Source organism: Leptonychotes weddellii, chromosome 3, assembly GCF_054177405.1.
Source record: "Leptonychotes weddellii isolate Sample4059 chromosome 3, ASM5417740v2, whole genome shotgun sequence".
In the NCBI taxonomy this organism is placed as follows: domain Eukaryota; kingdom Metazoa; phylum Chordata; class Mammalia; order Carnivora; family Phocidae; genus Leptonychotes; species Leptonychotes weddellii.
Genome location: NC_138371.1, coordinates 35,482,025 through 35,552,474, shown reverse-complemented (window position 1 = coordinate 35,552,474; position 70,450 = coordinate 35,482,025). Strand labels below are relative to the sequence as shown.

Here is a 70,450-nt window from a genome sequence, read left to right as displayed (position 1 = left end):
GACCTGTACCCCTGAAACAAATAATACATTATATGTTAATAAAAAAAGAGATGGAATATTGTAGATTTCATGATGCCAAGTAAACCAAAGACTGCCTTCAAGTACACACCAACCTGAAATCCAGAAAGGGAAGAGGCAGCTAATTTATGGTCAATGCAAAGCATACAACACATGAATTTACAAAACAAAACCATTTTCATGTGTCAGTATGTTGGCTTCATTCAGGCTCTACTTAAGCCGATCACATGTCCAGAAAGACCTGAAAATGTTTCCCATTTATCTGAATGATTCCAAATTATCCTATATGTGGTATGGTAGAGGTAGAGGTAAAGATCCAGGTTTTCTTTTTTTAGTATTTGCTATCCAAAGTTTTTCTTGTGTCAACTATTTCCAAAAATGAGTTAATTAGAAGAGTTCGCTGGTGATTGTAAATGTATTCCTCTTTTACATTTAGTTTTTCTATAACCAGTTTACTGTTGCCAAACATGTTGAGATAGGCTATTTCCTCTGAATATGCTTTTTTTTTACATTTTATTTTTAATTGAAGTATAGTTGACATGTAATATTGTATTAGCTTCAGGTGTACAACAGAGTGATTTGAATGAATATCCAGACTTATCTAGACTTTAAATTGACATTTCTATGGCACTCTGAATCATCATTGCTGGTAAAATGTAAATTAGTCTAATGCATTGCAAACTAATTTGGCAATATATACAAAAGCCCTACAATTTTGGGGTATTTAACTGAGTACTTCTGTTTCTGGAAGTTACTTTCAGGAAATAACATAAAATTCAAAAGCCATATTTAGGTTCAATAGTTTGTTTATATGGTAATTGTGCTAACTGAGATGAGCTACAATCTAAATGCCTAATAAAAACAAGTGAATAATGATATATCTACTGAATGAGATGTTACTATTTCTAAAATTTATAATAAAATGAAAAAATTCTTAAATATAATGATAAATGCAGAAACAGGCAGAAGGCAGAAGCAAAATTGCATTTGGCATTTGATCTTAACAACATTAAAAACTACATACATTTTTTCAAAGAAATACATCTCCAAATGCCCATTAACAAGAGAAAGGACAAATAAGCTGTGATGTAAGCACATAGAAGACATAAAAAAAATTTTAAATGTGTGACTTCAGCCAAATAAGCCAACAGTGATGAATCTTAATAATATATCGCTTCTTAAGATTTATTTATTTATTTGAGACAGAGAGAGAGAGAGAGAGAGAGCATGAGCAGGGGGGAGGGACAGAGGGAGAGAGAGAATCTTAAGCAGACTCCCCACTGAGCGTGGAGCCCAACACGGGGCTTGATCTCATGAACCTGTGATCATGACCTGAGCCAAAACCAAGAGTCAGATGCTTAACTGACTAAGCCACCCAGGTGCTCTGTGAATCTTAATAACATATCTTAATAAAAATAATATATCAAAACAAGCTAACCTAAATATTATGTTAATTAGGCACATATTCATATACATGTGCATGTGTGTTTGCATGTGTATATGTGTGTGCACGATAAAACTAAGAAAAGAAATGGTAATAAGCACAAAATTTGAGACAATAGTTATCTCCAGCAGGAAGGCATAGGGTCAGGAGGAATAGGGGAAAAACAAATAAGTAGAGGTCATTTACTGTAATAGTCTACTTCCTGGGCAGGGCAATGGGTCTTCTGCTAGTCAGTTCGTTATATGATGAACAAAATTAAAGATGGCCATGAATGAGCCATCTTCATGTGGCTCATGATTTATTTAATTCTCACCATTGTTAGAAGATGAGATTATGACTGACATTTTTCCCTTTATACATTTCTGCAATTTCTAATTTCTATGATTAGCATTATATTTTAAAATTGTAAAAACAATAAACTGATCTAGAAAGCCTGTAGGTTAAAAATTCAAAAGACATATTATACCTGAGTCTGGATGAGCTAGAATTACCAAATGTAGGTCAGGCAGTTGAACCAAAAGCTAAGATTTAATTATCATTAAGGTACAAACAGTTACTGGTTATATTATTTTATTTTCTTAGTTCTGATGATTCAGATTCTTTGAGAATGTGACCATTCCAGGGCCTAAGTGTAAAGACCTGAAAGTACCATATCTTCTCCTAACAATAACAATAGATGACACTGATTATTGCTATGTGCCAGGTACTGGGCCTGGAGAATATTTGAATCTATATCCTCAGTTCCAGGCTAGCATCGAAACATTTGTGTAATTTTCCAATGTTTAACACTGACTTCCAAGTTTCTAAAATTTTTAGGATACCAGTCTTAACAGTCAGATCCAGAAATTGGGCCTCATCTGCCCAAGTGTTCTATTTTCCCCAAAAAATGATAATGGCTGACATTGATTATTACTCTGTGCCAGGTTCTGTGCTAAGTGCTTTTCATCCATGGTCAGAGGTAATGTTCACACTAAACATGAGATAGTTAACTATTATTGTCCAAATTTGACAAATGGGGAAACTGAGACATGAAGAAAATGGGTACTTTGCCCAAGATCAGACAACTAGTAAATAAGGGATCTCAAAATTGGAGCCTACACTTAATATGGATCAAGCCTCCTCCTGAGAACAACTAAAAAAATCTTATCAAATGCTGATCTTTTTAAGATTTATTTTTTTTTATTTTTAAAGATTTTATTTATCCATTTATTTGACAGAGAGAGAGAAAATAAGCATGGGGAGCAGCAGGGGGAAAGGGAGAAGCAGTCTCCCCACTGAGCAGCGAGCCCGAGGTGGGACTTGATCCCAGGACCCTGAGATCATGACCTGAGCTGAAGGCAGACACTTAACCGACTGAATCACCCAGGCGCACCTATTTATTTATTTTAGAGAGGGAGAGCACATGTGTGCACACAAGAGTGGGGGAGGGGCAAAGAGAGAGGGAGAGAGAGAATCTTCAAGCAGACTCCCCACTGAGTGTGGAGCTCAAGGTGGGGCTTGATCCCAGGGCTCTGAGATCATGGCCTGAGCCAAAACCAAGAGTTGGATGCTTAACCAACCAAGCCACCCAGGCACCCTTCAAATGATGATCTTAATATATACTTATTTACCATGGTGGAAGCATAATCAGTCTGAAAAAAGGGCCCAGAGTTCAGTTCTTTTTTTTTTTTTTTTAAGATTTTATTTATTTATTTATTTGACACAGAGAGAGAGAGACAGCTAGAGAGGGAACACAAGCAGGGGGAGTGGGAGAGGGAGAAGCAGGCTCCTGGCCGAGCAGGGAGCCCGATGCGGGGCTCGATCCCAGGACCCTGGGATCATGACCTGAGCTGAAGGCAGACGCTTAACGACTGAGCCACCCAGGCACCCCCCAGAGTTCAGTTCTTAGAACCAAGTGTGAGAATAGATTCAGGGCCATAGCTTCTTGGGGTCTGGTCTAGAGACAGAAGGTGGAGGAGTACAGATGCCAAGGATATATTTAGAAGGCGGAATAGCATAGTGCATAGATTCCAGGCCCACAACTACTTAGGTTAATATGCAGGCTTCGCCACATACTAGCTTTGTGACCTGAGAAAGTTACTGGAATTCTCTGTGCTTCATTTCCTAGGATTGTAAAATTGGGATAATAGGAGTCCCCACCTCACAGAGTCATTGTGTGTGTTAAATGAGCTAATCTGTGTAAAGCACTTAGAACAATGGCAGGCACACAGCACTCACTAAAGGTTAGCTATTCTACTTCTGGTGTAGGTTTTCCCAGCGTGTGATCTTTATTCCCTCTCTCTCTCTCTCTCTCGTTGTACATTCATAAGATGTTTTGAATTGCTTTGAATTATTGGGGAAATGAGCCAAGGTATACAATATAGAACGGAAAATAACCTTGCTGATACTAATAATTGCATCACTTTTATGATATGGAATAGAGGCTTGAAGATGCATCAGTTGGTTTTCTTTGCTGTTCAGAGAACCCAATTCTAGGAACAGGAGATCTGAGTTCAGGTCTTGGCTCTGTCATGAGCTGTACAGTCTTGATTAAGTCTCAACTCTCACATCCTCAGTCCCCTCATCTGACAGTGCAGATGAGGATGCCGCAGTCACCCACCTGAATGCTGTATTCGGGTATGCTTTGGCAGGTTTGCTGTTTCATTTCATGCTCCACATTTGGTGAGCACCTGGGCTGGAGGTGGGAGCTTCGAACTCCGGTACATTGAGGAATTCAGGGGGCAGGAACTGCAGTCCTGGGACAGGTGTACCCACATCCAGGTGAGCGTGCAGGGGGCGAAGAGACCAGAAGAGAACATTCCTCCTGCAGATGATGATACGCAAATTCTCAAAAATACACCAACCCCACACAGCGGAATATGAGCTGTTCAAGAATGGGTTTTTTTCTTTTGACATGAAACATATGCACATTTCCATGGGACTTTGTACCCATAATTGCCCCCATCTGAAATGTTTGTTTTGCATTTGTTTTGGATCCTTTAGGATTCCATGAACCTTTAACTCAGCTTCTTAGGACAGAACATTTGTATTTATTTGCAGAAATTTTCTCACCATTCATGTCCAATTATTAAGTAAGTTAGAAAATAATGATATTACTACTCTTTCATGTTGATCACCCTTGATATTTTCCATAAATAGGAACTTTGTTCATTGGCTGGAACTGTTTAATGCTAAGCACTGTCAAAGACAGGATTTGATATACCAGTCTCCTTGGAGAAAAGGATGTGGGTCTCTAATTCAATTACAGATGGAACTGAATTTGATAGCCCCAGACTATTTTCCAGTAATATTTTTGTAGCCACAAATAACCTGGTGACTCAGCATTTTAGTTCACAGTGAGGTAAGAAAAAGGTCTTATTAGTCATTCATTTCCACATTTCTCCAAACGTCAATTTAGTACCCATCATGAGTGTGCCCACTCGGAGCAGGAAAGCCCGCCACGTTACCAAAGCCACGGGGGAAGGTGTCAAACATTAAGTTACCCTTCAACCCCAAAATTCTATGGTCTGGCATCTAAACAAAGGAGGAGGACTCCAGAAAAAAAACTAAAACTCTTCTGTTAACCTATCATCGGGTTATTTGGTATTGCTTAGACTGAACCAAAAGTCTTTTAAAATTTTGCTTCTCAAAATGTAATAAAAGGAGAGGTACAAATAGCTAATAGACTATGAAAAGATGTCTGTCCTCAACGTGGTTTCAAAACATGGAAAATAAAGCAAAATATTCTTTTTCTCCTACAGAATTGGTAATTACTTGAACATTGATAATGTCCAGTGATGGGGGTGGAGTAACAGGCACTCTCACTGAGCTGTTGGGCCATAAGGTATTGGTAAAATTTTTCCAGAAAGAAAAAAAATCCTAATGTTTTGCGTATCCTTTGACCCTGAAGTTCTACTTTTAAAAAACTTTTTTTTTTTTTAAAGATTACATTTATTTATTTGACAGAGAGAGACACAACCAGAGAGGGAACACAAGCAGGGGGAGAGGGAGAGGGAGAAACAGGCTTCCCGCCCAGCAAGGAACCCAATGCGGGGTTCGATCCCAGGACCCTGGGATCATGACCTGAGCCGAAGGCAGACGCTTAACAACTGAGCCACCCAGGAGCCCCATGGCCCTCTCATTTTAATTTAATACTGTTCAATTTTTTTTTCTAAGATTTTATTTATTCATTTGACAGAAAGAGACACAGCGAGAGAGGGAACACAAGCAGGGGGAGTGGGAGAGGGAGAAGCAGGCTTCCCGCCCAGCAGGGAGCCTGATGCAGGGTTCGATCCCAGGACCCTGGGATCGTGACCTGAGCCAAAGGCAGACACTTAATGACTGAGCCACCCAGGTGCCCCAAGAAACTATCTTAAGGAAATAATTATGAATGTACACAAAGAGTTGCCTTCAAGGATAAGTGCTGCATTGTTTTCAATAATGAATAGTTAAAAATATAAAATGTCCAAAAATAGGGAATTGGTTAAATAAAAGTTGCTATACACAGGCAATGATATAGTATATAATCCTCAAATATAATGTTATGTCATAATATTTTGTGGCAGGAATATGCTTATGATATATTAACTAAAAGAGACATTGTCATGCTAGCAGTCATTATCCCTAAATAGATGGATCTGAACTGACTTCTTAATTTTTTTTTCATTTTTCAGTATTTTTTATGGTGAATGCATTTACCACTTTAATAAAAATTATAAAATATAATGTGATAGTTTCAATAAGAAAAAATGGATAAAATGTAATACAATGCTTCTTAAACTTGTATAAATTTCTAAATGCTATTAAAGCAAACAGATGTTGGCATTCACCTATAACCCTATGACAGTCACTTTATTAAAAATATATATTTTATTTGTTTTGATCAACTTAATTCCAAATAATATAGAGTGTGATATTTGCCGAAGACACTGTAAACACATAGGATTCGAGCGCCCCTGCTAGACATTTTGTATAATACATGAGGTGGTTGTGCACTGTTTCAGTGGATAGCCAGGATTTGCAAACTTGCACTCCTGTCCATGGAAAGCACGTGGAAATAATAGGAAGAGCTGACAGATGTAGGTACTTTTGTAGTTGAGTCCAAAATAATAGGGGTAGAAAGCCAACATTCACTGGTATGGGGTGGCCTGCACTCAATTCCTGCCTCTGTCCTTCGTTGGCTGTGTAACCTTGGCCAACTCACTTAACCCCAGCAAAACAAGGACAACAGTAATATGGACATCTTCCAGGGGTCATGAGATTTAAATGAGAAAAGGAACAACACAGGTGGAATTTGAAATTATACGTGACAAATAAGCACTCAATAACCTTAGCTACAATTCCCGTCAGTAGGTTTGTCACGTGGTTGGTACATCTAAAGTCTCCTGCTCAAGTCCTGTGTGGCCAAACTGGAGGAGGTATGTCAAGAGCAAGATCAGTAAGCAACTGCCAAAATTCCTCAACCCTACCCAGGGACTAGAAATTGCAACCCACGGAAAGAAACTGAACTTGGAAATGCCCTTGCATTCCTACTTAGTGTGTGTGCGCGTGCGTGTGTGTGTGTGTGTGTGCGCGCGTGTGTGTGTGTGCCTTAATGGAATCCTTTTGTTAAAAAAAAAAAGAAAGAGAGAAAAGCAGTAGAAGAAAAGAGGTACTGTCCACCATAGTTAATACTGCAAAGCCTCAGGGAGTAATATATTCACTACTTTCTGACTTAGAGCCCAGCAGGGGTTCTACTTCAGGGGATCCTCTTTGAATTGCAGGATTCTTTTTTTTTTCTTCTTTAAAGTTATTTAAATGTTACCAAACTTTTAAGTCCCTGGATGGATAAAAATTTCTGAGCAAATTGGTTAATGTTGCTGAAGCCCAGAGATGAGTGTCCTAACACAAGGAAGGGCCTGATTTATTCAGAGCCCTGAGCACAGGGAACAATGACCACTTTATGTGGTAAAATAATTAACCTGTTAAAACAATGATCGCTTACAGGAAAAATGTGAGAAAAGTTTACTTCAACCAGGAAGACTTTGGTGAGTTCACTGTTGCCTTCTTGTAGAATCAGTAACTGAAAACCTCAGCCCCATGCTCCTAAAGTAAAACCCCCTCTGTCTTGAGCCGGGGAAAGAAAAAAAAATTGTTTGCTTCCTGAAAAACACAAAGCTTATTTTTTCAGATCTTAAAAAGAGATGTAATTTCAAAAAGGGATAATCACAAGCAACACTTTCTGCTGAGAACAAAAACCAAAGCAAAAAAATATTTATGGACATTCCCAAGAAACCGCTATGGCAAATCTCATTGGAACTTTAATTCCTGTGGAGGCTTGGAAACATCAGCACACAGCAGGAAATGAAAGGGCATTTGAAAAATGAGGGACAACTCCAGTTTCTTCTCTATCCATACCTCCATAAATTGCAAAGAAAGTCCTTAATTTTAGCAAAATTGCTATCACATTTACCAACAACATTTCCGGACATGTGTCCACAGCTCTGTGCCAACATTGCCGGATCGCCGGGGATCCAAACCTACCAAAACATTCTGTTTTTCAAAAGTAGTTTCGCCTTAGAATACATTCACACGGAGGGTAGGGAATGAGAACCATCGTGGATAATGACAACTCAGGGCCTGAGAACAAAAGAAATCTGCTGGCGATCTTAAGGAGTACACTGTGAAGGAAAGTCCCTTTTTAGCTCCCAGTGAATTCCTCAGCAATTAGTGGTTTGTCTTGAAATGACAGCAGTTGCAAGAACTGTGACCAGAGATCCAATGCTTGTCTCCATCATGGGAATATCCCTGGCCTCTGAGAAAAGGACCTGCACGGAGCTATTGTAACACACGATCTGTTTTTCAAAGCTTTATGGGCCCCTCTTTCAATAATATGTGAAACAAACAAACAAAAAATAAGCAAAGAAAAATTGCCCTTGATCAGGATTTCATATATATTTCAAAGGAGAGGGATGCATTCCTACCAGAAAGTATTGCTTCCGAATGAGGAAATGTGTTTCAGGATGCCAAGCTCCTTCCAAGAAGTATCTTAAAACACGTGGGCAAATAAAGTCCAACATAAATGGTTGTGGGATTTTGTAGGTAAGAGGACTCTAACTTTCTGGCGTTCCTCAAAAAGATATAATGAATTGCCATGAAAAACCACATACTTCCAAAATCATCAAAATTCATTAAAGTTGGTATATTATTTTAGTTTTACATTTTTGTGTGTGTTACTGCTGAGAGAGCTTTGCCTCCTTCCCCATCAAATGTCTGATTATAAAAGAAAGGCATGCTTATTGTAGATAACTGCAAAGCATGAGGAAAAGATCACCTATCATCCCATTGCCCGGGTGCGGCCATCACTAACATACCACAATGTTTTTTTTCTTGTCTGTTTTCTACATTTTTGAAAAAAACATAGTTAAGATTATACTCTGTGTGTGTGTGTGTGTTCACTTGATGTTTCAAAGAAGTTTTCCAAGGTCATGGAGAACACTTCATAATTATCATTTTAAAGGCAGCATCATATTTCATCACATAAATATGCCATAATTTGCTTAACTTTGTCCTGTTACTGTACGTTTTGCACACGTGCAAACGTACATGTTTTGAAAATGTGTACACTTTGTGAGTGTTTTGCTAATGCAAGTAATGAGGAGATTTTCTTGCTAAGAAATGGTATCTTACATTTATTTGTACGTATATGAGTATATCTCAATTTTGGGTGTCAGATATTTTGATTTATTTAATTTTTTATGTCATCTCTCAGAAATGAAGAAGACTTGTTTGTATCTAGACTATATAAAGAATTCCTAAAAGTCAATAATAAAAGAAGCCAATTTCAAAATAGGCAAAAGATTTGAATAGATATTTCTCTGAAGAAGATATACCAATAGCACATAAACACATGAAAAGATGCCCAACATCATTAGTAATCAGGGAAATGCAAATCAAAACCACAGAGAGATATTACTTTACACCCACTAAGAGGACAATAAGCAAAAAGACTAACAAGCGTAGCGGAGGATGTAAAGAAATTGCAACCCATGTGAACTGCCAATGGGAATGTAAATGGTGTAGCCTCTTTGGAAAATAGTGTAGCAGTTTCTCGATGGTTAAACACACATTATCATGTGACCTAGGAATTCCACTCCTAGGTATATATCCAAGAGAAATGAAAACATACACCTACCCCAAAACTTGTACGTAGCAGCCGAATAGCCAAAACGTGGAAACAACCCAAATATCCATCAACTAATGAATGGGTAAATGAAATGTGATGGATCCATACAGTAGAATATCATTCAGCAATGAGAAGGATTACAGTATTGATATGCATGGATGAACCCTGAAAACATTTTGTTAAGTGAAAGAAGCTAGTCACAAGAGATTGCTTATTTTATGATTTCCTTATAAGAAATGCATAGAATAGGCAAAGCCATGGAGACAGAAAGTAGTTTGCTGTTGCCTAGGGCTCAGAAGGTTGGGAGGAAATCGGGAGTAACTGCTAACGGGCACAGCATTTCCATGTGGGGGGATGGAGATGTTCTGGAATGAGTGGTAATGGTTGCACAATTCTGTAAATGTATTAAAAACCATTAATTGTACACTTTAGGTAAGTGAATTATGTTTCAATAGAATTGTTATTTAAAAAGAGAAATCTTAGCATATTATGGGAAATATTCAGATATTGGCTCAATTTTATCACTTAAAAGGTACCAATAATGGAGCCACCATATTTTTGGAAATACAGTTGTCCTGGCTGCAAAGCACCCTCTGGTATCAAATTTCTTTATATGTACAAGATGATCTTGTAGCCACAGGAGATAATTACTAAATTTCTAGTCTTGTTTCAGACGGTTAACTCATAAATGCCTGCTTTTTTAAGAACAGAGTTTAGGCTTCTTGAGTGAAACTAAACACATTATTTTTTTTAGATAAATTAATGCAGTTCATAGGCCTTTACTGTAAGTTCAAAGAAAATGTGAGTTTTCTTTATCCAGGGACTGGAATAAGATTTATTTACATTTGAATCTCAGACATTGCAAACATTTTGAAAAAATTCTATATAAATCTCACATATAGATTATTCCCATTGCTAATTTTTCTAAGAATAAATGTACCCTGGCCAGTTTGATTTAGTTGGCATTTGTTTATTTTTTCACAAGCATTTTTTTTTTTTTTTTAAGTAGGCTCCACGCCTAGCATGAAGCCCAACATGGGGCTTTAACTCTGACCCTGAGATTAAGACTTGATCTGAGATCAATAATCAGACACTCAACTGACTGAGCCGCCCAGATGACACCTATTTGTGCAATTTCACAAATGGGGATGGAGTACAGGAGTGGCAAGGTTGTAGAAGCTCATGAGGGATCATAAATATTGCTGTGGTTATTTTCAGAAAATGTAATCTGCCACTAAGGATAATTTTTAAAGCTTATAGTAGTCATTTTCACTTTTGTGTAAATATATTTCAGATTCTCTCTGGGAAGAGATTTTCATAAGAGGGAGAGAACCTGAGTATACAGCCTTAAAGGAGTTGGGAAGGGGACATAGGTAAAAGAAGGAAATGGGGTGCTTACAAAAGTAGAGACAGGTTTTACCTACCACCCCTCCTGCAGTGGTACCCAGGAACCCATAAGTGCCCTAACCCCCCCACACTGTTTTAATTGTTCTTCTCTGTTGATATGAATGGTGGATGTTTTATTAAAAAGACATTTGAATTCCTTCCATCCTTCCTCCAATCACTTCTCTCCATCCTGTCTTACTTCTCTCCTTCCAAACTATGTCCTGCTAAAGACATGGCTTTAAAGCAGGTTAATAAGACTGTAATATGGAGACCTGAATTATGGAAGGCATTGTAGGGCCTGGCTCAATTTCACTGGCCTGCTCCAAGCTAATAACCTCATTCAATCAGCTTTGCAATGACAATACCTCAATTTATATCTCCATCGCTGACCACACCTTGCAGCTCCAAATCTATGCAACAAAAAAACCATCATCATATTCAACACATCCAAAACTGAGCTCATCTTCCCCTCAGACCTGCTTCCTCCTCCAGGGTTCTCTTGTTTTACTAAATAGCCAACCACTGAAATGGCTGCTCAAAAGAAAAACTTAAGAACCATTACTTACATGCTCCCTCATCCTACACATCCACGTAATCAGGGAACTCTAACAGTCCTAACTCCCAGGTCTCACTTGAATCTGCCCATTTCTCTCGGCTTCCTAAGCCCCCACCATCTCTTGCCAGAACAACTGAAATAATCCTCCAAAGTGGGTCTCTGCCTTCAGATTGACCCCCTTTCAATACATCCTCCACACAATGTCCAAACAACAAACCTTCTAAAACACAAAATATGATTATGAGCAACTCTCACCTGAAAACTCTTTAATGGCAGCATGTGACCTTAAAGTAATTCAAACTGGTTACCATAGACCCTGCCCACCTCGCCAGTGTCTTCCCTCACCTGTCTGGAGATCTTCCAGTTCCTTGAATGAGCCAGGCATTTCCTGCCTCAGAGCCAGTTCTGCCTGGAGAAGGTGTTCACGGGAAGGCTATCTTTGCAAGAGGTTTCTCAGACATTAGAGATGAAGAAATGTGGAAGACTCATCTTATACCAATATCTGCTCCACGTGGAGCAAATTATGTGTGGATACAGGCCATCTGTTCAGTACCTGTTTGTATGGTACAAAATGGCTAACTCAGAAACACTAGCGAATTATTCATATTTCTCTTTTCTACTTAGCAAATACTACCTTCTGAAATGCTTCAAATATTACTTTAACTTGATGATATGTTTTAAATTTTTAATCAAACATATATAAATTAAAATTTTGATCCAAATGTTTTTCAATGATACAGATTCTAATCACTTTCTCCTAGTTTTTTTCATTCGTTCCGGGAAAATTTAATTTAAATCTGGTGTGATAGAAAGGACCCAGGTGGCATTTGAAGCCAGGTGGACTTGAGCTCAAATCCCCAAGTGTGGTAATTAGGTAACTTTGAAAACTGCTTAACTTCTCTGCAATTCAGTTTCTTCACCTACAATATGATGATATTCAGGGTTGTTGTGAAGAGTAAATGAAACAGCATGAATAAATAGTGGGACCTTAGTAAACTTTATTCTTCCTCATTTATTTTATATCCTCTATATTTCTGAATACAGACATACCAGCCAAGTGGTATTTTTTTATATAGACCCACAAACACCCATTTTATAAACACAAACTATAAAGACCTTCCAAAATTGATACTTAGATACAATGTTGTGGGACTATTTGTGTGTGTTATTTGGGACACTGGAACAAAGCCAAAGTAATTAAGTCTCTTACAAATTTAGTAATATAAAAGGCTCCAGGCACTGGCCATTGTAATTATTCTATTTCTGGGAAGAAAAGAGACAGGTTTATTTGCAGTATCCCATGCTTAATCATTAGTATTAAATGAATTCAGACCAGAACTAATCAAAGAAGCAAACAGCTGATTACTGCTGTTTTGTAAAAGAAAGAAGTAATTGATGTTCACATAGGTTAAAACGGCCAAAAAGGCCTTTAAATAAATGGCTCAGCTTTTCTCCCTTTATAACTTGTTTTCAATGGTCTTTAGTCTGTGATTACTTAAATATTCATTTATTTCAGAAGTCTTTTTGTGCAAATGCCAATTAAAAAACCAATCACGTTCTTAATAAATTGGGCTAACAACTTCTTTCAAAGGAAGAAACAAATAAATCACAATGTTTCATCTATAAAATTTGACTTCCTATGACTATCTAGGCAGTTAATTCAATTATAACCAGGAAAGATCATGAAGCCTCATAGATTTAGTCCTGACGATTGAGTTCTAGGGCAAGGAAAGGCTCTGATATTACATGACACGAAAAATCTGTTATATTTTATTTGTTCAATCATTCTACCTTATAATTTTCTCCACATACATTTTGTACTCACTTGTTGACTATTCAGTATAACTAGAGTGCCTGCACATTTACAATTGTGTCAGTAATTGGTGACCCAGTTGCATTTTATGATCTGGCTAGCAATATTGGTATAATTAGCATATATCTTTCTTTTGGCCTTTCAAAGGGGTATTACAATCACTAAATTTAAATTCCAGTGGTGAGCCACAGAGGGTGGAATCCTTCCTACCATTATAAAATAATGCCTTTTTTTGCTTATTCTGAAGATTGACCACAGTATAGGGTTGGCATAGGACCTAAACGTGAAAGATAATTCATTTAATTCTGACCACACTTGCACCCACTCTGCCTGTTAGATTCTTTAACAGTTTCTATAGTAATATGTTTTACAGAAAAGGACTTAATTTCAGTAAAGTGGAAGATTTGTTTCCTATAATTAAAACTTCTACTTTTCCAATAAAAAGATAGACATTGTGTGTGTGTGTGTGTGTGTGTGTGTGTGTAGTGAGGAAACTATGTTGAGGGAAAATGTTAGAACTTCTCTATTCTTATAGGAAAGCCTTGATAAATAAGGAAGAAGCCAGAAGATAGGGAAAGGCCCATGATACTTAATTTCATGGTATCAACTTGATAGGGCTGAGGGAAGCCCAGATAGGTGGGCAAACATTATTGCTCGGTGTGTCTGGAGGGGGTTTCTGAAAGAGATTAGCATTTGAATTGATAGACTCGGTAAAGATCACCCTTACCAATGCAGGTGGGCATCATCCAATTAGTTGAGGACCTGAATAGAAAAAAAGGCACAGGAAGGGAATTTTCTCTCTCTTTTCTTGATCGAGGATATTCATCTTCTGCCCTCGACATTGACCCTTCTGGTTTTCTGGCCTTCAAATTTGGGCTAGGATTTACAGCACTACCTTTCCTGTTTCTCTAGCTTACAGACAGAAGATCATGGAACTTGTCAGTCTCCATAGTCATGTGAGCCATTTCCTATAATAAATCTCCTCTTAAATATGTCTACATATCCATATATATCCTATTAGGTTTCTGGGGAGAAACCTAATACAAGGCCTTTGCTTTTAGGTGTGGAACATATACAAATGAACGGATAGAGATGAAGGAGCAGTGAGAATGCAGTCTGCTCATGCTGGAAGCCAGGGCATAGCCAAGCTGAGTCTCCAGCAAAAAGCCATGCCATTGACTTTCTATCAAGGAAACATCATCAAAATATTGAGAGCTCATGAAAATCAAGAGTGTGTTGTATCAGAACCTAAAGGTGATTGCTAATAGAGGTGTGAAGCTTAGAGTACTACAAAAAGGGATACTGAAAATGGTCTCACTTAAAAAATTAGGAGTCTATCCTTCTCAGTCTCTTCTCCAATACAAGAGCTGATTCTTACAAAGTAACTTGAATTTTATTTTGGGATAAGCCAGATCTTTTGAGATACTTGGATTACATTTATTTAGCATCTAGTACAGTGTAAGTGGTCCATGGATACCATCCAGAGAGATGTTAGCATGAACAAAGTAATTATAGTACACACTACACACTAGGTTCCTCACTTGGAGATTCCCAGCATAAATTAAAAGCCTCCAAGGAATCTTGCAGTAAAAATGCAGGTTTAACACTGTTGAACATGGTGTTTCTAAAACCCAGTTGGGTATATGTGCCTTCTTTCTTTGCCACCTACCTAATAACATTACAAGGAATGTTAGTTTGGAAAACATTGATTGTGTCAATTAAAATGCTTTCAGCTGCAAATAACAGAAAATCCAAAGAGAGTAGCTTAACCAAATAGGACATTTATAAAAAGCACAAACTGAAAAGTTGAGAAGGAAGTGACTACTCCTATTACATCCGTGGCTTCAGTGGAACAATAATGTCAGGGCCAGGATCTCCAGGATTCCCTTGTCCCTTCATTCATAATTACAAAATGGTGGAAACAGCTCTCATCCAAGATGGTCGAGAGGTTGGGACTGTCAGCATTTCTTGTTTTCATCCAGAAACCAAAGCATTTCAGAAGCCACCCAGCAGACTTCCACTTCATCCCTTGCCTAAGTGAGCTGGATAGTTTCTGTAATGGAGGTAGGCAACAGAGAAAGAAACGGGCTATGGCTGGTGAGTTAGCCAACCTATGGTTTCTTCAACAATGGTAGAATTACTTTTAGAGACTTGCATTGTAGCTACATGCTTTCAGCTTCCACCAAGGGTTACTGTTAGAACCAATTGTATGAAACCTACTGTTGTTTTTCTAGTAAGTGCATTCTGTTCATGAGGATGTTGGCCAAAGTAAAAGAATATACTCTAATGATACCCACATGAGAACCTCTTCTCAGGCTCAATGCTATCTTCTCCCTCCCTGCCATGCTCATTCCAGAGACAATGTTTACCCCACACAGCCTTTTTGGTTCTACCTTAGCCCTAGAGGCCACATTGCTGCTGTTGGACCATTCTCTACAAAGTCCCACAACACTCAATGTGCACAGGGAACTGGGCAAGTTTCGTATTGCTCCAAGACCTATAGATTTTTCCTTCTTGTTGCCTTCTGAGACTTTCCCGCTCTTTTCAAACTCTATGTTCTCAGCAGATTTAAGTCTTTATAAATAAAAGCCCCAATGGAACAGGGGTTTTTTTTCTTTTGAGTGCTACTATATATCTCCCTGATGCAAAGAAAGTCTCCTGATATAAAAGCAAAAGATATAGGCAGAAATGATAAATTAGTATTATAAGAATTATTTGGCTACACACTACACATAATAAACTAATCACAAATTACGATCTTTGGTGTTTAATATCTGTCTCTCCTGATTGGTTATAAACTCCACTCATCTGACCCACATTGTTGACCACCTCTGTCCTTACCTTGTGCCAAATTTTTACTCTTCCCACCACACCCACCTCTACTTCCTTTACTCTCAGCAGACCACTAGCTGCAGTCTTCTTAGGAGAAACAGATTGTCCCCTCACTTCACACCTTTGTTGTCACCCACTTTCTTTTTCATTTTTTCTGTTGGGAGACATTTTCTTTATTCCAGCCAAAGTTGACCTCTGCCTTTGTGCTTGTGATCTCATCACTTTCTCTGGCATTTTCTATCATTAATCATCTTGTGCTCTTACGCATTTCAACTGTTGCCTCCATGTGGACTTCTCTCCTTTGCCTATTAATTTTTTCAAGTCTTCCCCATTTTAAAAAATGTTTTTAAAAAACACTCTTCAAACTATAGTTCTCCTTTTCCCCTAGATTTCTTGGAAGACCAGTATATACCTGTGGCCTCTACTTTCTATTTTCTCAACTAGTTGCAAACTCACCATTCTAGTAAAATCACCTATCCAATGACTACTCAGTCTTCTTCCTCTTGGACATCTGCTTGCTAGACAAAGTGAATGCAGATGAGGCTCACTTCCCTGTGTCTTTCTGGCTCTCCTCCCCTTTTAATCATGTTAGAGCTAAGAGAATTAATGTGATAATCTAGATTTGGGGTCAAAACAAACTAAATGTAGCTCATCATCTGTTTTTATAAATAAAGTTTGATTGGCTCACCCATTTGTTTGTGTATTGCTTATGACTGTTTTCATGCTCTAAAAGCAAAATTGAGTAGTTGTGACGAAACACTGGCCTGCAAAGCCTACAATATTTAATAATTGGCCCTTTATAGAAAAGGTGTGCAGACCTCTTTCTAGGTGATATAAACAATCTAAATCTAGATGAATGTATAGGAGTTATTTTTAAGAGAAAATAACTATGATTATCTAAAAAGATATTATTGATAGAAATTAATGACTATTAGGGAGCACCTGGCTGGTTCAGTCAAAAGAGCATGTGACTCTTGATTTCAGGGTCATGAGTTTGAGCCCCACACTGGGTGTAGAGATTGTTTAAATAAATTTTAAAAAGTTTAAAAAAAATAATGACTATTGGAAGACGTGCAGTAAGAAAACAAAATTTTTAGAATGACACCTAGAGATATCCAGTTGGGATGTGTGGGTAAACAGTGCTATATTAACTGAGGGAGATAACATGAAGCCAGAAAGTTTGGGTGAGGAGGTGATATAAAGAGAATATGATCATGATTTTACTTAGAGCTATTTTACATTTGAGTATTCTTCTATCCAATAAGGATAATACATATGATTTCAGTATCCAGGAGGAAAATTGGGACTAAAGAGAAAAATTGGGGAATGCTATTGTGTCAGAAAAATATGGAACCTGAGAAGAAAGTGCTCACAATTAAGAAGTTCCAACACATAACAATTTCTTCTCCCTAAAGACTAAATTGTTAAGTTGTGCACACCATTTCTTTATCACACTTCATACTTTTTACATGATGATTTTGGCATGTAGAGTTGACCCTTTTCATTCATTAATTCCATATTTGTGAACTTACATACTTACTAAAATTTGTCACCCCAAAATTAACATGCATAATGCTTTCACAATCATTTGCAGACAGGATCACAGCAGTAAAAAATTTGAGATGCCGGACACACGTTCCTGTCTTAGATTGAGTGAAGTGATGCTCTGTCTTGTTTTAGCTCTCATACTGTAAGACAAATGTCCATTTTGTGGTCTATTTAGTGTCATGTTTTCTGCATTTTTGTGCTTTTTGTTAGTGACTTCTGTGTTTAAAATGGCCCCAAATCGTAATTTTGAATTGCTGTGTAGTTATGTTCCTATGCACAGGGCTGTAATGTGCCTTATGAGAAAAAATGTATTTTTAGATAAGCTTCATTCAGGCATGAGTTATGGTGCTGTTGGTGAGAGGTCAATGTTAATGAATCAACAATATATATTAAATAAGATCCCTTTAAACAGAAACTGCATAAAACAAGGTTATGCATTGATTAGTTGGCAAAAATGTTATAAACAGAACCTTGTAGGAACCTAACCCTGTATTTCCTCTAGCAATGTTTGAATATTCACTGTTTGTGGGAACTTTATAGAACATAACCAGAGTATGTTATATGAACTGATTAGTCCATAAACAGATTATAAATTTCTTAAAGAATCCCTTATTCATCTTTTTTAAAAATTCAATTTATTTAAACTATAAACAAAAACAAAAACAAAAAAACCCAACAGAAACAGTTCACCCATTTCTGGGTAAATAAAAATCCCTTATTCATCCTTATGCAACAGAATAGTACACTGCCATTCACTGACATTTTCTGAAAATATCTAGCATTATCAGAGAACAGACTTGTTTTCAAATTTATGTGGCTTTTTAATAGACAGGATCTAATAAACAGATATGTACTGAAAAGGGAGTTCAAAGATGACGTGTCAAGGCTAGAACCTTCAGGCAAGGAGGTTTGCTTTTAAGAAAAACAAACTTAGAAATACTTTAAAGCAAAAGACAATCACAGATGTAAAAAAGTGCTTTTTAATTTTTAACCAAAAGGATCATTAAATTGATATGTTTTTTTTTTTTACTGGGGTATTCATAATAATGTCAGTCAACATGTTTAAGCAACATGATTATTTAATGAAAGATGGGGGCAGTTGTAATTTGTGTGAAATTTACAATTAGAATTTAAAATTCTTTAAACTCATAAAATTATAAATTTATACTATTTCTCCAAATTGGAGGTCAGATAACTTAATTTTAATACAATTTGAAATTGAAGTACAATTGTTTACACAATGAATAAAGACAAGTTTTTAAGACAGATATAAAAATGGAAATTCAAAAATAAACAGAAGAAATGTAAACAGTTATAAAATATCAATTTATAAATGCTGCTTAGAGCAAGGCTATTCCAAGTATGGTCCGTCAGCTATTAGCAACCCATCCCAAACGAAAGAAATAACTTGTGCCAGGATGAAAATCAATTATATCATTAATCAGCTGACTTTTTTTTAAACAACTTGCTTTAAAGGAAGCAATGTATTGATATACAGTCTGGCACAGGTGCCTTATCTCATTACAGACTGCAGAACACACACTGCTTACATCCTTAAAGTGCCACTATAATTTTACTGCTCAGAGTTAACTTGACTGTGGAGAAAAAAATTAAAATGACGATTGTAACTGTCGTCTATACTTTATTTTTAATCCTATCTATCCAAAAAGCAAAGTTATTAAACTGTATAAACTCATCACAATTTAACATTAATTTTCAGATGTGTTTAAGTGTTAAGACATCTGGTTCACCTCAGAGGGGCTAAAATTCCTACTTTAATGAGGTATATCACCTACTTTTGATAGATGCTTGTTTTCAATCTTGAGAGAAAAAGAATTGAGTCATTTGTTGAGTTCTCTCTAAATACTGGTTTAATTTTCACATTTCAAACAGTGAAAATATTTAAATTCACTTTTATGAAAAAATTGAATTTTTATACTGTTTGTGCAACTACTTGTTACTTTTTTACAATAAAAATTGTTAGGGAAAAAGGTATGGAAATTTACGACTTTGTGTATTCTGTTAACTAAGGGGCAGCATATGAACTATTTTAAGATTCCTCAGACTAAAAGAAAACTGGTATAAAATATTTTTTAAGAATTAGCTTATAATTTCAAATTCAAACATTTCTTTATTTTTAATTTTTACTATGGCATAACTCCTCTAGAAATTTAAAAATAAAATATGATCTTTTGTAAAAATCCTCTTCCACCAATGGCTTACCAAGCTTTACCTGCATTAGCTTAATATGGAAGGCAAATAAATGGACAATCAACAATTTAGAAAAAACTCAGTTTTAGATATACAAGAGCCCAATGTAGCTTCTGCAATGGCTAGTTTATTGAACAACAAACTACTTCTTAAAGAATTTAAATGTATATTTACATGTCCTAAGAAGAGAGCTCCTTTGGCACCTGAGTTGAACACAATACAGTAGAGCAAAGAATCTCTAAGAGAAGGTTGTCTAAAGACTATATTTTATCTATACATAAATACATAGCCTATACATATACACATATGCACACACAAGTAGAAATAACTTTTCCTTTAAGAAATGCTGAAGATTTAAAAGGAAGTCGCCACTTAGCCAAATAAAGTGAACAGATGGCTATTAAAAACAGTTTTAAGTTATTTGGAATTTTACCAGATTTCAGAAAGTTAAAGGTTTAGAGTAATATATAATTCAAGGGGGGAACTCAAGAATTTTTTTTGGTCAAAATATAATTTCTTTTAATGTAGTAACATGGTAATGAGGTTACAATTACCCTAACATGAATCTTTAATAGTAAGCAGGTGCAAAGTCATCAAAGATAACCAAAAAAGGAGTAAATTTCCCTCTATTAGCAAAACAGTCATCAGCCACTCTGCTGACCTTCGAATCTTAGATTGGTCCCAGCAAAAGACCATTAAAGGCCACCTGGCAGATTGCCTTCTGCTGAGCCTCGTCACTCACTGGAATTCTACAAAAGCACTTGAGAAGAGCGTGATGTCATCAGATTTTATGATCACGTTCACCTTGCTGTCACAGAGTCTGGCCCTGAGTTAATAGTCTTACTGGGCTGTGATATTTTTTTATGCACACTTTTAGAACTCTGAATGACTGGCTTATATCCTAAGACTCAGAAAACATCTAAAATTCTCTAAGTTGCCAAAATCAGGCAGCATTTTGTCCTATACTCAAATAATAAATATGTTTGGCCACCCAAAATAGAGCACATTCAGTTTTATTTAAGTCTCTTCTACTCCAGAAATTCTGGAAGATGAAAATCCTCTACACTTGTGTACCATCTAATTCTCCATCTTTCAGACCTTATTAAATCTGAAGAACGTTGAGAGAGGGCAAAAGACATTTGAGTTAAAAAATGATGCCACGCTGCTCTTTTTTCTGCTCCAACTCGTATAGAGTATTCCTAATCAGGTTTCTAACTCCCTCTTTGCTCTGGTTAAAGGACCTGTCTCATATAGCAGACCATATATCCTGGAAATTTTAGGCAGTTTCAAAATATTTGTGATTGAAATATTTTCAAATGTAAAAAATCCCTTGAGCATCTATAAAATAGGACATAGTCTTCTTAAACTTGACACTATTATCCTAACAAAATTTTGTCAATAGAGGCATGGTATAGGACTTAGCTTAGAGAACCTATTAAATTCAAATGTCTTCATTTTGTTCAGTTTATTTCAACCATAACATAACCCAAATCACTGTTTTCCTTATCTGTAAAACATTTTGAAAAACCCATTTGAACTTAATTATTTCCCTAACATGTAAACTCACATGCACAACTTTATCTTTTGTCATATATTTAAATATTTCTTCTCTGCAGTTAGTATCTCAGAACAGGAAATGAAATTATACTGGTAGCTAGTAATGTAGCATCAAAACACTTCCCTAAACTCTCCTATGCAAAAGTGCATTTACAATATAAACAAGCCATAAATGAAGCTACAAACTACAACCTCACATTGGAGTAGATTTCAAATTCCAAATTCAGTCCAAATAACTCAAAGAGAAAAGTGCTAACACAGCAAATCTGAAACAAGTTCATGGGGATTGGGCAATGAGTTATCAAAGCGAAATCTTTTAGAAACCATGCTGCTATCCTCTGGAATATTCTCTTTGTCTTCTCGATCACTACAAGTTCCATTACAAGAGGATTTAGAAGTTTTGTCTTCAGAGGACCTTAATGAATGATCTTGACTTTGAGAGGAACTGCAAGTTTCTTCAGGGTGAAATAAGCTTCCAAAGTCCCACTGCTGTAGCCAAGAATGAGACAGGCAGATTTCTGCTGTTGGTCTTTTCCTTTGAAAGAAAGCATCAAGTGAAAATTTAGAACTAAAAATCAAGTTGGAAATGCCTGCTGTTTGATATACAATAGACTTATTTTTTTAATTTATTATGAAAATAACACATACTCATAGTACAGAAGAGAATAACAATACAAAGACTGGAGTACCTAGAGTTTCTTTAATACTGACATGTGCTGGAAATTCATTTTATCATGGAGCTTACGGATGATACTATCTAGTCAAAAAGCTTGAGAACATATGTTAGCCTCACAAATAAAAATTAGTAAAATTATAAAATCTCTTGGGTATAAAAACTCTGAAAAAAATACATATATTTTATAATCTTTATTATTATTTTGTGTTCTTAAAAGCAATACTGTTAAATCTTGAAAATAAAGTCTGCTCCTGAATGATGTTTATCCAATATTTTGAATTTTTACATTTTGTTTTCTCTTTTGAAAATAATATGGTCAAATATCACAGTATGTCAAAAGTTAAGAAAATATCTATTTATAGTCAGAACTCCAACCTTAACACAACCACCATTTCTATTAGAACATATGCTTTCTTAGGCTTTGACTTCATTTTTTTAAAGATTTTATTTGTCAGAGATAGAACATAAGCAGGGGAAGTAGGAGGCAGAGGGAGAAGCAGGCTCCCCGCCGAGCAAGGAGCGAGATGCGGGACCCAATCCTGGATCATGACCTGAGCCAAAGGCAGACACTTAACTGACTGAGCCACCCAGGTGTCCCTTAAATTCATTTTTTATGATCATTTTAATTTCATTGTTTTCTAATTACCAAAAAATTAATGTGTTCATTTTAGAAATTATGTTCATTTTTTTTATAAGAAAATGAATGTGCTCATTTTAGAAATTTTAGAATCTAAGTAAAAATGAAAATGAAAACTGCTTATAATCAGAAGTATTTTTACTACTACTACTAAATAACCATTCATGTCCAAAATATGGCCAGTGAGAATTTGTTTGGACTTGCATTAAGCCAATAGAATAATTAACAAACCTGTGAGTTCTTTTTCCTTAAACAGATAAGAAACTGAGTCCTCCAGGAGATTAAGTAATTGTCAGAGATAAAAGACCTGACAAGTAACAAAACCAGGATCCAAGACCAAGGCACTATATCACAGCTTCTGCATTAAGTATAGCCAGGCCATTTTAAAGTAAATGGGGCTGATCTGAGTAAAGAAAAGGGAGGTCAGCTTTTCTTTTCCTGCTCTGAAGTTGCCAATGAGAAACCTGAGTCCTAAGCGATAGTTTCAAGTTCCTTTTTTTGCAGGTGGTCAAAGAGCATCTGACCCTTAAAGATCTGACAATCAGTAATTTATACTTACCACATAACTATAATTACTTGTCTATAAATTATTCATAACAAAGCCTATCATAGCCAGCCATGTGTATTGTAAACCTATTTGTAATTATTGTAGGGAATTTCAGGGTTTAGTAGCAGGTTGAGAGAGAAATAACCCAAATCTTGTCTTTAATCCAAAATTTCCTGTTGTATGTTTTATCTATTTTCTATGTTTGAAGTTATCAATTTGTTATGTAATGATCTCTTACACCACCTCTCTTCCCATTTTATCTGAAACTTGAGAGCATACTTCTAATAACTGTATACTGTTTTAGAATGTATCTTTTCTCAATAGACATATATTATCCATTTTGTAACAGCACTTAAACAAATTAATGTTATAACTTACTCTGGATTTTTTACTAAAAGCCTCTGGATAAAGTCTGTGGCCAGCTGTGAAACTGATGAAAAAATTTCTTCTGAATAATCTACATTAACTTGAGAAATATTGAGGTATGTTTCTTGATTATCTTCTCCCACAAATGGAGATGTATGAGTTAACAACATATATGCTATTATGCCAATATTCCTGAAAAACAAATAAGGGACAAGAGGGGAACTTAAAACGCATGTTAATCTGAAAACATTTATATAAAGTAAAACTGATACTCAACATATTCTTGTCCTCAAAACTTGTACAGTTAATCTACAGACTTAAATTGCTTTTCAAATTTCCTATATTATTAAAACTAAAATAACTGTGTTATCTCAAAGTCTGTCTCACAGAAAAAGAACATGAGGGGAATGCATGTGTGTTACATAATTATAAATATAATGTATAAAATTCATATCCTGATATCTATAGTCTGCCCTTCACTCAGACACCTGTTATTCAGTACACAAAGCTGCTCGAAGGGCAGCATTTCCTAAATGGTGTCAATGACACAGTAATGATCTGTGAGACATAAACAGGAGTTCTGTGCAAATAGAGTCAGCAAGTTTGGCAAAGCACAAAGTTGGGCAGGCAGATTTTTTTCATTGCAAAACTTTTCAGACTTAAATATATTAATGACAAGTCTGGTGCTCAGGAGCCAGAAAAATACAACACATACAGTACATGTTTCCCACTTATTTAGCCAAGGACATTTTTCCTTGGCAAGCCAACTACAGTTACATGGAACACAGAGAATAAGTCTAAACTCTTCCACGTGGTCTGTGGAGTCAGCCCCCATTGTGGTCCCAACTAAAGTTCCAGTAGGAATTCCAGTTTTATTCCCTATGGTATCTGATATTCAAAATATCATTTTGCTTGTGACAAAAACTCACAATACCCTAGAGATACCATAAATAAAACTAAACTTTTGCATGAACCTGACCTCATTTTTCTGCGTAGCAAATACCTTCCTAGTTCTTCCAGACCTAGATCAGATTCTTACATCTGGTGCTTGTCTGCTGCTTCCTCCATGCTCATTAAGTATTTTACCTTATTACAGAACACGACGCACAGTACTGCAACTATTTTGGTTTTTTATTCCTTCAGGAAAGGGATTTTCCTATTTATTTCTGTACCTTTGGCTCACAGCCAAAGTATTACTTAAAAAGAATGGACAAGTAAATGTCTTCTTGTGGCATAATAATGATACTTGAAAAAAAACCTTTTATAGAAAGCCTTATTATTTACATTTGGAATCAAAGAACCCTAGGATATATACTACCCAGCACGTAATAAAAGCATTTAGGTAACTAGCAAAATCTTACCACATATCTGTTGCTGTGGTAATAGGATCATAGTTCAGGATTTCTGGAGCTGAAAGCAAAAATAAAATTCAAATTCAATACTGACAAATTTAAAAACATGAAAATTATTTTATAATAAATTAAAACTGGTTTTAATTTTAAAGACCTAGTAACATCAAATTAATAGAAATTTAGCATAGTATTAATTACCCTGTGATTAGACATTTAAACATATCTAATGTTGAGCAAATTGTATAACCAGATGGTTCGAAAGCACAAATAATATTCTTGGAGTAACCAGTAGCTATGTAGGGTTTTTGGGGTTTTTTTTATTAAGATCAATCTTAGGAAAAATAATTATGAAGTAAAATTTTAGACACTAGAATCCTTTTAAAAATTTTAGTTTTATTACTCTATGTTAAGAGTTAGCTTGTGTTATTTTATTATACTAATTTAAGTTTTTCTTTTCAGGGTAAAGAGAATCATATGTATTTATAATAACATAATGAACAAATTATGCTTTCTAGAAGTGCTTTAAATTTTCAAGTAGATTAAATATCCCTCTTAAACTATCAAAAACCTAAATTCCTATGCAATTAGTTTCCCCCCTTTTCCTTCCCCACCAGTTTTTTAAGTGCAAAATAAATTTTCTATATTTTGTAAACATTATCACAAATTTCAAATTAGTAGAGTCCAAATTAGAATTTATGCTTGAATAATAACTTTGTTATTTCACAGCAGTTTCATAATTTCTCCAAAGAGAAACTGTTTCCTAAAGCCTAATGTTTTTATTAATGAAGACTTTGAGTCATATATATTTGTCAGTTTCTGTCTGTCACACAATCTACAACCTGACACACACTTCTGTGAGCTGTGTTATCTATAATTACAATCATTTATTCTAGAACATTATAGCCCCCATTAGCATTCAAAAGTTAGTAATTTGCTTTGTTTTCATTTCAGGAAATTCAGCCGTCTTGCTGAGAAGCACCTGTTCTGTTAGTTGTATCTTTTCAATGCTCACATGGGGATATCAATATGAGCAACAACAAAAAAGCGTAAAAAGATTCTTACTATAACTTAAGATACTTCTTTTTTTTTTATGATTTTATTTCTTTATTTGACAGAGAGAGAGAGAGCACAAGGAGGCAGAGTGGCAGGCAGAGGGAGAGGGAGAAGCAGGCTCTCTGCTGAGCAGGGAACCCGACACGGGGCTCGATCCCAGGGTCCTGGGATCATGACCTGAGCCGAAGGCAGACACTTAACCGAATGAGCCACCTAGGCACCCCTAAAATACTTTAAACTTATGTGCTGCTTTATAGAACTTAAAATTTTTTTCATCTGCATCATCTAATTCGTTGATATAGTACAATATCCCTATATTATCTAATCATAGGATCTTTTTGGCATCTTTTTTCTTCAAAATCCTCCTTTTACAATCCTCACATTTTTAACACAGCAGCAACGAAGAGCAAGCAGTCCTGCTAACAATTCTTGCAAAACTGAAGATAATGTATATTGTAAACAGTTTCAGAGTTGGGACCAGGACAGAAGTAGAAATGTTGGCACTCTAGCCAACAGCCAGGCTTCAAAGGCAATAATGGACCACGTGACTCTGTTTTCCTCTTTTTTCTCCTGTTCCCTAATTTCCCCTTTACCCATTCTTCTTTATGTACAAAGCTTTTACACACAAACATTAACTTTTGGACTTATATGACCAATGTCCTATGAATTGTTGTGAATGTCTCAATAATCCTATGTATGCTAAAGTTCACATTTAGATGTGTCATAACCAAATTTCAATGCATTAAAATACCTGAACTAAATATATCCTGGAATTACATGCTCTAAAATACAGTTTTATAGAGGTATCATTTAGATGATAAATTTCAAAATGGTTGGGGCGCCTGGGTGGCTCAGTTGGTTAAGTGACTGCCTTCGGCTCAGGTCATGATCCTGGAGTCCTGGGATCAAGTCCCACATCAGGCTCCCTGCTCGGCAGGGAGTCTGCTTCTCCCTCTGACCCTCCTCCCTCTCACGCTCTCTGTCTCTCATTCTCTCTCTCGCAAATAAATAAAATCTTAAAAAAAAAAAAATTTCAAAATGGTGTAGAAAGTAAAAAGAAATTCTTACCTAAGTATTCTGGCGTTCCCATGATTTCCCGAAGTTCACAAGCATTCCCTATTTTTCGAGACATTCCAAAATCTACAATTTTTATATCTCCAAGAGGGTATATGCTGCTCAATAATATATTCTGTGGCTAAATAAAGCATAATAAAAAATGGTAAGTAATATACAACAATAAAAGAATACTAGTCTCAGATTGGAGGTAAATTAAGTGTTTAGCTATTACCCATTTCATTGAGTCATTCACCAAACATCTGCTGAACTACTTATTTAGGAAATGCTTTACACTCAATGATAAATAAAGTTAAAAATATACTCAGACGATTCTTAGTTTGGACAAAAAAGTTAGATGAATATTTGGATTGATTAACTGACTATGAGATATACTCAGTAATAAAGACTATTTAATTCTGCCTATTATAAAATTTAAGAAGCTTTTACTGTAGAGATGATATTTAAGCTGAACCTTATAGGATAAATAGGAGTATGTCAGTTAGAAAGGCACTCTAGGGAACAGCATGAAAGAAGGAATGAAGGAATAAAAAAGTATACATTTCCAGAAACAGAAAATGGTCCAGTAGAGTATGATGGTTCTGGGTCTGACTGTTGCCAGGTTTTTAGCTTAGACAATAAGAGATACGGATGTATGGAAGGTTTCAGCCATTGCTTCCCAGAACTATGTGACTTTGCTTTACAAAGCAAAGGCCTGAGGTCAATTACAAAACTCCCTGCCACTGTCATAACCCATATAGCTGCCAAGGTGCTGCTCCCAAAGTCTGCGAGAAGAATCATAAGTCTAACTTTGGGAAAACCCCATGCTTGTTTATTATTAAATCACAGAGAGATTAAAGAAGAGGAGGCAAGGGTAATTAGATCTATTGTCAATCACAGGCTTTAGGATATATAAAGCCAAGTTTATTTGCCATCCCTGACTGCAAATGCTGCGTGGTATTACATAATACACATGACTAGTTTGTCCTTAGCAGGAAAAAAACCCAACAGGAAGTTTGTGGGGGCATGATTATCCTGATATTAATGATATTGTTATTTTTCAAATATCTTATTTGTAAGGGACATGGCAGGGCTATTAGATAGTAAGTACTACCCCTCCTCCATGGGGGGGACTCACAGAGATGAACAGATTTTCTTTTTCTTTTGAAAAATGGGATAAGATAAAGAGAAAAAGTAAGTCTAGTTTGAGACATGTACATTTTAAAGTTTCTACAAGATATCCCAATGGTATCTAATCTACAGTTGGAGAAAATAATTTGGAGTTTAGGAGAGAAGCCTGGGCTATAGGTAAGAGAACTGGAAATCATCATTATTGTGAAAGTGATAGGAAAGGACAAAGGATCATGCAACAGAGAAAGTGTAGAGAAAGAGAAGAGTCCAATGTTCAAAAATGAGAGACAGAGTGATTGAAATTTTGGATGGCTGTGGAGGAAGGATACGGAGAAAGGATAATAATATAAGAAGCTAAAGTGGTATTTCAGGGCTTGAGGAGTAAGTGGCCTGAATGCTCGGGGAGGGGGGGGGGGCAAAAAAAAAGAAGAACCAAAAGACTAAAAGTCTCAAGGTAAAGATGAATGAATATAATGGGAGCAAAGAAATGAGGCCTAGGAGAGGTTATCTTCAGAGATGGAGATCAGACTAAAGTATTTAGAGGTAGGACCATTTTACAAGATGAGAAAATCCAGTGTGTAAGAGTGAGATGGAGTAGAATGACTGAAGGATTAGAACATGGAGGAATGATGGTTTTTAAGAACCCAGTGATTAATTTGAGCTGCTCATACATGCGGTCTTCTCCTCTCTGCCAATACAAAATTCAGTCCCTGTAGCACACGGGTAAACAAAGACTGCACCACTGCAGTACAGAGGGGCATGATCTGACTGTTGCTTCCTACCGATACCAGCTTGCAATTATGCATCCCAAGAGCAGAAGGAACAAAGATGTTGTGTTACATAAAATCATGTTACATTACCTTTAAATCAAGGTGAACAATGTTATTCTGATGTAGATAACAAACTCCTTCAAGTATTTGTTTAATGAGTCTGATAATGTCATTTTCAGAAACCATTTCAGCCAGCTCAGGTAAACACAAGTTGAAAATTTCTCCACCTGCAGCACTGAAATGAAATTCAAATAATAGAAACTTGAAAAATCATTGACCTAAAAATGACAACTTTTAAATACTGTGTAACTGTTAAGTAAAAGACAAAGCTATCTAAACTTTAGTCTCTCTATATTGATACATACATATACTTAAGAAATTGGGGGAGGGGAGGGTGAGAGAGATCTTTAAGGAAGAAAGTAAATGACAAGAATATTTCAAATTTTGAGTATCAATACTTGTATAATAAATAAAACTAAATTGCTTTATAATTCAAGAATATTATAGTCTGCTTTAACAATGCAATAAAAATAATAGCTAATACTCTGAACTCTGCTCATTTTATTCATTTATATATAGATATAAATATCATCTCTTTTGATTCTCATGACAACCATGTGGGTAGGTAGTTATTATTTCCATTTTACTGATAAAGAAACAAATACAAAGAGGTTAAGCTACTTGTACAAGGTCACATGGTAAACGGGGAACCAGAATCTGAAGCAGTATGATATGGGTGAAAATGTGCATTCTTAACCAATACCCTGTATTGCAGCTTCACAAATCTTTTATTATTTTTTTTAAAAGAACTGAAAATCTAAAGAATGTTGACAAAGGCATAGAAAGAAGTCCCTAGGTTTGGAATCAAACAATATAAAGATAAATCCCGAATCTGTTATTTACCAGCAATATAGCTTAGGATCAGTCACTTATTTGGCTTTCCCCATCTGTAAAACTGAATCAAAATCACTGAATTCAATAGATTTTTTTTTTTTTTGAGGGCTAAATCTAAAAAATGCAAAAAAAATCTAGGTGGTTATTCAATAAATTTATAAGGTATGTTTAAGAATATCCCAAGTAAAGCATATTTTATATGGTAAAATAGGACAGTGTCTGGCATGTAGAAAGTGTTCAGTAAAAGTGTTGAATGAATGAATGAATGAATAGGCAGTCATTCTTCAGAGTGGCCGAAACTGAAATGCAGAAGTCTCATTGGTTGTCAAGAGGAAGAAGCGTGTCATATGTATGAGGAGCTAGAAGAAAAAAAAATAATGGTGGTAAATTTCAGTCCTACACTGAAAGTCACAGGACTGACCCTTTACATTGCAGATATAACGTATAACTAAGCCATCTCTACCAATCTGTGCCAGTTAGAGGATGCAGAGATTTGCTGCTTTGCACTTTACCATATTCCAGAGAAAACTGTGTGGGACAGCTGGTAAGGAATACTTGTGAAAACTCCAATTATACTGACACTTCAACTTCCCCTAACTCCTGAAACTCCAAGAAAATTCATAAAAAACTAATACCTGTCTCAAGGTATCACAGTAAAGACAATCTGAGTATTAAAAAGTTAGTTTGCTATAAAACTTATAGAACCAAACTTGAAAATAACATATAGGAAGACAATATTAAAAATTCATGCTCACCTACAAAATAAATTAATCTTTATGAATAGTTATATATAGACTGCCCTTGGTAGTCCCTTGGTCTGCAGGTCAGATGTTTACTTGTCACAGCCCTGCTCAAGGTCTCCTGAGGGAAGAGGGACTCCCCAGGCCAGATTGCCAATGACACCCTCACTCCTTCCCTTTCTGGTTACATTTTTTAATGAAACAAATCCTCTTAAAACAGAAAGTGGTCTAAATATTCCTGCAAAGATATTGCAGATAATATTACTAATGCAATCATAAGCAGTAAGAAAATGAAGAGATGATGCTTTAGATTCTTAGAATGAGTCCTGTGCTCAACAAGAATTATTTGATAAGAAACTAGACAAAATAATTTGAAATATAAGAAAACTGTATAAAATATGGATTTACAACCACTATTAAGATATGAAAATCCAGGGTGTAAAAGTGAGATGGAGTAGAATGACTGAAGGACTAGAACAGGCAGGAATGATGGTTTTTAAGAAGCCAGTGACTAATTTGAGCTGCTCACAAATGCGGTCTTCTCCTCTCTGCCAATACAAAATTCAGTCCATGTAGCTCACATTCACCAAATTTAATTCAACAACCAGAACCCTCCATTAATTCAAAAATTCAAAAAATATAAGAAAACAAACTAAGAAAAAGAATGTGAAGCACTCCCTGGTGCCTAGGACATAAGAGATAAGACAGCAGTTTGCTTATAGGGGTACCTACTGAAATTCAAGACTGCCTGGGTTCCATTCTGGCTCTGCTGCTAACTAGCTGCATAAATTGGGACAAAATGTTGCCTCTGTTTCCTTTACTGTAACACAATGATACATGATGAATAACAACAGCTCCTGCTTCACTGGATTGTTTTAAGAATTAAATTAGATAAACCATATAAATTATTGGACATAATAGATGTTTTAGAGATCAAAGCAGATCTATAAATATTTATCACAGTGTCTGACACATGGTAAATATTCAGTAAATATTAACTATTATAATAATGAGTCAACAAATTTTAATTCCAAGCCTAGCGAACATCTAGCTTTTCTGAATTTGGGAGCTTCTTACTGAACTCTGATTTTTAAAGGCAATTTAAAAAGTCTTTGCTAAATTAAAATTCATTTTTAGAAACATTATATTATGCATATAAAAATGCACACAACATATTCTTAAGTGAAAAAAGAGAGTTACAATAGAGTACTCCCAAACTCAAAATTTTGTTTCTAAAGGTACATAGACACAGACCAAAAAATAAGAATAATTCTAAAATATAGGAATATGCCATAAAAGTTACCACAATTTACATATGATTTCTATCTTCTACATCCTCTAAATTTAACACAATACATAGGTATTACTTTTGTAACCAGGAAAAGTATCCTAAGGGCTTTTGTCTGTTTCAATAACAAAATTAAACAATTATTATGATTGCCAGCTAATCAGATTGTCTCTTCTTTTCAGTTTGGCAAGCTGACCAATGTCTTTTGTAGGATTGCCATTTTTCCCATAAAGAGGGATGTAGGTAGAGCTATGGGAAATGGAAAATTAGGAGGAGCTAAGAGGAGGAAAGAACAGATAACACAAGAAACAGACGGCAGAAGTTAGCAGAAACTAGAAGCATAAATGGAAGCAGTGAGTAGTAGACAGGCAGATGCTTTGTTAAAACAAGCCACCCAAGAGCAGTGACTAGTGAGAAGAAAAAAATGCCTCTATAGTCAGAAAAGACACCTATATCATTATCATTGCGTTGGAAGGTATATTCAGGTATATCTCTTCTCTGTTAGAAGAATTTGCCCCCTGATGGGACATCAACCAACAAACTTAGAAACTTGGGAGCGTTTGCATTCATTTGCTTATGTATTTGTATATATGTTGTGTGTGTGTGATAATAGTACTTTAGTATAATTACACTGTCATGCAAACCTATGTGTATATACCCTCTTTCAAATGGTTCAGTACCTGCGGTAAAATGTCAACAATTGGTAAATCAAACGAAAGAGTATGTCAATTGTATTGTTCTTTCAACTTCTCTGTAGATTTGAAATTTTGTAATAAAAAAGTCAAAGAAGAAAAGTATGTAGGATGGTTTGAGGAGGGGATCAGATTGGTAATTGTTTATTAGAGTAAAAGATCCCACTGTTTTGTTTTCACCATATAAAACAACTAAGCCTGTCTGACCAAATTTTTACCTTTGAGATTATCTGATGTGACAATGCCACCCCGAAAATGATAGGAACGGTAATTAAACAAAAGTTCTAGTAATAAATTTTAGTAGGTCTTAGTTGTTCTAGTAAGAAATTATTTTAATCCATCTACACATTTATTGAGTGCTTGCTACACTTCAGCCATGAGGTACAGTCCTGCCCTTACAGAATTCAGTTTACTGGGTAGGGTGCCTGAATCAATGTTCAGAGTATGGACAAGGTCCAACCGTTAAATGTGTCAAAATGTTTTGATATATCTTGTTGCTGCTATTTAGATAAACCCCCCAAAGAAAATTTTATGAAAAGTAGTCAATGCTCCTATTTATTTACCCTCCAAAACTAGTATTCCATTACTGTGTTTGAAAAATGTTAGCTAATTTTCACATACTTCAAACATGCAGTGTCATACAAGTCGCTAATTTTTTAAAGGTTAGGTGAAGAATCTGATCAATCACAAAATGTATGAAAAATGAAGTCATGTTGGTAGTACTGTGGGTATTTCTACAATTCTAATTTATTTTGAAGGTGCTATAATATACCTTAATTGGTATGTTGGTATTATGGGAAATGTAAATAGTATTCATTTTTAAATGAACTATTGGTCAGTTTAACATTTTGCAAAATAAGCATTTTCATATTTAGAAGTTGATTCCAGGCAATCAAATTTCCTGGTACAAAAATATATTGATTTTTTATAAATATATAAATAAACCTCTTCATCCTTAAAATAACTGAATACTAAAATTAGGCTAATATACTTTTAAATTCAAAAAAGCAATGATGCAGTTTAACCACTAAAAAGGATTATTATATTTATAATGCATTTTTTTTCTAAAATGAATACTTAATTTCTTTAGTTTATTATGAAATAGATTTCTTTTATAAAAAACTATCAGAGCTTAAAGCATATGAATATAAATTTAGCTAATCTCTTCCAACCATTGCAGATATTCAAACACATTTTACATACATACAATAAATGTGTCAGACTGTCACTCAATAAAAGTACTATTTTAGAGTCACATGTGAATATACTGGTTAACAAGCCAGTTGGCTTAACCATGCTCTACCCCCTCCTCATGCTTAACCTGATGAAATGTTGAATATTTGGGTGTTTTCAGCTTTTCAATGACTTGTGAGAAGAGATACATTTTATTTCTTATTGCTATAATTCCAAACAGTTTTTCACATGTTACACAATACTAAATAAATGTGTTTCTTCAAGAAACAATGTGGTAGGCAGGGGCGCCTGGGTGGCTCAGTCGTTAAGCATCTGCCTTCAGCTCAGGTCATGATCCCAGGTCCTGGGATCAAGCCCTGCATCAGGCTCCCTGCTCCGCAGGAAGCCTGCTTCTCCCTCTCCCACTCTCCCTGCTTGTGTTCCCTCTCTCGCTGTGTCTCTCTCTGTCAAATAAATAAATAAAGTCTTTAAAAAAAAAAAAAACAATGTGGTAGGCATACCTTCACCTTCATGCAAATTCACCCTTCTACTCTCCATGAGTCATTTCCTTGGATGTGTTTTTCAAATAGATGGATAAAATATGTAAATGATTTCAATTCTATTTATCCATCAGATAGTTTTGCACAAAAACTCATCAACTTTCTATCCTATAAAGCAATGAAAGTTTACTTATTTTACCACATCCCCCAAATGTTGTGTTGTCATTCATTTTGTGTGTGTGTGGTTTAATTAGTTTTTGTGTGTGAAAATATTCGAATATACACTATGTCTTTCTAATATTTTATCAACAGAAATCTTTACAAGTTCTTGTCATACTTTCATCACTCCTGTTCTTGATATTTCAAGTCACCTTATCCCACCAATTAAAATAAGTACAATAAATTTACTTAAATTGATTAAAGTATATACTTACTATTCCAGTATCAAAATGATTTCACTGGCATTTTCATAGACTTCATGAAGATTAATTACATGAGGACAAGACTTTGCCAATTCAAGTATGGCAATTTCATGTAGAATCTCTGCTCGACAATCCTGCCCTCTTCTTCTCTTTTTTAGAAATTTTGCAGCATATTCTTGGCCAGTAGATTTTGATATACACTGTCTAACCACAGCAAATTTTCCTCTGGGGGAAAAATGAGGACAATCAATTTTAATGTTTGCATAAAGAACAATATTAGTATAATACAGACACAGTTATAACTTGAACTTAAGAGTTAATCCTTTCAAACAACTATGCTATCAGGAACTTATCTATGTTCTCTTAACTGAATCAAATACTACATGTACTTTTATAAAATTTATAGTACTATCACATAAAAATGAAAATGGCAAATGTAATAACAGGATAAGACAGAATTATATTTGTTCATCACTATTAATATAATACGTCATCATTGTAGGGGGAGATCTCATCTTCATACTAACTCCATGCCATACTCTTGATATAAATTTTTGGGTTTAAATATTGTAATAATCCTATATAGTAAGTGATATTCCATTTTGCAGACACCAGAGAGTATATGTATCTTGGTCTATTTCCAAAGACTGTACCCTTAATAGAGTACCACACTAACTCTCTAATCAAAATAGCTTCCTTCTAAAACAAAAAATTAAAATGAATGCAAAAATGAGTATTTGACATTTAATTTTATTAGTGTAATCACTTTGCCTTTCAACACCACTTTTGACAATCTTTGAAGTTTTCTATCATTAATTTAGCAGTTGTTTTACCAGTAAATCTCTTAATATTGCCCAGTGGTCTATGAAGCCTGTAACAGATATCAAAAGTATATGTGTCCTATGGAGAGTATCCAGAGATAACTTCACGACCAACTAAGAAAATTAATAGTTATCAACAGCTACCTATTAAGGTCATGTTTATCGTTTTAGGAATAAGTATGTGTTTAGCTCTTTCCAATAGAAGTGCTTAGCATCTCAGACAAAACTTAAAAAGACACAGGCAAAATGTGTACTCTAAGCCTATATTTGCCTAAAATCTAGTTTCCCCAAAGACCTAAAGCTATTTTGAGTAAGACTACTTTAAGAAACTAATAAAGGCTACTGACTGCCTACCCAGAAAAATGTACACATACCCTTAAATAGAAAGCTTTACACACAATTCCAGAGGGTTTTCAGATTTCAAAGCCCATCTATAAACCTTCTAAACCTGAGTCCAAGGGATCTAAAATTAAGAACCTGTATCTTAAGGCTCAAATTACTTTATAGATACTAACAAATGAGGTATAAATAAAGGGTCTTTAGAGAAGAACTTTTGTTCCACAACTCTTCTTTCCCCAATTCGACTTCTAACACAGAATATCAGGTGCTTGGCAAGGAAAACTTGGTATTTGGGGTGGGGGTAGGGGACAAAATAAATTGCCTGATTGTATTTTACTTGCTATTCTCAAGGGTCAGGATGACAAAGATTCCTACTCTTTATTTTCCAAATTTCTTCAATATCGGTGCCAGTGAAAAGCACTGGAAACCAAGCTGAAAAAGTATAGCTAATACCAGAAAAAAAGGTGACCAAGCTATAATTTGACTCTTCTACATTTATCAAAACTACATCAACTCAATAAATTTGCATGCACAAACCTGATTCTTAGGAAGACCTTTCCTTTAAGATCTGAAATGTCTAACTTAAACTATAAGATACTTTTTCACTGTACGCAAAAGCAATGCAGATCAATGCATTTCAATGAGCACACAAAAAGGTCATCAGTCTCTACTTTGTATTCAAACCACCCATGTTTATAGATTTTATACTGGATAAATTGAATCAGACTAAGATTAAATGATTCCTGAAAGGTCATATATGGAATCGTAGTGCCAAGAATTGAACTATGGAATGTGAATTCCTAGCTTTCTCTTCTAACCACTACAAAACAATTCCTTCCTTTAAGATAGTTTTTTTTTAAGAAGTACAACTCACTTCTGCCAATTCTCACTTAGATTTAGAAGTGAAAACGTGTCTAAAACAGAAAGGAAATTTTGAGTTTTATGAAGAAATTCACCTTGTAAAACTTAGTAAACAGACACTAGTTAGCCAAGACAATTGTGCATCTGTAAAAAAAGTTTATACTACCAATTGTGACAATTAAATTCTCCTGTAATTTTACAATTGGCAAGCCAGAATTTTCTCAGGAACAACGAGCAAAATTAACTAGTAACACCTTTTTATCTAAATTCTTTCATGTATTCTTACAAGGCTTTCTTAAAACAAGTACAGAACTCATTAATCTAGTACAAAGGTGACCAAATGATATTGGTAATTATTTATTTATCTGTCAGTATTTACGACTAAGTAAAAGCCCCATGAGGGCAGAGACCCTGTCTGTCCTAATTACTACAGTTATTATAAAATCTACGCTTTGGTAACACGTAACAGGAACTGAAATACCTGTTGAATGAATGCAAGAGTTATGCACCTACTACAATACCATATACTGTCTTATTTTGCGTCCTGTGCTTAAAGCATTTATATTTTTAAAGCTTTTTTAAGATTCCAATAACATTTTACATATATATTCATTTATATACTGTTAATTACCATAATCATCAGATGACTTAGGAAGAAAAAAGTATTTGTTTCCCATTCTAAAATGCTAATTGTGGTTTAGAAGTATGAAAAATAATCTTTTATACATTATGTTCCTGTATCAAATTTAACAGAAACATTTAAGAAAATTAAAAACCCTTAACAATAATACTTAATTCATACCCTAAAAATGCAAAACTGACTAGATTTCCCAGCAGTGAAAAGGTCTAGTAGTTAGTGTTCTGCATTCTAGAATAGACAATAAAATGTGAAGGGTGGGGGAGGGTAAGCCACAAAGGAAGCTACGTTTATTTCTGCATCTGCCTCACCCTTCTAACCACAAGAAGTCCTAAGGAACCTTGCCTCGGTTGGGGGAGGGGTGGAAAAAAAACTTGCCCAACATGTTAAAAAACAGGAACAATGCAAAGTTTTTTGAGAATAGTCTAAAATGAACTGTTAACTTTTACATATTTTCTTTTAGTCTGCTAAAGGAAAATAAATTCTTAAATACTAACATCTTAAAATGAATTAAGAAAAAAACAGGTGATTCAGAAAAATCAACTTGATTTACAAAGAACTTTGTAATTCACCACATGGTAGAATTATGTTTACATACTTAAAATGTAAAGCCTCAGGAGAAACAATATTATGATCCTAATTTTCATTCTGCATTAGTTCTGCATATTAAAATTGGTAACAATATTGGAAGAACTTAAAGGAAGTTATTGGTCGTGAAAGATCATGATTTCAACTGATCAAGTTTTACTAATTAGAAATATCAGTATTTTCCACAGGACTCATTAGCCCACATCAATTTAAAGAATAATGTTAGGTCTCTTTCCTAAAGATATTAGAAGATGGGATATTAGCAAACTGAACTTGTTTTAATCACATTCTATCGTTTTTGCTCTAAAATGTTAAAAAATATACCTGATTCAAGTTTATGCTTGTTATTTATGATAGTACCTCATTTATAAAACCATTTAGAATTACTAATAGTGTCCTCCTCAAAGTTTAAGTTCTCCAAAACTCCCAAAGGAAAAAAATATTTTATAGACTTTCAAGCCACGTGATATCCCTATTTTGCAAAGTTAATTTAATAAACGTATGTACATTTACCCATCAAAATAGTAACTTAGAAATATGGGAAAGAATACCCTTTATTGTGCATACTGTTCAAGGCTTTTCATATTCAGTTACCTGTTCAAAGCAGTTTTCAAACATTTTTTCAAATAGAAAGAAACTTGGAGTCATCTTAATGAAAAGGAAACCACACAACTAAGTATATGACACAACTTTAGATCCAGAGTAAAGACAGGTCAACCGACTTCCAGTTTAATCTGTTTTTTACTAATATACTATATATGGCATATTTGACATAGCTGTTTTTAAAAAAAAAAAAAGGAAAGAAAACTCCTAAGAGAATCTTAAGCTACCTCAATAAAGCTTTATGATAGTCTAGATGTTAAGATATTGACCAAACTGTGTCCACTCTAGGCCTTCTTATTTTAAGACTGACAATGAAAAATGCAGAGTGGTCCAGAAGAACGTAACTAGATCAAAGATGGCTGTCTGGAAATTAGGTCGTAAGATGAGCATTTAAGGAAACTGGCAGTGTTTAACCATATTCAGATCTCTGAAGGATTTATTATATTTATTATAATAATATTACATGCAGCTACAAAAGAAGAACTATGTCTATTGGGTAGATGTTAGCAGAACAGAGAACCTTCTGTGCCTAAGAGGCACCCACAAAATGGAACAGACACATTTTGAGGTAAATGAGTTCCCCATTGCTGCAGCATTCAAATTGAAGCTAGATAAACAGCTTGTCAGGAAAATTATTGGAAAGACTGTTGCATAAAGAATTATATTAGAAGACCGCTGACCACTGAAATCCTTCCAGTGCAAAGATTCTATAACTATTCCATGTGAGATATAAGCAACTAAAAGAAACTGACTCCTGTTATGATGCAAAGAGAAATAATTACAGGGGCGCCTGGGTGGCTCAGTCGTTAAGCGTCTGCCTTCGGCTCAGGTCATGATCCCAGGGTCCTGGGATCGAGTCCCACATTGGGCTCCCTGCTCAGCGGGAAGCCTGCTTCTCCCTCTCCCACTACCCCTGCTTGTGTTCCCTCTCTCGCTGTCTCTCTCTCTGTCAAAATAAATAAATAAAATCTTTAAAAAAAAAAAAAAAAGAGAAATAATTACAGATTTAGAATTAAACAATTTCTTAGAAACATTCTGGAAGGCTTGAAAAACTGTATCTTTCAATACACCATTAAAACACCAGATATTTTGCACATAAAATTAAATAAATAAATATGCCAGGAATTATGAAAAATGCTTTCATATTTAGTTCTTAGTCTAATGAAGTATATATTATCACCCTTATTTGCAAATGAAAGGCTGCATCCAACATCTAACAAGTCTAGGACTTGTTGTTACCTTTCATGTAAAAGATCACCAAAACCAGAATTCTTTTCATGGTTCAGTCAACTTTTATTTTCACATTGAGATTTTCAAATATAAAAATCAATCATACTATCTTACCATACATCTATCAGTACAAACATGGACTTGGTAAACCATTTCAAGATAAGCAAACATCTGCCTCCAGAACTAAAATCAAACTAAAGATAGAAACAGATCAACATCTTTCAACTCTTTGTTAAACATCATTTAAGTTCAAAGATGCTGAACATATAATAAATAACTTAGCATTTTTTTACAACTTCCATATATATTTAAATGGTAGTGCTAAATGGTCTTATAATTTCAGGTCACCCCTTGGCCTTAACACTCTGGTTAGGCCAAAACAGATCAGTATTAGTGTAAGTACAGGGTTTTACTTACAGAACATGCATTCTTCATCATACAGAATTGTATTATCAAATATGAGTTAATTCTTTTTGTTTAATTTAGGAAAAAAGAGGAGGAGACGCTCTATTTTTTTAGCCCAGCACAATATCCTAGGAATCTAAAAAACTTTTAACAAAAATTGATAGCATTCTACTAAATACTTCACAAATATTAACTAATTTAATCCTCATAACAACCATAGAAGGTAGATACAATTATCTTCATCCCCACTTCTCAGATGAGGAAATTATAGTACTAAGAGGTACAGAAATTTAATTGAGGTCACAAAGTTTGGAAATGGCAGAGCCCTAAGCTTCCTGTTGCCATGCACAGCCTCAAAGAAGAACCCTGACCTCCTATTGGGGCTCTGAATCTAGGTGGGATATATCATATAAGCTCACTAATTTTCTACAGATTTGATTTCCAAGTCAGTTAAGACTACACCCTTATAATAATAGCAGAGATGATGATTTTCTTTCTAATCATTTTTTAAAATGATCAAGTGAATTTTATAGAACTATAGACCCAGAAATCCAAAATACGAATTTAAACAGCAAATACATTATAAAATTTCCTTACCTTCCCAGCTCTTTAGATGTAAGTGTATAAAAATTATTAAAGTTTTCCATTTTCATTGGAGTTTGAGGAGTTGTAGTTATCAAGCCTGAAATACTTCGGCAATCAAATCTTCTCCTCAACATGTTAGATGACTCCCAGATATGCTTCTTTAGTCACTTATTTTTACCTATTTAAAAAAAGAGAAGATACAGGATATAATTTAAATGCAATTAAGAAAAAAAAAGATGTTATCTCAGACAGACAGGATGTACATTACATTTTACAGTTCCAAATACAGCTGTAAGATACAACAAAAAGAAAGAAAGAAAGAAAGAAAGAAAGAAAGAAAGAAAGAAAGGAGGGAGATAAGAAGATTTAAACAGCACAGTCTACCCAGAAGGAAGAAAAAAAAGAAAGGCACACACATAAATTCTATTACCTCTATGGTACTTGAACTAACTTAATGGCTTTATTTCAGAATAAAACTACTATAAAAATCCTCAAGACCTCCCAAATTCTTAAAAAATAGTTATAATTTTAATATAAGCAACCATTCAATTTCATTTTTAAACTCTCATTCTTTAAAGTTTTATCTTCACAAAAGATTCTAACAAGCAAGGTAATGATTATTCATTTTAAATTTCATTTTACATGGCCAAATTTGATAGTGAATTCACATTTTTTGAGTTATGTTAATGACTTAGAAGAAATTAGAAATTATAAGAAATAGAACTTGTTTAACAGACTACCTACATTTCAATATTAAATTCAAATTTTCATAGGTCTTAGAGTTTTTTTCTTTTGGTAGAACAAAGCTCTAATTTTGTTGGATAAGTTACTGACCATATACAAAGCCTATTCTACAGTTCTATATCTTGAACTCATATTTATCTGCAACTTTGTGATATTTACATGTATTCAGTTTTAACAACAAAACTACCATTTCGTATTAATTGAATTCATATAATAATTGTAGACTATATATTTTATAATAGTTAGGACTTCCTGCTATGTGTATCTAACAAAAGATCCAGTATTATTCTTCTAGCACCCTCTTTCAATAACCCCCTAGGGCTTTTGTTCTTTCTCTGCCACGTTTTTCCTCCACTTATTTCCTACTTGACATGTATTATTCTTTATCTTCCTAAATTCAAATGCCAACTATATTCAATTTAATAAGCAACGTGATAAGAGTTTAGTGCCTTTATTTTCTTGGTTTTATTCTTAAGTCAACAATTTTTTTTCCTCTAAATCCATTTATCTTTGGAGAAACCAAGACCTAACTAGTTTTGGTATACATTTCTAGTAGTCTAAGGGTTGCAGTGTAGCATTCTGAAAATAACATTTGGACTGAATTACATCTGAGTCTGAATCCCATTTATCCATCATACCAGCTAAGAGATCTTACTAAATTATTTAACTTCACTACTGTTATGGACCAATTGTGTCCCTCCCCTCAAAATTCACATACTGAAGTCCTAGCCCCCAGTACCTCAGGAGGTAACTGTATTTGGAGTTAGGGCCTTTAAAGCGCTGATTAAGTGAAAAATGAGGTCATTAGGGTGGGCCCAAATCCAACAGGACTGGTGTCCTTATAAAAAGTGATTAGGCCACAGAAACACACAGAAGGAAAACCATGTGAAGACACAGGGAGAAGAGGACATCTGCAAGCCATGAGAAAGGCCTTAGAAGAAACCAATCCTGCCAACACCATGATCTCAAATTGCTACTCTCCAGAATTATGGGAAAATAAATTTCTGTTGTTTAAGTCACCTGATCTGCAGTACTTTGTTATGGCTGTGAGGGAAACAAATATAGATACTTTAAAAAAAAATTAAAGAAAAAAATATTTCGAATGTATAGGAAGGGATACAAATATCCTAACAAACACTTGCTTTTTCAGTCTTATTGCTTTGTCATATTTTGTTTAAATTAAAGAAGACATCACATAGACACAGCTGAAGTCGGTCCCTTCATTCCATCCCCCGTTTATATTCCCACTAGCACTAGGTGAGAGAGCTTATCATTTCCTTGCCAATGTTTGTCCCATTTAAGCCTTTAATTTTGGCTATTCTAGTGTGATGAAGGGAAATGAAGTTTTGTGTTTTACTTTGCATTTCTCTAATTACTAGTGAGGAAAGCTTCAATTCTGCTTCTTCTAAAGTATAGATTATAATAGAATCTATTTTGCACAGCTCTATGGATTAAAATTAAAATATGATGTACTCATGAAGAATGACACTGGTACAGGGCTAATCATGAGAGTTCAGTAAGTAAATATTGTTAATATTCTACCCAAAGATACTCTCTACACCAACCCTGGCTGTTGTTGAGAAGTTGTACTGTTTCCATATACAAAACTCTCACCCCAGGTTAGCTTAAACTCAACTCGTAAAATTCTGCCTTTTTTAACTGTGTACTTTGTGTACTTTCTTAGATCTGATGGCATGCAGTTACAATGGTCATATATTCCTCTCAGAAAAATCAAAACGGTTACCAATTTCTATGCTCAATCTATTTATTTTCAGGTCATCTTTGGGTTTTGATAATTTTTTTCTAAATTTAAAAGTCTATGAATATGCCTGCTTATGATTGCATATTTATTATACATACATATATACAGAAGGAAGGGATGTACCTGTATCATGGATACAAATTGGGCTACATTCCCAACACCGTCCATCAATCAGGCCTTGGGAAATATAAGAAGTACGTGTCAAATTCAATCATAGAGACAGAGTATAGGCTCTTGATTCTGAGATGTTCACCTCATCTAGATTCTAGAATCTAAGATCTTTATCTCATGCTGTAATATATCAGCTACAAAGTGAACCATTCATAAGAACTCTAGCAGAACTAATTTTATGAGTATTTTCTGCTCTCAAGTTTCCAAAGAGTCAATATGGATCTTAGATGTAGTCAAAGATTTATGCTCAGTGAACTAGTATTTATAATAATGAAAAAAACAACCTGGTTGAATGAATGAACCCTAAAGTCCAAAAAGTGTTTAAATATACCTAAATAATAGGATACTATATACTCGAAAATCATGCTTTCAAAGAATATTTTTAACTCCTGTAATATTAAGTGAAAAAAGGAAGACACAAAAAGTATATACACTATGATAATTTTGTGGCAAAAATATAAAAACAAATAGAAGAAAAGACTGGAAAACTAGGGCAAAATGTTAACAGTGGTTATCTTTGGGTGGTGGGATTATGGCAGTATTTATACTTTCCTAGTATTTAAAGTATCTACACTAAGCAGGTACTACTTTAATAATAGGCAAATAATTAGCAAACGCTTTTGGGTAAAAAAGATGGCTGTGAATATATATCACTAGACTCTAAATGCAGAAACTTACCCACTTGCACCAGCAAAATATATCTCTTTACACATTAAGGGTTTACTTGACTGTAGGTTCAAGAACCATTATTGCTCAATTTTTTTAAGGCCAGAGAGTTTTCTCTGCATTTATATAGAGCAGATGGCATTTACTAACCAAATAGTATGTCAGTTCTTATGCAGAGACCATATAAGCATTCAGGGCAAATACTAAATAAGAATTAATGCCTTGTTTAATACTGGATAGAAAAGACAATTTAACAAATTCTGAATTAATGTTATAGTTACAATTCTATATAATGAATAACAATCTGTAACTTTAAGATACACACCTTTATTATGAGTATCACTTGTGAAAATGCAGACTTACCTAGGTCTCCCTTCCCTCCCAAAATCTAAAATGTGATATCCAAATATACATATAAATATTGTTTTGTAATATCTATTATTCAGCTATGTTAGAAGGAAAAAGAGCTGATCTTTAAAGGATTGATAAGATAATAATAAAATAAATAGGGTCTTATTAAATCAAGCTACTTGAGAGTATTTCCTATTACTGGACATTGCCTTGTGTTTAATTTTTTACCCTAACAAATTTTCCTCCCTTCAGATGTACTGTTGGTCATCATAATGCTGAATGTACCCACAGGCGTTTTTATGACTAAATGTAGCTGAAAGCAGCACTGGGCAATCAGCAGTTCTTTTAAATACATGTTAATACAAAAATCATTTTTTGAATTGTGATACATTTTACTCTAGCTCTGAATATGCTGGAATACAAGCTATGTCTCAGAAAAACAGAGCCTTACACTTACCTACTTGTTGCTAATATACCTATATTACAGACTGCTTAAGGCACCCATATAGCTAGCACCCTTTAAGTGTATTTTTCCTTCTATTTCCTGCACCTGAACCAGTTGCCACAGCCTAAATATCTTTCCATTTCTTCTCCTTTGGCCAATTTTACTTATAGTGGAGCATGAATGTTACCCTTTGTCTAAACCCTCCACAAACATCTGGTTGCCTGTCACATAAGATTTAATCCTTGGGTACCTGAAGGTTATCAGTCAACCCTCTGTGTCTCTGTGTATCTTCCTAAATTTTTCAACAATTTCTCTTTAACTCCAACAATTCCAGCCCTTTTCTTTGTTTTCTACCACAATTCACATAACTGATTCTAAATTACCAATATGTCTCAATCTATTTGAAATTCATTTTATAACACTTTATTAGGCTATACTAGTAAAAAAAAAATCTTAAGGGACTTAGGTAAATGTATGTGTGTGTCTGTGTGTGTGTATAGAGGCACACAATTATAGACACAATCAGGCACTAGAAACAGTAAGAGGGTAATAGAAGGCAAGATAAAATTAAGCTTCCAAGTATACAGTACCTCAAACTTATTCTCAAAGATTTTTCTTTTATTAATTCCCATCACAATAATTACAGTAAAAATGCAGATATGGATCAGTGAAGGAAGTAACAGAGGAAATGTTAGGCTCGATGTGGACCTTAACTTACTTGAAGGGAGACAGCAATGTGATGTGATCAAAAGTAAGACAAACAACAGTCCCTTTAAAACCTTTAAATAGCTCTATTTAAAAAATATTCATCACAATATTCATTTCGAAGTTATCAATAAAAATGTTTTACAGAAATAGGAAATATCATACACAAAATATGATAACATCTAGAGAATTAAATTGTCTGATTTGATCCCTTAATTAGCCACCCAGTACCAATAAGCTAAAACCCTACTGCATGACACACAAAAGCCTTTGAGGCCAGGTACACACCAGTTTCATTTCCTGCCACACTTTTTTTTTTTTTTCCTCTCCATCTCTGTTCTACTTCTCTGCCTGAAATGTTCTCTCTACTTTTCCTTAAAAGGCTGTCTTCTCATACACCCTTCATATCTCAACATAGAAGGTCACCTCACCCAGGAAGCTTTTCCTAAAACCCACAGGTTGGTTTAAATGCCCCTCCTTTACCTTTCAAACAGGAGGAACAGGAGGACCCTCGACATACCTCTTTACTTCAACATGTAACATGTTAGACTACAATTCTCTTTAGTGTCTAAAGGGCAACATTTGCTTTTGTGTCTAAACTCCTAACATGGTGTCTGGCACCCAGTAGGAATGTCAGCATTTTATAGCTACCAAGTTTTTCCTAGGAAACAGAGGAACTGGAGATTTATTTATCTAGCCTCCATCAAAATAAAGAAAGAACTTTCTGCTAGTGTGGCAGAAGAATCCATTTTTAGTCATTGATTAGAAATAAATGTGTTGGCGTAGGGATAAGGATGAAGATGATTTTCAATTTCAAGGAAGAGACTATATTCCTTCTACTAACTGTATTCTAATAACAGGTGTTGTTTGTTTGTTTGCTTCTAAAGATTGAATAAGAAGCATAAGTCAAGAATTTAATCCTTTGAAAATCACAAAAGGAAGCCAGCTAACTAAACTCTAGTTCAACCAGTCTAGTATATATACAGCCCAAGGGCTGAAGTTCCAGGTAACAACCCCAGGCCTGATTCTATGCCTTCCTTCAGAAGGAAAATTAAACCTTGTAATTTTGAACCAGGATAAGAAGATGTTGAAAAACAGAAATATAGTGGACCAACAAACACACAGTGCTTGTCGCTCATCAGATGGAAAATTAAGTTTCTATTGTAAAATAAAGTACTGTTTACTGACCTCACTGCTGAAGTACTGTTTGTTCAGTAACCATTACAATGTAAAATGGGATATGATCCTTTAAGGATTTAAAGATGAAACTACCATCTCACTGCTAATATCAAAATTTTTAAATGCTTAAAGTATAACTATGCCCTCTTTGGGTGAAGAAGTTGCAAAGGGTCAGGGATGCACCAAAATATACATATAAATATTAAAAGAAACTGATTAATTTAGATGTTTAAAGTGGCACTGAAATTCAAAGTTAAATGTTATTGGAAAAAAAGGATAAGTAAATCAAAGAAATTTTTAAAAATTTTACTAAATATGTCTTGAAAATTGCAACATCACAACATATTTATATAAAAACATTTGTAACTTAATTTATAAGTACATTTGTTAGTTGAAATAATCAAAGAAATATCCTTCGAAAATAATCCATCATAGACTATAAACTACTTAAAAATAAAATAATAGAATTTTGTCATGAATATGGTGGAAAACTAAAGCAACTAAAATATTTAAGGTTTTCCCAAGGGGAAAGGAAGTACATAAATGACTGTTAATATTTCTGACATAATCAATACCCACAGAATGCAAAAGAATTCTTAAAAAAAAAACAACAAGATTCAATCAAAATCTTTTACAAGCAGTAAATCTAGGAGCACTGTTCTTAGCTGCCAATTTTATATACAGGAAATATGCACTACAATATAATGTACATGGAATTTTGAGACAATTTTAGGATTCAGTGACAGTGTTAGCAATTGATTTCCTTGATTCATGGGTTTTTAAATTAGGTCTTCTTGAGTACAAGAAATTTTTGATAAGGATATTCTCTCATAATAATCAAACAGCTTCAAAACAAAGCTTTTAAAATATGTTTAAATATTTACTTAACACCAGTAAAGCACTGCCAATGCAAGCTTAAAAATAAAATTGTTTGATTAGAAACATGCCATAAAATGCCTGTATCTTCTTCAGAATTGTTATTAATGTGCTGACACAGTGATCAATTTGTCAAGGTTTGACTTTCCTAAAAACTGATTCTATCTTAACCAAATTGTAATTCACTATTCAGAGTCCAAGAGCAACTACAACCATTCTGCCCACACACACAAAAGAAATATTTTAATATTACTACTCAAGTTTTACTTTTAAAACTTAAATATATTGCCATGTAAATATATTTCACTTCAATTTTAGATCCATAATTTAGAAAATGATCTAAAATGCATGTTATGTATCTCAAAAATAAAGCAGCTATTAATAACTCCACTTATTAAAATATTAGAAAATTTAAAAAAATGAAACATCTCACAGAAGGATGAATGGGGAAGAAGAGAGGTCTTAAATTAGGGCACTGTTTCTATGGACCAACTTTTTAAAAAATATAAAGTTCTATCGATATGTGGTTTAATACTTATAAAACAAACACTAGAAGTAGTTAAAAACTGCTTCTGTCCAGTTCACACTGGTCAGTGTATCAATAAGAAAGTAGGTTTATTATCTTTTCCTTTAATAAAATCGTGCTCGTGGGCTTAAATTGCCAGGTTACATACATTTGCCACCACTTGCTCAATCATCTCTGTAGACCATGCTGTCTCAGCGCACACGTTCTCAAAGATGAGGACTTAAAGGGGCCGCGCCATATCAAACGTCACTGCAAGGTTCAGCATTTCATTGGTACCGGAGGTAAACATTACGTTGGCAAAACAGTGACTGTGATACACAGACCTAATATTATTGAAATTTGACCAGCATGTGGTTGGACTTTTTAAATGTATTTTTCCTTCTTAATTTTAATTTGCAAGTTTATGTCCGAGTGTCTCTTGTCCCATCACAGACGGAGGAAGAACTACCAGCTACCAGCTGCCATAAAGTCTCCTCCAACTTTGCTCTACTTATCCCTCTAAGGGAATGCAAATGAAGAGCTTTTCCCTACAATAAAACAAAGAGCTGGGTAAATTTCAATACTGTAGTCATCACGTAATTGTACAGTTTCAGGATGGCTCATGTACACTTAAGTGATTTACATGGCGTCAAAATAAAATCAGACCGCTGAAAATTACCGAAACAATTGAAATTTGTCTTCTCTATTCAATGGCTTTACAACACTGTTCACAAGCTGTAACTGAAAATGCCCCACAAGATGAGCACAAACTTTCTCGAGACTAAAGGCAGCTGTGAGCAGGACGCGTCCACCAGTCCAGATGTGAACCCGTCCTGTGCCCACACCACAGCTGTGAACGCGGGGGCTGGGGACAGGAAGGACCACATCGACGCGACGTGGAAAGGGGCGCAAGCGAGCCAGTCGCGAAGGGAGCCCCCGCGGCATGCGACCCGGGGAGAGCCCGGGCCGCCCAGGCGACGGCGCGCGCGCACACACACACACACACACACACATACACACACACACGCACAGACACGCGCCGCGACTGAGGAGGGGGTTGGGAGGATCACCGGACGCCCCAGAACCGAACCCGAGGGAACTCCAGCCGGAGAGCGGAGAGGGGCCCGGGGCAGTCAGGCCACCTGAGGTGCGGCAGTCCCAGTCCGAGTCCACCTCCACCAGGCCAGGGGTCCGGGTTCTGAGGAGACTCCGAATCCGCCCACACTGGCTGCATCCCTCCTCGAGACCCCTCCGACGTTAAGGGGGGGGGCGTCGCCATACCCAGGGTAAAGGGGGCGGGTTCAGGGATTCAAAGTCGCAGCCCCGAGCCCACCCACCAATCGTGGCAGAACCGCGGTCGCGCAAAGCGAAAGACACTGACCGCTCGGGCCGCAGCAGGTTCTCTCGGGGCTGCCCCCTCCAAGGGGGCTCCCGTCCCGCTCCACGCCGGTGGCCACCACACGACTTGTTCTCCAGCTCTAGCCCGGTGAGGCGCCAGGTAGCTCCGAGCGTGGCAAGACCCACTTTTACTCTTCTGGACAACGGCCAACAGTTGTGACCTGTTCCCCTGTGAGGTGGCTCCCGGCGACGGCAGCGGAGACGGTGACCGGAGCTTACAGTTGAGGTTTGAAAACTGCAGCCGCGTTGCGGGGCAGTGCTGTAAGCTAGAACCCACCCCCTCGGCCGGGAGAGCCAGTCCGAGCGCGCACGGAGGGCGTGGCTGTCACGTGACGGGTGGGGCGGGGCGCCGGCCGCGGCGCGTGCTGAGGGGCGGGGCTGGGGGGGGCCAGAGCAGTGAGAGGGTGTGGCCGGTGCGGCCGAAGGCTGGGCGGAGCCGCGGAGCAGGTGGGGCGCAGGGGTAATTAAGGCGAGGGATGGGGGAGACGGGCGCTGGCTGCCAGGGCTGAGCGCAGGACTGTAACTTCGACTGGGTGCCCCATTCCCTGCCTTCAGAGTGAATATGTGCAAACTGGAAAAAGGAAGAAATAGTCCCAGCTGTTCACTCATTCCCAAACTTCTGTGCCTACCAAAGACTTGCTTTCTAACTCTTCCTAGTCAACTTCCCTATGACTTGAAACCACCCTGCAAGTGGAGACCCAGTTTGCTTCAAGTTGGCAAGCATCAACATCACTTGGGGATTTATGGAGCCTGAGCCCCACTACTGAAGTTCACTTGAGGAGGCTGATTCCTGAGGCCTGGCTGAAGGCAGTTTAAGGAAAGTCCGAATGGGATGAATTGCTGATTTTGCATATAGAGTGCTAAGAGAAGAGGTGAAAGCGCACAGCAGCTATTCAGGATCTGTCGTCCCTTGAACAGAATGAAAAGGTTGAAAGTTCTGTGCAAGACACAATTGAATTTTTAAAAATATTTATAATCTACGATTTGTTGCAGAGTATATTTACAGTAATTGTAGAAGATTACTAGGAAAATATATTGGGAGAGAAATAGTTCTCTTTCAAAAGGCTGTAACATTCAGCCAACATTTATTTACTTATTTAAGATTTATTTATTCTAGAGAAAGAAAGCATGTGAGCATGAGAAGGGGCAGAGGGCGGGGGAAAGAGAATTCTCAAGCAGATTCCCCACTGAGTGTTGAGCCCAACATGGGACTTATCCAAGGACCCTGAGATCATGACCTAAGCTGGAATCAAGAGTCAGCCACTTAACCAACTGAGCTGCCCAGGAGCCCCCAGTCAACATTTAAAGAGGAGGTTTTCTTGTTCTATCCCAGTAAGCCAAGCAAATTCCCATGAAGCCATCTGTTGACTCTTCCATAATATATTTTTCTTAAGATAAATGCATAAAATGCCTTTTAGTCATTTAATGAAGTCTGCTTGTTGTTACTTAACTGACTCATCCCAGTTTAATGTGTCACTTGGAGAATACTGCTTATATCTATCTAGTTTCTTGCTGCTAACAATTGAACTGACTAGAGAAGTCTATGGTTAGCATGGAAACAAACAAAACGCCTCATGTTAAAATGGACTTTTCAGCTATCGTCATCTAAGAGTTCACAAACCAATAAGACTGTTGCCATCTTTTTTTTTATGAACACTGGGGTGTCATCCCAGAGGTCTCAGTACCAGCACTGGAACCAGTAACCTCTGGGAATCGCGGATATCATCATAGTGACTTTTGGTGTGTGTGTGTGTGTGTATGTGTGTGTGTCTGTGTGTAATGCTAGACCTCCTCAATTACAGCATTTGATCAATTGCCAGCTCTTAATCTCCACACACTCAATCTGCCTTCTCCTCTGTCACTTACCCAGTCCCATATCACTTCACACCTAGAGGCAGACCTTTCTCCATCACTGCTTTAAACCAACCCTCCTTACTCACAAACTCTGTGCTCTAACCATCAGCTTCTAGAGGATCTTTTCATATCTTGCATTTCCTGCCCCTGCCTTGGCTCCAGATTTTCACCATCCTCCTCATCAGTACATGTTCACCAATTTCCAACTATAAGAAGGCTACCCTCTCCAGAAATCAGAAATCTTTGCTGATTTCTCCTTTCCACTCTCAGCCTGATCACCTCTTTGCCTTACGTCGCTCGGTGCAGGGCTCACATTATACTTGTTCCATGTGTTTGTCTTATGCCCCTAAATAGATTCTTAACCCTTGTGCCTGATGTCAGATTTGCCAGCCAGGATTTAGCACATTATCCCAAGGACATTCAACTACACTTGCTTGGCCTCAGGCACTGTGGTTCAAGTAACGAGGAGTACCTGGTGTTGAGAAGCAGACTGGCAATAGAATTCAGGAGTCAGTTATGTCCCTCCATCTAATTGCATTTACCTAAAGTCATTCATAGCCTTTTCAAAGGTGCATGTGTTGTTCTCATTCCCTTGAGTAGGAAATCTTCATGTGACCTAATGGTCATTTCGTGGGCATTGCATCTGACCATGCAGTTCATTAAGTTGATCCTCAAATGCCACATACTGACCAAGGATGGTGGTTGCTATGGGCTGTGTACCCGCCAAATTCATATGCTGAAGTTCTAACCCCCAGTACCTCAGAATGTGACTGTATTTGGAGATCAGGCCTTTAAAGAGATAATTAAGGTAAAATGAGATTATATAGGTAAGTGGTAATCCAGGATGAAGAGATTACACCACCAAATAAAATGAAAAGGCAACCTACTGAAATGGGAGGAAATATTTGCAAATCATATGTCTGGCAAGCTGTTAACATTCAAGATATATAAAGAGCTCACACAACCTCAGAGCAAAAAACAAACAATCTGATTTTAAATTGGGCAGTAGATCTGAACAGACATTTTCCCAAAGAAGTCATACAGGTGGCCAACAGGTAAATAAAAAGATGCTCAACATCACTAATCACCAGGGAAATGTAAATTGAAACCACAATGAGATGTCACCTCATACCTGTTAGAATGGTAATTATCAAAAAGACAAAAAAATTGCAAGTGTTAGTGAGGATGTGGGGAAAGGGGAACCTGTGTAATTTGGTGCAGCCACTATGGAAAAGTATGGAGGTTCCTCAAAAAATTAAAATATAACTACTATATGATCCAGTAATTCCTCTTCTAAGTATTTATCCAAAGAAAACAAAAACATCAATTCAGAAAGATATCTTCACTCCCATGTTCACTGCAGCATTATTTATAGTAGCCAAGATATGGAAACACCCTAATTGTCCATCAATGGATGAATGGATAAAGAAATTGTGATACATCTACAAGGTAATACTATTCAGGCATAAAAAGGAATTTAATCTTACCATTTGCAACAATGAAATGGACCTCAAGATGAAATAAGTGCAAAGTGAAATAAGAGAAAAACAAGTACTGTATGATCTCACTTATATGTGGAATTAAAAGCAAAACAAAATGAAAAACCAAGCTCATAGATACACAACAGAGTGGTGGTTTCCAGAGATGGGGGTGAGAGAGGTGGGAGAAATGGGTGAAGGGGGTCAAAAGGTAGAAGCTTCCAGTTATAAAATAATTAAGTCACGGAGATATAATGTACAGCATGATGACTATAGTTAATAATACTGTCTTGCATATTTGAAAGGTGCTAAGAAAATAGATCTTAAAAGTCCTCATCACTAGGAAAAATATGTATTTGTAACCATGTAAGGGGATGGATGTTAACTAGACTTATTGTGATTATTTTGCAATGTATAAAATATCAAATCATTATGTTGTATACCTGAAACTAATATAATATTACCTGTCAATTATGTCTCGATTTAAAAAATAATTTTAAAAAGAGAGATTACAACACAGACTGAGGGATGACCATGTGAGGACACAGAGAGAAGGCAGTCATCTGCAAGCGAAGGAGAGAGACCTCAGAAGAAACTAAGCCTGCTGATACCTTGATCCTTGGACTTCTAGCCTGCAGAACTCTGAGAAAATAAACTTCTGTTGTTTAGGCCATCCATTCTGAGGTATTTGTTACAGCAGCTCTAGCAGGCTAATACAGTGGTCCTTCCCAGTCGTTGCAAATGAATCACCATCTGTGACCAGGGCCGGTGGTCCTTTCTTTTCGTGCCACGATATTCACCACAATGTGCCCAGGGAAACTGACCCTCCCCATTCACACCAGGTCCATCACCACAAGCTGAACACATACTGACCAGGGATATTTGGACATATCCTCCCTGATAGCACATTTATTCCCTACAGATGCAGAGGAGGGTGGAATTTTACACAGTGAAGAAGGCCCGAATTCAAAACTCCTGCCATTGATATATGCTCCTTCTGAAGAAAGCCTTGCCAGTTATTTTTGTGTCAAGATCCTACAGTTTAATCCATGTGGCAAGAACCAAACAGACACTACTACCTGTCTCCAACTGAATCAACCAGAAAATTGTGGCCAGGCTAAAGGCAGCCAGACACAAGCAGGGGGCAGTAGCCTCTGAAGGGGCTTGGCTCAAACCTCCACCCAACAGGGGTACTCACGCTGCATGGACACCGGCTAGTCCACAAAGAGGGAGGAGTGCTGGGTGTACTCAGATGGATAAGTCACAGTGCTTTATCCATGGTGCCTACAGCGCATCCCAGTTTGGGAAGCCCTGGGGACCACAGAGTCCTCACATCCCCTGGCTCTCTTAAAACAAACCTGTTAACAAAGGTAATTGGGGCAAGTCTTTCCTGATGAGAATAATGACTCAGACTGGTGCAGGGTGATGTTATTCTTTTCCTCAAAGGGTGATACTAGTCTTTTCTCCAAAGCACCTATGACTGATGATCTAGGTTGCTAATCAAACCACCCACCACACCATAGTTGTTAGAGTATAAACTTCCGAAATCATCAAAAAGAAGTGTCATGCAAGCCACATATGTCATTTTAAATGTTCTAGTAGTTATATTTAAAAAGTAAGAAAAACAGGTGAAATTAATTTTAATAATATATTTCACTTAACCCAGTATGTCCAAAATATTGTCATGTCAACATGTAATCAATATAAAATTATTTTTAAAAAAAGATTTTATTTACTTATTTGACAGAGAGAGAGAGCACAAGCAGGGGAGTGGGAGAGGGAGAAGCAGGCTCTCTGCCGAGCAGGGAGCCCAATGCGGGGCTCGATCCCAGGACCCTGAGATCATGACCTGAGCTGAAGGCGGACGCTTAACCAACTGAGCCACCCAGGCGCCCCCAATATGAAATTATTAATGAGATATTTTACAACCTTTTTTTTCACATTGTCTTAAATCTGGTGTATTTTACACCACGCATTCTAATTTGGATACTACATTTTCACTGGAAACACTGTATTTAGTTTTCAATTAGCAATAATCCCACCTCGGATAAACCTCATTGGCTACGATACTGCCACTGAGCAAAACTGGAAACACTGTATTTAGATTGCACAAAATTCACTGTTGAGAAAAGAAAAATCACATCCGTATGTTGTTTCAAACATAAAAGTTTTCAGTACCTGAATGCAGGATCGGTTTCTTAATTCAGATTTAATCAAAATGAAATAAAACTGTGATGAGGTCACAGCAACCACGTGTCAAGTGTTCCATAGCCGCATGTGGTTGGTGGCTACTGCATTGGACAGTGCAGGTCCAGGGCTAGCCCTGTGCCTTCCAATTGCTTCTAAACCTCAGATTGTTTAATGTGGTACTAGGCACACTGGAGGTGCTCAGTAACTCATAGCATCAGGGCAGTTGGAAATTTCAAAAATCTGTGAGGCTCAGTAGCCCAATCCCCTTGTTTTAGAAGGGAGACAACCCAGAATGAGAGAAGTTAAGGGGCTAGCAGAAGAGCACACCACTGAACTAGTTGGTGTGTATCTGGACAAGAATTTAGGTCTCCTGATCCTTAGTCCCGAGGTCTTTCTATGTCATTACCTCAGCCATACTTCAGGGAGGGAACCCAGATTTTTAAATTTATTTGAATAATCACTTGAGTGACGTGGGCAAAGAAAAACATACTTATATCCTAGTTGTACTTGCTAACCTGATAAAGACAGTATGCTCTAGAATATCTAAGGGTTCCTTCCACTTGGTCTGGGGTCTAGGTGGTTTAATCTGTCAGTCCCTCTTACCTTGGCCTGTCACCACTTAGCACTGCCTCACTACACATCCATCAGCCCCCCCACCCCCACCCCAGAGCATCCGGCCACATTTTCTGGTCTGCAGCTGTCCTCTACCAGCTGACTACCACAATTTGCTTAATGCTGTGCTTCAGAGAATCCTTCATATTTGCAAATCAAAGCATTCAGTAGAAACTGCAGCAAAGTTGGAGAAGAGCTGCTACCCTCCAGCCATGAACGGAACCCTGAGGTCCTGGCTCCTGGTAGCTGCGAGAGAGAGGATGTATGCGTGGTTAGGTGTGTGGCATCAGGCAGACCTGCTTTCGTGTCTCAGTTCTGCCCAGTTCCAGTTGTGTGACTTTGGGCAACCCTCAGTTTCCTCATCTGTAAAATGAGGACAATAATAACAGCTACTTCTGTGAGATTTAAATGCGATAGTGTACACGGAGCCCATTGCTGGACAAGGGTACGCCCTCAGTTCATGAGAGGTTTTTCATTTCCAGGGGTCTGCAGGCTCTCCGAAGAGGAGGGCTACATATATCTGGCCCACTACTGCACCTTGTGACTAGCAAAATGCTTGAGACATAGTAGGTCCTAACTGAATGTCGGTCTAATGACTTTATAAGATGCTTATGGTTTCCCTCACCTCTTAGGATTGATGCTAAGAGAAATGATTGGGGGGGAAATATGGTAAAATCACTGATAAGGAAAGAGGAGAGGGAGATGGCTGCTTCCGCCTTCAGCATCCACCTGGTGAAGACACCCTGGTTCAAAATGAAGCTGTAGCGTCAACAAATGTTGACATCTAGGGCTGTGTGCAATAAAGAAATTAAGAGTCACTAGTGCCTAAAAGGAAGTAGATATTGACTAGAACAAAGAAATAAATGTAGGGTGTAAGATTGCCACTTATTTGATTTGAGTAGATAAATGTCTTCTGGTTCTGCCCCTAAAATCTCCTTTCTTTTTATTCTCCTAGGAAACCTCCTCTACCAATGGCATATTCCATGAACCGTGACCTGATGTCCCATTCCCCAGAGCACACAACAGGTGAGAAGTAGTAACGCTTCCAGGAAGCCTTCACCGAGTCAGGGAGCAATAGGTAGAGGTAAGGCAGAGCCAGCTTCTAACCTCTGCCAACTCCCTTGCTGGGGAGTTTAATCTGTCAGTCCCTCTTACCTTGCTGGGGATGGTCCTTGCCTCAACTGGCCTGAGGTGACAGCCTGAGCACTGAGAGGCCAATCTACTCCACTAGCTGAGTGCTTTCGTGGCACAAAAGTGTTGGTAATTTGGGAAATGGTAACATTAATGATGATCACAACATCCTGAACACTGAGGATATTCAAAGCTTCCTTGAGTTTTTGCTATAGTTAGCCTTACCTCTAGATATATAGAATAGCATTTCATAGCTTCACTTTCACAAAAAGAGATGTAAGTATAGAGCTGTTTAGAAACACTTTAAAGGGCACATGTTACTAGCTGTGAGACCTTGAGCAGGTTATAATACCTCCATGCCTCTGTTTGTTTTCATCTGTAAAATGGAAATGATAATATACCCCACAGGGTAAGACTAACATTAGGTTATAAATAATGAGCCTGGCATTGTTCTAAATGTGCTATTTGTGTTTACTCATTTAATCCTCACACTCCTATAAGCAAAGTACCAAGTTTTCCTCTCTCAAAGAAAAAAAACTAAGGGACAGGGAAGTTATATAATCTAAGTCACTAGTGGAGCCAGGATTCAAGCTCACCCTCTACTATCTGGCCTTTTACTGTGGGTATTTAATAACTGTGGTTATTAACAATAGATATAGGTAGAGTAGAGGGTTCTTGGGTGTTTAATTCACCTTAGCTCCTGGAGTCCCTGATCTTTTCATCTTTTTGTTTCTTCTCACAACTACCATTCCAAAATTTTTTCATTTTTAAAATAACCTTACAAATATATAACAAATGCAAGAGGAGGTGGCTAGAATGATCCATGTGCCAATGGATTAAAGTTAGAGACATTGGTATGAACAATGTTGAACTTCATATAGATGCAAATGTTTACCTATAGAAATATTTATGGATATTATAGATATGTGTCAGAGCATGTAGAAGCAATGACAGTAACAATAATCACACCTACCACTCAGGCCTTGCTCTCCAATACCATTCTCTAATAAAAGGAACCAAGACTCCTTAGAGAAATTCATGTTTCTAGGAATGGGGAAGGAAACATACAGATGGGCCTGGAACATTGTGTAATGCCAGAAAGAAGGAAATTCCAGCAAATAAACAAAACCACCATACACTGATGGGGGTGTGTCAAAGGGACCCAGGAGCCAACTGAAAGAGCTCCCAATGACCAAAGCTGGGACAATTTGAGCAACTGTGTTAAATAAATAAAGTAGTGTTGGATTATACATCAAAGAGTAACATAGATGTGCATGAGTACATACTAATATAAAAAAAGATTGAATAAATAAATAAATAAATCTTTCCTACAGAAGAATTATGAATAATTTATATAACTACTCTTCAAGTTGGTGGAGTGAACTCCCCCCTCCTTAAGTGTGGGCTATGCATAGTGACACTCTTCCAAAAAGGACAGTGTGGAAAGGTGGGGAAAAAAGTATAGTGAAAAACTTCCAACAGCCAGGTGATCAAAGTTAACAAATAATCACAGGTCACATTAACAACACCTACCCTTAATATGATATAAAGAGAATGATAGGGGCGCCTGGGTGGCTCAGTCGGTTAAGCAGCTGCCTTTGGCTCGGGTCATGATCCCGGGGTCCTGGGATCGAGCCCTGTGTCGGGCTCCCTGCTCTGCGGAGAGCCTGCTTCTCCTTCTGCCTGCCGCTTCCCCTGCTTGTGCTCTCTCTCTCTCTCTCTGTCAAATAAGTAAATAAAATCTTAAAAAAAAAAAAAGAGAATGATAATTTGCCTCTGTCGTCTTCCTCCTCAAAACCCATAAGCCCCATTTACCCATGAGAAAAACATCAGACAAATCCCAGTTGAGGGACAACCTACAAAATATCTGGCCTGGTCTCCTTAAAACTGTCAAAGTCATCAAAAACAAGGGAAGTCTGAGAAACAGTCACAATCAAGTGGTATCTAAGGCAACGTGATGACTAATTGTGGTATCCTGGATGGGATATGACATTGAACAATAACTGAATAAAGTATGAACTTTAGTTAACAATATGAATTAATATCAGCTAATTGATATCAGTTCATTAATTATGACAAATGTACCCTACTAATGTAAGATACTGCTAGGGGAAACTGGCTGTGGGGTAGTCTCTGAACTATCTTTGCAATAATTCTGTAAATCTAAACTGTTCTAAAATAAAATAGTTGTTTAAAAGAATGAATGACTCTGTCATTGCTTAAAATATCCATATTTAGAATTATAGAATCAGAAATTAAAGCCAGAAATAATCTTTGAGATCAAAGGAGATAACCAAAATACAGCTCGGGCAGGAGCAGTTACCCTAGGTTCTATTAACCACCTGTATATACTTGAGCCTCGATCTAGAGCAAGTGAGGCTGGCGCCAGGAGCAACTCAGTGACAGAAGGAGAAGTGGCAGGGAAATCAGGTCCCGGAATCGGTACTTCTCATGGCCTCTCCTTTGTCCACTGTTTGTGGCGTCCACGGCTCAAACTACAGCCTAGAATCCCATCTGGAGACAGGAGTGGTGTCTTCACCTGAAAAATCCGCGGATGTGATTTTGGATATTGTTCCTGGTTATCTTGTCCTGACCCTGGTTCTCCAGCCCAGATCTCTCTTCGATGAGCTACACAATATCCTTTAAATACGTTCCTTTGGTAGCTTCTGTCATTCAGAAATGCTTAATTGCTTGCAATTAATAACTCTGACCGATCATACCAAGAACTGGTTTCTGAGTTAACTTCTGTAGTTATAGATCTTGATTTATTTTAACATCAGCCTTCCTGGAATTCCACAAACGAACCAAGGTTAACTAAAGGAAAGAAAAAGTGAAATAAACTTACCTTTTGCTTTATCTGCTATAGAAAACAAGTAACTACATAAATAAATTAAATGCTTAGCATCTTGAAAGATGAAAAAAAAAAATGTTGGCCTTCTACTCTAGCCATAAACTTTTACCTAGATTTTGGAATTGTGATCCAACTTTTAACCAGCACAGTGTAAGATTTTCATTGTGTTACTTCCCAGTGATGCAATTTCTATAAATGGGCAAGAGGCTCTGAAGAAAATGAGTGATGACACCATGCCATGTGCTTAGTTCATTATAAATCATTGCAAGTCCCTCCAGCAGTTCTGAGCCAATCAAAACAGAAATGTTCTAACACATTTGAGAGTATCTTGTTTTACAGAGTGTTTCAAAAAGCCATGAACAGCACACAGGCTTTCAAACGTACCAAATTATCCAGAAAGGATTTTGGAACTGGTTCCTATGAGGTTACTTTTCATTATTATTTTATGGGATATATAAAATATAATGCTTTTTCTACTTGAGCTCCTAGGGCCTGGAATGGTTCTGCCTTCTACAATTTTGCAAGCAAATTTTAAAATCTTTTATTCTGGTCATTTTCTTGCTAGACTTTAAAGGTGAAAAGTTTGTAGGCCAGTTAGGCCCTTCAGATCTTTCCATTTCATGCTAACTCAGATTATTAGGGACTTAAATTAATTTCGACTCGACAAAGTATCTTCTTCTGCAATTGAAATACTGCCTCTGATTAAGGATCCTTTGAAGTAGTGCCTTGAAATAATCCAGGAAAAACACACAAGGAAAGCAACCTGTCCTTTTTCCCCCTTTCATGCTCTTTGTCCAGGTTTGAGTTTATTTAGGGGTTCTTGGATCTGGATTCTGATATCTCCACAGTTAAGTTCTCAGAGGAAAGTTTTGTTTATAGGAGAAGTCAACAGAAAAGCATAAATCAGCACACCTCACCTTGAAACAGGTTGAGAAATAAAAAAGCAGGCGTATGTGATAACCAATGATAACCTGTTTTTTGCAAGTCTAAAATTGGGGGGTGCATCTTTTAAAATGAGGGTTTTTCTTAAAAAAACACTTTGCAGATGATTATCTTGAGAGAAGCTGCACAGGCATAAAATCATTTGTCTTAGTGTCTTCCTGTCTCTCACCCAGCATATTTGTCTTTCTCTCTACTTGCTAAGAACAGGAAATTGCAGAAATAAAGATTTAATCTGTTCCCATTTCTTCAGTGAATCTTGCTCAGTTTAACCTAGGTCAGTAACACATTTAGATTTGCCCAAATATGTTATACAATTTATCAGAATAGGCCAGTTTTGTATAGTTTTTAATTATCTTTTAATCTTCTCACTATGAAGTTTATCTCTGAGAAGGTTGCTCTTTCAAAGTAAAATTAGGCAATACCTTTGGGACACTGTCCATTACTCACTGACCTAGAAAAACCCCCTTCTAGTAGCTCAGTCCCACGCAGGTCTAAAAGGCTTCTAAGGCAGCCATGTATGCTGAATGTGGCACAGAATTTATTAATATTAATAGCACTCAAAGTCTGTATAGCATTTTAGTTAACGTGGACCTTTCACATGGTATATTTTATCTGAGCCTCAACCATCCTGAGGTTACTGTGAGCAAGGCTTGTGTTATCCCATTTTACAAATGAGAAAAAAGACTCTGAGAGTGACTTTTCCAACTGAGGTCTGGGCTCTAGTCTAGAAGTGAAGATTGTATTATCCTCTGGGGCAACCCCTAAGAGAGAGGAAATCCAACGAACAAAATGATCTGACCTGCTTTCTCTCCTCTCCCACCGCCACTCTTTCTCTGAGACATTATAGGAGGCCCTACCATGGAGCAACTTTGGACAACAGGAAAGGAAACGAGGCTGTAATTTGTCAGGAGGGCCCAAAGTCCGGATGGCAAGCCGGGCTGAGCCCCGTGGCCATTTTGTCTGCAATCACATACAGCACTGGTATCACCCCAAAACTTAGTGTTCCTGTGTTCCCAACTGGCTGAGCCATGCTCACTCCCCACTGCTGCCCTGGATCGCCTGGGCAGTTTGGGGTCGGGGGAATTAGGAAAATCAAGAATGATTTACCACCCAAAGTAATAGGAACCAAGAATTCCAAATCAATAGCTGAGGTTCACAGAAGATATTTAAGAGAAAGGAGTGTACCTGTTTTTAAAAGTTGACATTTCTGTTGTGAGATTACATAAGCACAAAGGATTAAAGTTTTTGTAGTGACATGACGGGAATGTTTTAACTAAAGCATGATCATAATTTTTCATGCAAGATGCTATGTATATGCATTTTATTTAATTATTGAACATAACCTTGAAATAGTCTTTATTATTATTTCTCAGATGAGGAAACTCAGATTCAGAGAAGTTAAGTGACCTGCTTGAGGTCATACAGTTAGAAGTGGAGACAGAGTTTGAACTCAGACAACAAATCCCATGGCCTTTTCAGTATACTGCACTGCACCCTAAGCAGTAGGTTACCTGTTCTCATTTCTTATTTCCCAAATGTCCTATCTCCATAACTCATTATACAAATGAGTTGGTATTACTGTAGTGGAAAGCTACTTATCTGGTAGTCTCACTTTTAAGAAACAGGAAGTATGCAAAAAAACTCTTCTGAGAAGCAGACTAGATGTTACAGCAGGCGTTCACATGTGAGAATATTCTCGTTGGCGTTGAGTATGTCTTTTATGTTTACTATGTAATTATTTTGGATGTTACAAGACTTCAATGATAGGATAGTGCAGGAGTTTTCCCTCTGATCTTCCAATGACTGCCTGTTTTTCTACTTTCAGTTCTCACTTTAGATGTTACATCCTCTGAGAGGCTTTCTCTGTCCATTGCGGCCCTGATCTTTATAGCACTTTTTATCATAATTAATAATGATGGATTTATTTGTTTACTGCCTGTCTTCCTCACGAGATTGTAAATTCCCAAGGACAGGAACTGTGTCTGCTTTTTCACCAGTATTTCCCCAGCACCTATGGTGGTGCCCAGCACAAAGTAGCAACTCAGTAAGTATTGATTGGATGGATGGATAGATGGATGGATGGATGGATGGATGGATGGATGGATGGACAGATGAGTGAATCATTCCCCGAAGAGTTTCCAAAGGAATCTGAGGAAATAGGTGATATGGTAATCTGTTCTAGGAGAGGCTGGGTTACTTTTTGGGTTAGGGTAGGTCGATCACCTTTCCCTAAAATAGGCCTGAGATTTGGTGCCTTCCTAAAGACAATACATAAGAACGGTGAGGCCAGTCAACCAGAACAGAAGGGGAAAGGAGAGTAAATATACTGAGAACTTACCAAATGCAAAGCAGTGTGTTAGATTCACATTATCTCATTTAACATAAAAAGCACTGCATCAGAAAGGCATTATCCCTATCCTACAAATGAAAAAAGTGAGAGTCATACTGGTGAAATTGCTAAAGGTCATTCAACAAATAAGTGGCAGAGCCAGGATATGGAGATAGATTTGTTATATTTCAAGACCATGTTTTGTTTTAATCAAATTAGATTTTAATTTTTTTGTTTTTATATTAGCCTATAACTTACATATAAGAATTGCTCATATTTTAAGTATATAGCTTGATAAAATCTAAATAGATATGCATCCTTGTAACCACCATCCAGATAAAAAAATAGGACATTTTTAGCCCACCAGAGGTTCCTCTGTACTTCCTTTCAGTCAATATCCCCAAGTCTACCATTATTTTGACTTCTGTCATGACAGGCTCCTGCTGCCCATTTTCAAGCCATATATATCTATATGGAATCCTATGATATGCCTTCTTTGGTATTGGGCTTTTGCCTGCAAGATTCATCCGTGTTGTTGCTTACAGTACTAATTGATTCTTTTTCATCTTTGAGTTATATTCCAATGAATTAATATAATCACAATTTATTTATTCTAATGTTGATTGACATTTGCGTTATTTCCAATGTTATTAGAAAAGTGCTATGTATATTCTTGGATATGTGTTTTGGTGGACATAGGCACTCATTTCTATTGGGCATACACTCAGAAGTGAAATTGCTGGTCATAGCTATTCATATTTTTAGTTTTGATCAGTTTTGCCACTCTTTCAAAGTGGTTGCATCAATTTACACTCTTTATTAAATTTAAATTCTATTAATTAACATATAATATATTCAAAAGTTTCAGAGGTAGTGTTCAGTGATCATCAGTCGTATATAACACCCAGTGCTCATTACATGACGTGCCCTCCTTAATGCCCATCACCCAGTTACCCCATCTCCCTACCCGCCTCCCCTCCAGCAACCCTTAGTTTGTTTCCTATGATTAAGAGTCTCTTCTGGGGATGCCTGGTGGCTCAGTCAGTTAAGCGGCTGCCTTCGGCTCAGGTCATGGTCCCAGGGTCCTGGGATCGAGTCCCACATCAGGCTCCTTGCTCGGCGGGGAGCCTGCTTCTCCCTCTGCCTCTGCCTCTTCCCCTGCTTGTGCTCTGTCTCTCTCTCTGACAAATAAAATCTTAAAAAAAAAAAAAAAAAAGAGTCTCTTCTGGTTTGTCTCCCTCTCTGATTTCATCAATTTACACTCTTAGCCGCAATGCAGAGAATTCCCATTGCTCCATATCCTTGCCAACTGTTATCATTGGTCCTTTTAATTTTAGCCACTCTGGTGGAGGAAGGCCATGTTTTTATAAACTATACCTTGGTGCCTTAACATGTGGGGCATGAGCCCTCAGAAAAGGAAAGACCAAGAGTTTGTTTCTGCTTCTTGGATGAAGCTGACATGATACTATTCCCAGGTCTCTAGTATCACACAAAAATGTGGCTCTCATATCTGGACACACAGTGGGTGAAGAAGCGGGGCCTCCTCAAAGGTTAGAACAGACTCTACAACTGGCTCATGAATGTGATTGAGACAAATGGACCCACTGAGAGAGAAATGGGTCACAACAAAGAGAAGAACTTCTAACCCTTTGGTCAGAGCAGCAGAGCAGTGAATAAGCCTCATCAAAACCAGTCCACCTTTTCAACCAGAGCAGGACTCTTTTAGGTAAGGAAGTGCCCACCCTATGTAGGAGGTCAGATATCAGAAAATGGCCCCCATAATTGTCATTTTTTGAGCCCTTTCTATTTCCAGCGATAGTGCTTCATACTTTATAGAATGCAGTAGTTAGGCCTGTTGGGTTGTAAATAACAGAATACAACCTAATTATTCATACAAATGAATTCATTTACAAGAGAGTTCTTTATTCTGAGATTGTCCTTCTCTTTATGTGGGTGCTAAATTGTATTCCATTTCATATAATAATGGTAAGTATGGACGATAATTTGCTAGTTGTTATCAGTAAATGTTCCTTTTAATCCCATGCATTCCAATTGGATGGGGGCCAGTGGCATGGGCAGTGAAAAAATTCACCCAAGGCAGAACAAAGAGATAGAAGTTTATCAAATACACTGCAAGGGAGTAGCAGGCCGGACAGCAAAAGAGAGATTGTCTGCCACGTGGTGGTGATGAGGGGCTATAGTCATAGGGCAGAGTGAGGAAGTATGGGAACGTATGGAATTCTCCCTTTTTGGCAATCTTAGGAACTGTGCCTTGTTGAAAGTAGCCTGTTGGTCAGTTAGGGGCTATGGCTATTTCAATGTGGGTCGCTTAATGTGCCTGTTTGGTAGTCACTGTGGGCCCTTCTGCCTTGCTCAAACCTGTTGCCTAAAAGTGACCTCTACATAAAGTTCACAATACTAAGCCATTCCCCTGCTCCAACCAACCAAATATTGTCGGAAGGGTTGTGTATGGAACTGAATTTTATTGCCACATGACACTCCAGTGGGAAAGCTACTGCTTCACACCATTCTCTAAAACTTGGGTGCTTTCATCCTTTTATCCAAGAATAGCCCTCAGGTTCTCATCAAATCCTATTTATTAATGAATGTTAGGTAAGCTTGTATGATAGTGATACACTATTATTAACTAAAGTCCATACTTCATTCAGATTTCCTTAGTATTTACCCAATGTCCTTTTTCCATTGCACAATTCTATCCAGGTTACCACATTACATTTAGTCACTATGTCTCACCAAGCTCCTCTTGACCTTGGGTGTTTCTCTGTTTCTCAGACTTTTCTTGGTTTTGATGACCTTGACCTTGATCGTTTTGAGAAGTAGAGGTCAGGTATTTTGTGAGAGGCTCCTATATTGGAATTTGTCTTCTGTTTTTCTCATGGTTAAACTGAGGTGGTGGGTTTGGGGAAGACCACAGAGGTAAGGTGCCATTTTTATCACATCATGTCAAGGGGACATACTACTTGAGACACATGACTTATGACTATTGATACTGACCTTGATCACCTGGCTGAGGTAGTGTTTGTCAGGTTTCCTCACTATAAAGTTACTCTTCTCCCCCACCTGCATTCTGTGATGTACTCTTTGGAGGGAGGTTATGATGAACATTCCTACATTTAAGGGTAGAGTCTTTACATAAATTATTTGGAATTCTTGTGCATGAAGGATTTGTCTCTTCTTTATTTATTAATTATTCATTTATTTATCAGTATGGACTTATACTTATTTTACATTTTGTGTTGTAATTCAATAGTACTTTATTTTGTTGCTCAAATTGTTCTAGCTTTGGCCACTGGAGCCATTTCAGTTGGCTCCTATATCCTTTTAACATACTCCCATCTTTGGGACTTTTTTTTTTTAAAAAAGTACTTTCCTACTTTCAAGCACTACATGATGCTTATCTTGACTATTTCCTAGAATCAGTCATTTCTCCAAGGAATAGGGATAATTTTTAAAATATGTTTTATATCTTAACTAAGGGCCTTAGCTTAGGACAGGTCAAAGTCAGCTAGGAAATGTTAGTAGAGTGTGTGTACCAACCATCACCACACCCAAACTTTATGGCTGGTTGGAAAAACTCTGTACATGTACACCAGCCACAAAACTATTGGCATTCCTGCTTGGTTCCAAGATTCAGACAGCCTGTTATCTTCATTCCTCCTTAAACATTATTATGAGTGATAGAACAGACAGGTTAATTGCAGACGAGAGAAAGCAAACCTAAACATTTTAGCTCCAAATCATCAGTAGTATTGTATGAGGAAGAGACTCCGATGATACAGACATTGCTTTTCAAACCAATGCATGCACACCCCAGGGTACACAATGTCGGTTCAGGGAATAGGCAAAATTAAAGTGGTATCTTACCGGATCATCAAATTCCTTCAATATTTAGGGGAGCAAGGAACCAGTTGTTATTAAAGCTAATAAGGGAAAATTCCTACTTTCAAATTAAAACCAAGTTTGATGATATATGAAAGTATTACTTAGAAATGAATGAAGCAAACAAGTAATTTTGTTTGGTAGGGCTGGCTTCCAGCTACATTTCCATATTTGGAGGATCCTCTATCATGGTCACTGGGCACTACATTTAAATTTTTTTGAGATGGTTTCTTAACTGAAACTGGAGTAATAGTAAATTATCAATAATTGGTGAGTAGTTCTTTAGTCAACAGTTAAAAACGGTTTGTTTTGTTGTTTTGGTCTGGGAAGCCAATCATTCCAGAATAGAATTGCCCCCAAGGGAAATGTATAGCTCCTCTCCATTCTCCCTCATTCCAACCTCAAAAAAGAAATGCTGATCTAGATTGGTCAGGTTCAGGAACTTGTTCTCTTTTGGGGATAAGGGGAGCTGCCCAGCCTCAGTCAGGTTTGACAATCTCATTTTCGGGCTTTCCCATTTTTCTGGACTCATCAGTAGTACTATTTCCATTAAGGGACTCCTTTGCCCTGAGAAGTCGTAGAGTGGGCAATCTGAACCAGCTCCAGAGTCATATATTATATATCCAGATTCATATATCAACATATTCTCTTACTTCTCTTTATTGGCTGGGTTTCTCTTCTTGGAACTTGCCTTTCCCTCTAAGTAAGATACAGAGAGTCAAACTATGATTGTGGGTGTAGGAAGAAACAGGTGTAGGAAGCCTCTTGACCTCTTTCAGTCTCTTTAGAACTGACTCTACTTACTGCAAAAAGATGCCCTTCATATTGTTTTAATCCAATTAAAAGAGGACTTCATTTGACATTGGAGGAAAAGCCTCATAGTAACAAGAAACGTCTTTATTTGGGCTTGAATTTAGGATTTAACTTGGGGGTAGAAGCAGGGAGAGGGATGTGTTGGCAATGTCATGACAAAGTTCAAGAATTTGGATTTGGGATCCGTTTTCCAATGCCAACTGAGTATCAACAAGACATGAATTATTATACTACTCCATTATTTTGTGTAGGAAGAGGTAGTATTTTATAAGATTATTATAAATTGTCAGAGAACTATATATTGTTCCAATGGTTTATGCTTTGGAAAACTGCTTGCTTTTCCTTTCTAAATGAACAATCAGCGACTAAAAATCTTTTGAGAGAACCTATAATAATGAAGACAATGAAATATGTGAAGCTGATTTCTATCAATGTGATCATTTTATCTTTTTCAGATGTTCTCATTTCAATTATTAACATTTCAATTATATTTCAATATTTACTCTGGTTGACAAATGTTATACTAGTCAGCCTAGTACCTATAGAAAGGTCTATTTAGAAGGAAAAAAAGCCATTAATAGGTAAACATTTTTGATCAATAAAGTATGTAGAAAAAAACCTTCCCCCCTCCTTGATAAAGAGGTTAAATGCTTTCTAGTTAAAGGATGAAATAAAAAACACCAAGAAAGACTTCACAGGAGCATTAGTAGGATGGTGGAAATTATGCATATTTAAAACATTCACTAACTAAATGAGTTTCAGGTTTTAATATAAGAATATAATGAAGGCAGATAAATATATCATAATAGAAGTACACTGAGGTCAAACGTTATGGAAGGAATAAAATGACACAAAAACCAGGAAGTCGGTGCCATGAATGCAATCTCTTGCTCTTCCCTCTCAATAATGATGTCAAAGTAGTCATTTTAAAGGATGAGTCTTTCCTTTAACTGCTCTCATGGGGTATCTGAAATTTATTTCTTGTCTAAAATACAGAATGAAGAGTCTAATGGCACATCTGTTCCATGAAACCTTGACAAGAATACTCTTAACTCGTATGAATTAACACAAGGTGGTTTTCGGAGACACTGGTAAGCAAGATCATTTTCAAGTACGTAATTTAGTGATTGTCTGCCCTCATATATAGCTGTCTTTCTCCTTCCCCTATCTCTTCCTGTTAACTACTTTCTTAGTAATATTTTATGTATTTGGTCAATTCATTTACACTATCAGTCAAGTATAAAAGATAATGATATTGATTAAATCAATGGTTCCAAATTGATTTGGAAGGCAAACTCAACTCATAGACATATTTGCCTTGATCCACTGAGTATTCAAAAAATCTAGACATATCACATAAAAATTTAGATTTCTAGGTTTCTCTTGATAAATCAGAAGATCTTTCAACACTGGACCTGAATTTTATGTGACTAGAGCTGGAGTAAAATGTAAGAATGCTCCCTCTGGGTAAATCCCACCACTCTCTGTTGCTTACATTCAGCCAGGTTCATTCATGCAACACCTAGCTGGCCCCTATAGGCTTGTGCATATGTGACCCCTGGATGATACTAATGTGGGGGATAGCGGTAGTGGTGGTATGCCTATGTGTTTATGCAACAAGTACCCAACCAAGATGGCTTAACAAATAGTCTCAGCCCCTTATGACTTCTGTTAATTCATTTCCTCAACATTATTTGATGGGCTATCAAATACTAAAATATTCTTTTAGGGATAAAGGAAAATGGATTCCTAACTGTAAATATCATGGAAAGAGAACTTCCTGTATCCACAAAGCTGCGTGCTAATCCCATGAGACCTTTATTCACTTTGTTCTCTTTCCTCTTGAGTTTTTTTCTTTCCCAAATGTATCACAGAGAAGTAATAATCTATTTTTTTTTAAGAAGATTTATTTTGGATTAAGTGATTTCATGATGCAACATGGTTTTAAACAAAAATAGAGATCAGTATGAAAATAAAACAAATTGTACACATTAAAATATCTTTCCCTCGAAGCATTTTGGAATCATAAAAAAATACAACACAAAAGTCAGGGGTTCAGGTGAGGATAAGAATACAAACTTTCCAGAAAACCAACATCTAGTCTACATTTCGGAATCCCAGGATCCATTTAATACCACCCACAAATCATTCCGAGGATGTCAACAATCTGCATTATTTGCTTTGGAAAAAAAACAGATGAAATTTAAATATAAGGTGAAATGAGAGCTGTATGGTCTTAATGCCAATACTAAATACCTCCCATTATTATTCTCTATTAAAAGTCACATCGAATGAATATGAAGCTTAACTCAACTCAACAAAAATAGAAACAGAGCTCTTGACTGTGAATACATGGTATAGTAGACACATGGGTGGAGTTGGTGAAAAGAAATGGAAAGGCTTAAAAAAATACATCACCTGTGCTCTACTGAAATCTTAGAAATAAATATGGTTTTTTTTACAGAGCCTTAATATTAAAAAGTAAGCATTATTATAAAATTAGATTAATACTTTCAGTAAGAGGCAAGAGAGATGCATGTATTTTTATTTATTTTGGAATGCCTGCATCCCTATTATAAAAACATGTAATCTTATGCACTTTCCAATATATGAACAGCTTCAAATTTTACTTACGATATCATATAAAGAAAAATAGGTTGTAATAACAGCTTTTAGA

General features: G+C 36.6%; 1 protein-coding gene and 1 pseudogene across 2 annotated transcripts; both read right to left on the bottom strand.

Moving 5' to 3' along the window:
* Positions 1–18,349: 18,349 nt before the first annotated feature.
* Positions 18,350–49,923, bottom strand: STK17B (serine/threonine kinase 17b). Of its 2 annotated transcripts, none has more exons than XM_006728154.3 (8): positions 49,657–49,923; positions 40,884–41,049; positions 34,815–35,027; positions 29,184–29,328; positions 27,208–27,334; positions 25,096–25,144; positions 23,747–23,926; positions 18,350–22,043 (listed from the first exon to the last, which is right to left on the bottom strand). In XM_006728154.3, the coding sequence occupies exons 2-8, from the start codon at positions 41,003–41,005 to the stop codon at positions 21,761–21,763; spliced, it is 1,119 nt and encodes a 372-aa protein (XP_006728217.1). In that variant the 5' UTR covers positions 41,006–41,049; positions 49,657–49,923; the 3' UTR covers positions 18,350–21,760. The 2 variants fall into 2 exon arrangements, with proteins under 2 accessions (XP_006728217.1, XP_081670077.1); XM_081813951.1 differs by lacking the exon at positions 49,657–49,923 and adding an exon at positions 49,418–49,528.
* A 5,089-nt stretch (positions 49,924–55,012) lies between these two features.
* LOC115944079 (U4 spliceosomal RNA) lies at positions 55,013–55,092 on the bottom strand (annotated as a pseudogene).
* Between the last annotated feature and the right edge of the window lie 15,358 nt (positions 55,093–70,450).

Bases quoted from the DNA above. Each gene is read 5' to 3' on its own strand.
- STK17B (XM_006728154.3), bottom strand. From the start codon at position 41,005: ATGTTGAGGAGAAGATTTGATTGCCGAAGTATTTCAGGCTTGATAACT. The intron at 25,145-27,207 runs GTAAGAATTTCT...TTTTGCTTTCAG, and splicing joins GGGAACGCCAGAATACTTAG to CTCCAGAAATCCTGAACTAT. The intron at 22,044-23,746 runs GTAAGTTATAAC...TTTCTTTCAAAG, and splicing joins CTTTTAGTAAAAAATCCAGA to GAAAAGACCAACAGCAGAAA.